The following is a 67,712-nucleotide window of genomic DNA, read 5'->3' on the forward strand; positions in this document are numbered from 1 at the left end:
GGGGGCCTGGCTGCATAAGGACCAGCCTCTTGCCTTGGCTGGTCTGAGTCTTGCACAGCGCCTGGAGCGGCTCAGAGGATAGCCGTCTCCCCCACCATCAGTGTGTCAGCCTAGATGTCCCTGCTGCATCATGGTCCTCACCGTGCCCCACGGCCAAGCGTGCTTGGGTGGAAAGACTCTGGCTTTAGTGTGGGCATCAAGCTGCTTTGCAAGGGCAGGGTCAAGCTCAGCGCTGGTGCTGGGGGCACAGCTGACGCTGAGCCCGTGCAGGAGAGAGCGTGAAGGCAAGTGTATCTCCAGCCATGGTCCCTTTGCCTCGGCCCAAATGTGCTTCTTTCATTAGGGAGCATCCGGCCTATTTTCTAGGCATCGGAGCACGGTTTGGAGCTCATCTCTTCTCATAGTCTGATGTCCTCCTGCTTGCCCATCCTGTTTCTCTGGGGAGTAGGCGGGCAACTCCCAAGTGGGGAGGGCACAAGGCAGAACAGGAGCACTGCAGGGAGCTCAGGGCATTATGGAGAACATGTCTCTGGCAGCTGCAGGGTCACAGTAAAACAAAAACAGACTCAAAACCCAGGCACCCTCAGGGTGGAGGAAAGGGCTGCAGCTCTGCAGGGCCTGATGCTGCTCAGCAGATCCAGGCAGAGGCGGCTCTGGGCTTCCGAGGGAGGTTTAATTTTGCATCAATTAAAAACAAAAAAATCTCAGCGTGACCTCAAGTGCAAAACATTACAAAACCAGGAGTGGGGCTGAGCAGGCGAGAGCTGCCCCAGTGCCAAGTCCAGTTACAAAAATAATGATTCGGGGACAGGACAGGCACGGTAGCAGAGGTGGGTATGAGTACGAAAGGTGGGAGGCCTACGGCCCATAGAAACGGTTGTGGCCATCCCGGCGGGCACAGCCTGCTCCAGGATGATCCCTGGATAAGTCACTAATAAACAGTCTCTGCTCCTGGTCCTAGGACCCCACTGCAAGGGAGGTCTGTGAGGGCATCCTTATCCTAATTAAGGCATTGGTGTTCCTCTGCTTCCTCCTCCACTCCTGTCTGTTTTGCTTTCTCACCCTCTCTGACCCAATGCCACCAGGCTGTGTCCTCACGGGGAACAGACCAGCCCAGCCTCACTGGAACCAGCTGCGTCTGCTGACTTGAACCAGCCCAGAGCTGGTATTGCCAGGTTGGTGCTGTGCCCCTGCCAGGAGGCAGAGACATCTCTGTAGCCCCACAGCGGTTTTGGCTGGTGCAGCTGGGATGGGGCAGGCCACTCGTGTTCAGAGCAGTGTGATCTCGCTAGGCGGCAGGGTGAGCCTTTTCTCACGAGCGAACAGCAAGCTTTCCATGTGCGTGGCGATTACGCGACACAGCTCCAGGCCCTGCAGAGGGACAAAGCACAGCTTAACTTGGCTGACCCCCAAAACCCCATTAGCTCCTCTCCAGGTAATGACCTGCAGCTGCGGCTTGGCACTGCCAGAAGCAACCCCCCTGCCGTGCTCGGGCCAGTCCCGCGCTCCTGCAGCCTGACTTCAGCTGTGCCATGGGTGGCTGCAAGCGCGTGCAGAGGACTGTGGTTATGGTTAGGCTTTGGGAGCCAGAACCTGAGAGCACAGAAGCCCCTGACCCCTGCTGCCCATGGACAGAGCCCTTAATGGTGACCACAGCAAGGCCCAGCTCCTCCTCCGACCTGCTCTTCTCCTCTCTGCTGGGCCAGCCGCAGTGCCAGGGAGGTCTCTACCAGCCCCCTTTGGAATTGGTAGGGGGATGCCCATCACATGAGGCAGCATGGCAGCTGTCCGGGGCCATCCCCTGCATTGCATCCCTAGCCCCGCGCAGCAGGCGCGAGGGGCTTGTCCACACGCTCTTGAGACCACTATGGAAAAACAAGCCCCAGCCACCCACTCTTGACCCAGAACAGAGGGGCGAGGACCCATGGTGGTTCGAGCACGTGGCCTCCTCAGATAGAAGAGCAAGGAGCAGCTACCTACCGTGGGAAGGTTACGCTCGAGAGAGCCAGGCGGAGGAGCCAGGAGGAGGAAAGCCAGGAGACAGAAGAGAAGCAAGAAGGAGAGAATTAAAGGAGCTGTGTCCCTGGAGCATCACATGGAGGTGTCCCAAGGAGGCAGGTGAGCCCAGGCGCCTTCTTCCTGCATCTTGTCCCGGCGGGGATGGGGGCTCCCCAACCCAGCGCGGTAGGCTGCAGTCACAGCAGGAGGCTGCTGGACAGACCCACCCTAGGATCAGGACTGAGAGCCACAGAAGCACGAGGCAGAGGAGCCACCAACATAGCAGCCTTCTCCAGCGGCCTGCCCACCCCGCGGGCACCGACGCCCCAGCTGGGCCCTGCTCTTGCGTCTCCAATCCTGGACAGGCCCCAGGGCCCCAGGGGGAAGATGAGTGGGTGGTTCTCCATGGTCTCCAGAGCCACCGGCCTTCGTACCTGGTCAAGCTGCAGCTGCGTGACGCTCTGTGACATCACGTCTCCCAGCGTGAGTTCCACGTAGGGGTAGCTGGAGCCGGCCGAGGGCTGCTGCGTCCTTGCCGACTGGACCTCCTTCAGCGAGAACATCACCATCAGCTCCTGGGGGGAGGAGCGCCGTTAGACCTGCAGCACTAGGGGACCGTCCCCAGTGCTCCCTAACCAGATTCCTCCGTGCTAGGAGTAATAGGTGCTGTCCAGCTGAGGAACACCCGGGCACCGCTGCGCCAGGAGCTGTGCAAGCCCAGAATGGAGCTGCAGCCCCATGACAGAGACAGCGGGAGCCAGCTCCCTGCCGTCACCTTAGGAATTCGCAGCTGCTGGTTCCTCCAAAACAGGAGGTCCCCATGCGTGACATGAGGGTCTCTGGCATATTGTGAGGGACGTGGGCCAGTGAGAGAGGCTGGGGGGTGACTTAGTGAGTAGAGGATGCAGGCTCCCTGAGCCCCCTAATTACTCAAGATGGACTTGCCCAAACGGGACCCACTGGGCTGCCTTAAGCCGCAGGGTGCTATAGCACACAGCCTCCCTCCAAACCTGCATGGGCTGCCATGGGCCCCATTCTCCAAGGGATGTTGCCACTGGGTCAGGATGTGATGCCCAGCTGAGGTGCTCCCACCCCTGCCTGACGTGCCAGGTTTGGAGGGGGCAGCAGGCATCAGATGTGGTCATCACAAGAGCCCCAGAGACAGAGCAGTGTTTGTGGGGGCAGCTTGGCTATGCCAGGGTGCCACAAGCTCCCCTGGACCCTCTGCTGCTCATGGGCAGCTCTGAGATGGTGCTACCCAGTGCTCAGCTCTGCCTGCCCCCAAAGCAAGCAGGTATGATTGGAGCCGGGCCCACTGGCCCACACCTACGTGGGTCTCCTTGTTGAGGAAGTTGAGGCCGTTCTGGTTGACGGCCAGGATGCAGGGTGAGGCGATGGTGGTGTTGCTGCAGCTCTGAATGTAGAAGAAGGATGAGCCGAACATGGGGAAGGCGCTAACGAGCCCTGTGGAGGGGACACTGTCAGCAGAGAGGCCGGGGAGCCTGATCCTGGTGGTGGGGGCTGGGGCTGAGGAGGTCCTGGAGGGGAACCGTCCCGTCCCACCATGGCTGGTCCCAGTATCAATGCAGCCCATGGCATCCCACCCCAACCGAGGGCCCCTCTGCAGGCTGGCCTAGACCGGCGGGGAAAACAACACTCCCCACTGGCGGAGAGTTATGAGAGGACAGGTTTCCCATGGCGGCAAGTGAATACTCAGGTGCACTCCTGGAGGGGGCTGATGGGTGCTTGTGCCCACCATGGGTCACTAGGGGCCAACCCCTGTGTCCATGGTGGGAGACATCTTACCTAGGAACTGGGCTCTTGCCTGGTGGGCGCTGAGAGCCTGGACCTGCTGCATGTGCTGCATCACCATGTTGAACCAGGACTGGATGTGCTGCATGCGGCAGAACTGCGGCGGGATGTAGTCCTGTGCCTCCCGGCTGCGTGGGAAGCACAGGAGAGGGGGTCACCACCAGCCAGGGCCAGGCAGAGACCTGCATCCCAGGGTTGCAGCTACTCCAAGTATCAACGGGGACTTGAGCGTAGGCTCTGATCCGAGCCCAGGGCCCACCCCGACTGCTAGGTGCTCACTCGGTGCGGGGGCAGATCAATGTTGCGGTGAGGGCTCTGGGAAGGGGTCTGAACACTTGGGGCAGCCCAGACTGGGCAAGCCTGGCTCCCCTATGGGAATGAGCCCTCCTGGGTGCTGCATGCCCCACTGGGGGTGCTGGGCCAGCAGGGAGCACGTCCCATGGTTCCCCGTGCCTATGACTGTCCAGGGACCTGGGGGCGACGTCATCTGTGGTGGGCATACATGGAGACTGTGGGCAGGCACTGGAGGACTCTTGCCACTTGAGTGTCTCACCCCATGTCCTTGCTGCACGCTGGCTGGCTACTGGCCCAAGAGGCCAGACCCAGGCCCTCACCCATGGCCCCAGCCAGCTGGGCAAAGAGCACTGCGCGGTCCAAAGGAGAGGCTTGCGGGGTGGACAGGACCAAAGTTAGGGCCAATGGCTGAAGCATGGCCCCCAGCGGGCCCATCTGGTCACCCTGGGGACTGTGTTGGCCTGTCTGTCTGGGCAGAGGATCTCCAACCACAAACAACCAAGCTCAGTAACCCCTGGGAGGAGGCAGCGAGGACTGCAGGGGCATCTGGACAAGGAGAAGGCAAGCGGCTCCCCCGCAGCTCCACAAGCAACTAGTCGTGGAGTCCGCAGTGATGCCCAGGCCTCCAGGGTCCTCTGCTCTCACCACTACACTGCGCTCCCCGCCAGATGCTGTTCATAACGCCCAGGAGTGCACCCAAGCCCAGCCCCTGCCCCAGCACCTACACGGTGGGCAGATACAGGCTGTCCTTGGCCCGGTGCTGCAGGGCTGCCAGCTTGGCAATCTGCTGCAGCTGCTGGTCACTGGGCTTCACAGGAGGGAACACATTGAAGAGCCCCTTGAGGTAGTCAGGGAGGACCTGAGGGGGAGAGAGTGCTGTGCTGGACAAAGGGGGCTGCAAAAGGGGGGGGGCTTGGCTTGACCACCATCATGATGTTCTCATAATGCAGCTGTTCTGCACAAACGGGCATTCATTCACACGCCACAAGGGCAGCTGGGGGCCCAGGCCTGCCCTGACCGAGAGGTGCTGTGGGTCTCCAAGAGCCCCGAGAGTTTACTCTGGCAATACGGGGCGGGGGACTGGCACCTCGGAGGAAAGGGCATCCCTCAACTCAGTCACCACCACTAGCTCCCCACACCTCCCTGGACGTCTCCCATGCACAAGTGATGTGGCTGGACCCTCCTTAGCTTGAGGGAGGCACTTGACGCCCAGCAGCAGGCTGGCGCGAACACCTCTCCCAGCTCCCTCGCAGGCACAGGGCTGCTACCATGCAAGACAGACGCCTGGCCCCCGCTGGGCCCAGGAGGACGAGGGCGAGGGCGGCGAGTTCCCCTCGCTCCCTGGCCTGGAGCCCTTACCTGGTTGTAGTGCGCGGTGACGTACAGCTCGTTGTCAAACTTGAGCGGCTGCATCCAGATGACGCGGCGGCACCAGAAGGTGTAGTTGGGGTCCATGCGCTCCATCTCCGTGGCCACGTCCAGGATGTACTCCCTGCGGCTCAGGGGGCGCACGTTCTGACCTGCCAGGAGCACGGGCTGGGGTCAGGCATGTGGGGCTGCTCAGAAGGGCTGGGCGGGTCGGGGTCAGGATGCTGCCCCTGTGTCTAATCCTCTGTGATGCTGGGCAGGGGGGATTTCTGTCCCCTGAGAAATTCAGGGCTTACTCGGCCCCACATCTGACCACAACGCTGCATAATTCACAGTGCAGCAGTCAGCTCAGGGTCATTCCCACTCCGGCGCTCTGGTCTGTGCTCCCTTGGGAGCACCCGGGAGAAGAGCGCCCTGCGCTGAGGATGCCACTGCCTACATGTGCTGGTCTGGGAGTCACGCAAGCGGCCACCCCAGAGACACAAGGATGAGGGCCAGGGGAGCTGGACAGAGGCAATGTGGGCTGCTGCTCCCCAGAAAGTGCTGGGTGGGCAAAGACTTTTCACCTCTGGCCCTGGCGTTTCCTGGGAATTTGGCCCTAGGGAAGGTGCTGAGATACCAGTGAGAAGGCTCCTGCATGCTGGGCAGCATCCGCCCGGCAGACAGCCGATGCAGCGGGGCAGAGGAAAGGCAGGATGGCGGGGACGTGTGCTGGGGCAGGGTGTGGGACTCACCCCTGCTGGAGACCACGAAGATGATGTACTCATCAAAAGCCTCAGGCCGGTGCAGCCCCATCTCCTCGCACAGCTCCTCGACTGCATCCAGCGCAACCTGGAGAGGGAAACTGCTGCTGGGAAGGTGCCCCTGGCACTGGGCTGTGCCACCCCACTGCAGGGAGCTCCCAGGGTGATGCCCCTGCCCGGGGGGTCTGCCCTGCTCCTGAACCTGTCCCTGTGTTTGCAAGGGCCCCGGTCCCTGGAGCTCACGTGGAGGGCCTGCCCAGCCCCACTGAGGGACTCAGCTGGCTCGAGGAAGCGCACTGAAACATGGGTGCCTCTCCAAGCATCTTCACTGGGGGCCAGGTCTGGAGGCCCCAGGAGACTTGCCCCTCTCCAGCACCAGACCCCAAGTGAAGCAGAACCATGGGGGCCTTGAACGCGTTTTGTGGGGCTCCAGATTGGCCCATCCACACACGCTGGCTCCCAGAGGCACCGGTCTGGCAAACAGTGTGAACCCTAAGCAGACTCGCTGGGAGAGCAGATGCTCCTGCCTGCTAGCCCAGAGCCTGGAGCACCGGCTCCAGCCCTGGAAGTTGGGGCCGCAGCTCCGGATATGCCCAACAGCCCCCGTGTGCACAAGCCAACCCCCCACCCCCTCAATCCACCACCGCTGCATGTGTGCTGCCAAGTCAAAGGGGGAAGATGCTTCCCGGAGGCAAATCCCTTCTCCCCACCCAGGCAGTGGGTGGTTGGGGGCACCTGGGTGCTTTCGGGGGTGGCTTAGAGTGGTCACTGGGGGACCCTCCCCTGAGCACACTCATACATGGGAAAGTTCCCACCCCCTAAACCAGGCCTGGGGAGGAGAGGGGTGCAGGGCTTGGATTCCCTGCCCACCTTCCCCGACCTACCGAACAGGTTTTGATCTTCAGGTGCTTCTCAATGCCGCCAGGCAGGAGGAACAGCTGTCGTTTCGCGCTCCTTCCAGCCTGTGGAGGGGGAGCACAAAGGCTTCAGAGCCTGGAAACCCTCTGGCAGGTCCAGATGGGCAGAAGCGCTGTGCTCCCACTGCCACCATGGGGGCCAGTGCCCTGGGGAGGCCAGCCCCTCATGCCTCCACCCTGGAGACAGGCAGTTCTGAAAGGGCTTGAAATCTACCCCCGCTGCAGCAAAAAACCTGCAGGACAAGAACAAAGCCCCCAGCTTCTGGAGAGGGACCTCAACCACTGCCCGCTGGGGAAAGGCACGGAGCCGCAGGGACCAGGACGAGGGAGGCAGGAGCCCGGGCTGTACCAGGTATGCCAGGAGGGGCTGGGGCAGAGGCAGTGCCCTGCTGTGCTGACCTGCGTGTGCTGCAGTGTGGCCCCCCGTGGAGCTGTCCACAGGCCAGGCTTGGTCTCAGGCACTCACCACCATGGCTTTGAGCTCCATGCTGCTGGGAAACCTGGTCCGGCCGCCGCACTGGAAAGTCTTCTTGAGGTTCTGCTCACAAGCCTTGGCGATCCCTGAGAGACACGGACATGGGCGGGGGTCAGGGCAGAGACAGGTGCTAGGCAGGCAGGGCCCACTCCAGGGAGGCAGGGTGCCCAGAGCATGGCTCTCGCTCACGATGGAGGAGAGGCTCACTGTGAAAGCCAGGCTCATATTGGGGAAGAAGGCAGGGGAGAAAGGTAGCCAGTGGATGGTCCAGCCGACCGGTCCAGCAGTGCTGCCTGCTAGAGCAGGGGATGGGGCTGGCCAGCTGAGATCAGCTCTGTTGGCATCAGCGGTGGCTCTGGTGCATCTAGCACTGCCGTGTCCAGCACCTGTGGTCCAGCCGGAGGTCAGGCTGAGCACCAGGCTGGGAGTCCCTGGCTTGAGCGCCAGGCTGGGAGAATCCATCACCACCGGCCGCCTCCTCCCTGAGAACCACTTAAGGGCTTGAAATCTAGAGCTTTTAATGAGCAGATAACTGCTGGCAAGAGGCAATCGGGCTGTCTCTTAACCACCCAACAGATGGGCTCCTTTGTGTTTCTGCAGGGTGGGGCCGATATGGGCAGACACCCCTGACCTCCTCCCGAATGGGGAGGCCTTGTGGGGAGTCCCTTCCCCGCCCAGCTGCTCTCTGCCCAGACCCAGAGCAAAAAGCAAAGCCCCCACAGCCAGCCCCAGCCCCAGCCCTGCTCTGTCTGCTTGCACTCTGGCAGGCAAGCAAGGCAGCATGAATCCAAAGCAAGGGGAGCTGGGAGCAGACCTCTCGCTTGTCAAAGCAGCTCTGGGCTCTGTTCCTGGCTGTGCCCATGACTGCCTGCCTGCCCTCGGGCAAGTCCCTTGGCCTCTCCAGGCCCTTGCCTAATGGAAATGACAGCCCTGCCCAGTGCTCATCCATCCCTCCCTGCCTGCACTGGCCTAGAGCAGTGGTCTCCAAACTTTTTTGATCGCGCACCCCTATCAGTAAAAAATTTGAGCACACACCCCTAATATATGTATATTTATATAAATAGAAATAGAAGTTCTAATATTTTCTTCCTGCACCCCAATGGATTGTCTTGTGCACCCCCTGGGGTGTGCACCCCACTTTGGAGACACTGGCCTAGGTGACCGCGTGGAGCCCATCACCCCTTCCCACTCTTCAGTGGATGCATCCCCACAGCTGTTGCTTTGGTGCTGTCCCACTGGACTGACAGGGACCCAGGATCAAGTAACTTGCCCAGGGCCACCTAGGGAATCTGTGGCAGAGCCAAGAACTGACCTCTTGTCTCCCATGTCCCAGCCAGTGCCCCATCCAGCAGGCCAGTCCCTCTAGTACCGGCCTTGAGCTGGGCCCACAGCCTGGGGAAGCGCCCAGGTGGGGCTACGTGTCATACCTTGGAAGTGCAGACCGGGGCTGCTGCAGACCTCCTGCAGGAAGGACAGCAGGTGCGGCTTGAAGACCTCGGAGCACTTGTAGTAGGCAGTGAGGATGTAGAGCAGCCTCCAGCCCTTCTGCGAGCTGTCCCTGTTGGGGAGAGGATTGCTCAGAGCAGGGAGCCCCGAGACCTGTCTGGCTCGGGACATTAAGCCCCTTCACACTGCCCCCAGTCAGTGCTGGCGGGCAAGCGAGGGAGGAGAAAGAATGGAGGCATTTCATAGTTTCTAGGGTCGGAAAGGACCTGAGCAGATCATCGAGTATGACCCCCTGCCATGGCAGGAAAGAGTACTGGGGTCAAACAACCCCAGCAAGGGTTATGAGAAACTGATGGGAGAGAAGAGGAAAGGAGAGAGAAGAGGAGGGAAGAGTACAGACAGAGAGGAAGGAAAGAGCAGGGGAGGAGAACGGGTCTGTGACACGGAGGGGTCCCCATGTCACAGGAGGGAAGACCTCACTGCTGCCACCCTGGCCTGGGCTGCCCCATTCGGGGCCCCTGGAGCTGGGGTGGGAGGTATGGAGGACACAAAGTCCTGGCTGCTAGTGGGAAGCGCGGACAAGCTGCCCAGTAAGTGGGGGGAGCAGGGGGAGCCGTGCGCTCACGTTTTGGAGCTGACGTTGTTGGTGACCTGGCGGATGACCTGGCAGTAGACTTCATCTCTCAGCGCCTCGTGGTCACCACACAGCTGTGGGGGAAAGGCACAGGTTTCTGGCATCATGCTGGTGGCCAGGGGCTCCCCTGCACCCCCAGCTTCCTCCCCTGACCCCAGGAGCACATTGGAGAGGGGCAGCCAGGTCCTAGGACTGCTCAAAGGCCACATGGTTTCACTCTGCTCTTGGCAACATCCCTCCAGCACCCCAGGGCTCCCAGGGAGCAAAGCCTGGTCCCCTGGCACTCAGCACCCACAGGGCTCCGCTCAGGGCAGGGCCTGGTTGCTCACCTTCAAGATGGCACAGACAATGTCCAGCTCCGTCTGTCCCTTGAGAGGGTGGTCACCCATGAACTTCATCACGGCTGCAGAAGGACAAACCGGCCGTGGCGTCAGGGCTCTGCACCCTGCGCTGGCTCGCTGCAGAGCTGGTCCCATGGCGTCCCTGTAGGCCCTTCAGGCTTGTGCCACATGGCAGAGTTGCCATGTCCCCAAATGGGGTTGTGCTGGTGTGCTCGTGACAGCCCTACACAGCGGGCGAGGGCCCCATGGAGCCCAGTGCTGCCAGCCCTCCTTCCCCCCCGGCTCTGAACGTCCCCCCGGCAGATTCCCCCTGGCTTCCAGCTGCAGGATCCTCCTCGGTCCTGCTCCCCACAGGCTTTTTGACTCGCTCACTGCCAGACCCTGACACCACCAGGCCTGGGTCCCAATGCCATGGCCTTCTCCTGAGCATGGGGTGCCAGGAGGCCAAGTGGCCCTGGGTAAGGGTCCTGGAGGGGCAGGGACTTGTGCTGGGCAGGACACAGGTGGGTAAACCCACAGAGCACCCAGCTGGTTTCTCAGCACCGAAGCTGAGGCTGGAGGGTGTCCTGGAGGCAGGCAGGCATCGCCCTGAAAGGCTGCCCCTGCCTGGGCACGTTGGCCAAGGATATCTCAGCACCGGTGGTTCCAGGAGACCAAGGATGGGACCGAACTGCCCCTCCTGGGTCCCTTCTGTGTTCCCAGGGGAGAGCAGCCCAGGACACCTAGGTGGGGCCCCCATCTTGGGGTGGCTTGAGGTGCCCCAATAACTAGTGCAGGCTGGGCTGGACCTCGCGAGGACAGGCAGAGCCCCCTGCGTACCTTGGAAGGCCTCGACTGCCATCTTGCTCATGCTGCTGTCGGTGAACTCGATCAGCGACTCCTGGATGGGGGACTGCCCGGGGAGGGGAGAAGCAGAGAGTGAATCTCCAGCACCTGGTGCCCTCACTTTTTCCTCCTCCCTGCAGCCCCTGGTGCCCATTCGGTGGAGGTAGCATCGAGCTCCTTGGCAGCTGTCCACAAACCACTGCAGTGGCGATTGCCCCCACCAGCACCTTACCGGGGCTCTGCTGGTCCCCAGAGAGTACCATGCTGGCCCCTTAATGATGAGAACTAATGATGGGGGGGAGGGAGGAGGGACACAAGGAATCCCCCTGGCATGGTGTTGGGGGGGAGGACTCCAGTGGGGGAACATGAGCACACACAGAGCCCAGGCATAGGAGCAAGAGCAGGGGACCTGGTGTAGGGACTTGCATGTAAACCTGGCACAGGAAAAAGGGAGGAGCACAGAGGCCCTGTTGCAAGGGCTGCAGGGAGTCCTTGCAATGGAGGGGGACAGGAGGGGGCACTAGGCACCCTCTGGGGTGGCCGGAGGGCAGTACGGGGTGCCCGTGAGCCAGGCCTGTGGAGGCAGCAAGTGCGCAGCCCTTGCTCAGCCCTGTGCCCCCTGGCACCCCAGCCTCAGCTACCCACACTCACAGATGCCAGTCACAAGAGCTCGCCAGCTAGATCCTCGCCCCAGTGCAAAGAAGCAGGGATCCCTTCCCTTGCGGGCAGCCAGACCTGAGGTCCTGGAGCCCTGGGATGGGGTGGGCCCTAGCACGGCTGCTTCAGACCCCCCGGTTCACGTGGCCGGGCTGTGGTGAGGGCAGCGAGCACTGTCCCAGTTACCTTGGAGAACTTGAGCTTCTCTGCCATGCCTGGCACGTCCCGTCCCTTCTTGGATTTCTGTTTGAAGGAGTCCCTGCGGGGAGAGAACGAGGAGCTTGGCTGGGCGAGGAGCAGCTATCCCTGCGGCTGGGCGCTGTGCTCAGCTGTCACGTGCATGGACGTGTGCAACAGCTGGGGGCAGTGCGCAGAGCCGTGCCGACTGTAACCTGGGCTACAAGTCCCAGAAAACCTCAGGGGGCTGGAGGGCAAAGGAAGAGGCAGGAAGAGGAGGACAGTGAGAAGGGAATGCATGGTCGATGGATGCCCAAGGGTACGTGGTGGGACTGGATCGGCCAGGGTTGCGGACGGAAAGAGCTGGACTCGGACTTGGAGGCAACCGCAGGCTGCTGTTTGAGCGCTCTGGGGACCGAAGGCTGGTTTGGGGACACCTCCGGAGGCGCTGGGGGGGGATGAAGGTGCTGAGTGGATGTTACTGCAGTGTTAAGTTCTATTTATCTTTTACCTACTCCTACCCTTGGGCCTGTTGCTTTTGACCCTGACCCCAGGACTGTCTACCTAAAAGTGGGAACCCCCCTTGCTTCTTGTGCCAGTCCCTGGTTGGCGCACAGCCCCCTTGGCTTGCTGCTGCAGCTGCAAAATGTGAGTCTGGGTTTCCAGCACCTGCATGCCCCACTGCTGCCAGGGACATGGCAGCACCAGAGCACAGCCCCCCAAGAGCCCAGCAGAAAGCCCCTGGGGGCAGTTGCTTGCCCAGCCAGCAGGGGCACTTGTGAGCAGGGGAGCAGGGCTGGGGTGGCCCCTGGCTCTGCAGGGGAGGCAGGCAGTTAGGGGGTGCATGGCAGGTGCTGTCACCCAGAGACCTGCGTTACCCCCCACCTCACTCCTGGCACACGGAGCTGATGGGGGGGGGTCACAGGAGGGTGAAAGGTGAAAAGTCGCCCCCACCACAAACACTCACGTCAGCTTCTGGGCACCGCGGAAATACTTCCTGGCAAAGTCCATCATAGTGGATGGCCCAGTCGGCAGGGCACCGTCCCTGGGAAGCTCATCACTGGCCTCTGTTGCTTGATCTGCACTGTCGCTGCCCGTGGGGGTGTCCTGGGGGCAGAGGGACGTGGGGTCCAGGGTCTGGGATGCACGGGGGGCCTCTAGTCTTTAACCCTTGGGGTGCTGTAGAGCGTGTGCCCAGCCGCAGGCAGACCTAGGCTGCTGCCACCACTGACCAGGCCAGCTGCAGGGCCTTGGCCACAAACTCCTTCCCAGCCCACAGACTGGTACCTGCACCTGCCACCCAGGCAGTGCCCTCCACTGCAGCCCAGCCAGTCCCAGTCTCCCAGGGCCCTAGGGACAGCTGCTCACCTCACCCTTCCTGTCCAGCTCCCGGGCCATGGCAGTTGAGGCCACAGCCGCAGCCACGGCCGCGGAGGCTGCCACCTTGCCCCGTTTGTTCTTGGGCTCTTCCTTCTTGTCGGCTGGTAGGTGCACAAAGTCCGGGGCTGCTACAGGCTGGACGTACTCCATGGGGAAGAGCCCTGAGTGGCCATGGATGGCACCGAACTTCCACCCTGGACCAAGCAGATGGGGCATGAGCAGTCTGTAGTGCAGGGCTGGGGCATGGGCCCCCCCACCCCCTCCGCAGGCCTGGCTAACAGCGCTTTCACCCAGCCCCTGTAATTGGGGCTGTCAGTACTTCTACAGTGGCTTTTCTGCCTGCCCTTTCTTCATATAGACCGTGTCCAGCCTGACCCTAGAGCCATGGCCGAGGGCTGAAGCCAGGCAGATGCACCCCTCAAAGTGGCTCCTCTCTGGCTGCCCCCCCTATGTTGGCTCCCCATGAGCTCCTGGTGGGCTGTGCCCAGTGGGTGCTGGGAGCAGGTGCTTGCCCCACCGCAAAGGACAAGGGTTCTCTCTGGACCCCACCTGGGCCTGCTCAGCTGATGGTTGCTTCCCTTGGGGCTCTGGAGTTCTCCGATACACATGGATGACTGGGAGATTGGCTGACTCACCCAACCCTTGGCCACAGCCCTGGCACTGAAACCCCAGCTGAGCCACATGGAAATGTGACAGCACTTGCCCAGGTAGGACTGAGCCCAGGAACTTCCCCCTGCATCAGCCCCCAGTGTCAGAAACACAAGCCCCTAAACTGAAGCCAGAGGAGGAGCTCCTTCCAGGGGCAGCAGTGGTAGGTTCTCATCCTCTCTATGCATAACACACTCAGGTGCGCCTGTGCAATGGTTGGAAAGGGCAGGCCAGCAGGTGCCCTGGGGAAGTGGTATGAGCAGCTGTGCCCTGCCATAGGGCTCTGGCTCCTGCATTTGGGGCTGACCCTCCAGGGTGGGTTGGGGAGGAGAGGAAGGGAGACATCAGAGAAGGCGGCAGGGGGCCCAGGGGACAGAGCTCATGGGGATGGGGATGGGGATGGGGACGGGGACAGGAACAGCACAGCATGGCACTCCAGAGGCACTCACCGAAATCTGGGGTGCCACGCTTCAGCTCCTCCAGGTACATCAGCTTCTTGCGCACCACATAGCCATAATAGTAGTCTGCATGGTGGGAGAGGGGCAAGGAGTCGCACAGGGCTGAGCTCCCTGCCTGCCTGCCTGCCTGCCAGGGCTTGCTCTCCTGCTCCCTCCTATGTGCAGCCCCAGCCTGCAGGGCCTGGTCTGGAGCAGACCCCACGCGACTCACCTTTCTTGGGGCATTCCAGCGGCTGCAGGTGGACGATGTCGCCCTTGTGGAAACTCAGCTGGCTGCTGTCCATTGCAATGTGGTTCTTCACAGCGACCACGTACTGAGAGTCCTGCAAGAAGGAGAGAACCGCACAGCTGGGCTGGGCCCACACCAGGCACTAGGGCCTCGTACACCAGTCACAGCACAGCGGGCACCAGCCAGTGGCAGAGTAAAACAGCACACATGGCACCCCCATGGGACAGCCTGTGAATACCCCTCCATGCTCAGAATACAGCTCCCAGGCACCGAGAGCAGAATACAAGTACACACACGCATGCCTACTGAATGCAGACATACATATGCATACATGCACACCTACTGAATGCAAACATACATACACATACGCACATGCATGCACACCTACTGAATGCAGACACACACGCACACACGCACACCTACTGTATGCAGACACACACGCACGCATGCACACCTACTGTATGCAGACACACACGCATGCACGCACACCTACTGTATGCAGACGCACACACACAAGCACCCATCCATGCACGCACACTTACTAAATGCAGACCCCAGGCTCAGAATACAACCCCACACAATACACCCATGGGAGCCACTGCCGGTGTCCCCATCCTCAGCAGAGCTGGTCCCACAGTCTAGCATGGGCCTACGGGAACAGCTCTGATACTTCCCCCACCCCAGAACAGCAAGGGAAGTAACACCAGCAAGCAAGGGAGTAGCGGAAAAGGAGGAGTGGATTTTCTCTTCCTTTAAGAGCTTAAAAGTAGTCCCTGGAGCTCCCATAGTGCAGTCCAGTCCCAAAAGGGGGTGCAGCCACATCACTGCCCCTCCTCTAGACCCAACCCTAGACTCATGCATGTGGATACTGGACACTGAGCCCAGGCTGGGAGTAGAAGCTGGCATGCAGCAAAAGCAGGATGCCCCCTGCACATGGGGGCAGCTACTGCCCCCACACCTCACACTCAGAATATGACCCCACAGAAATTCACGCTGCTCTCAGAGTAGGGCCACACAATCACTCACACACACGCAGCCCACATAGCACACAACCTCCCACCAGCTACACACATATTACAACTACCGACACACCAAGGACACTCTCACCTGGCAACAACCGTTCTTGCCCACTCGAATACACCCTGGAACCATGGTCAGGGCATTTAGTCACACCACCTCTCTCTTTCCTTTTCTCCACAGCCCCCCATACCCTGCCTGAGCCCTCTGCGACCCAGCCCCAGGTGCTCCTCACCTTCTTGATCTCCATGATGAAGTAGTCAATCATGGCCTTCACCTGGGCAGCCTTGGGGGAGAAGAGGATGAGCTTCTCGCTGATCAGGTTGAACTCCAGCATGTTTCTCGAGGGCATGGTCACGAACAGGACATCGGCATAGCTGGGTGCGAGGGGAGGACGGGGTTACGCAGGCTGGGCCGTGGTGGGGAGGGAGAGCCCAGCAAACCAGGGGATGGGAGAGAGCCGGGCGCAGGACCAGTTGAGGTCCAGGGGCAACACTAGTGCAGTTAAGAAATGAGATGCCCTCCCCTTGGCACTGGGCTTGTCCTGGGGCTCCCCTGGAGTGGCTCTGTAGCACCAGGGGGACTAGGCCTCAGGGCTGGCATGCCCTGGTGCCACGGGGTGAAACGCAAGGGGGACAGAGCATAGCTATGAATATGCAGACCGCTCTCCTCCAGCAGCACCTCCCAGCAGAGGGTCTCCGTACCTGGGCACTGACTGGGGCAGAGGTGTGAACATGCCTGTGCATGTGTGTGCACATGCTTGTGTGTTCAAGAATGTGTGGGCATAGGTGCAGGCATATCTAGATTTGTGTGCGGGCATGTGAGACTGCTTGTGTATGTATGCAGATGCACGCACATGTGTGCTCATGTGTGTACAGGCATGTGGCTGTTCACAGCCCTTTGCAGAGGTGCCCTGCAGCCGGCTCTGCAGAGAGCAAGGATCTTGGCGCTAATGGATTTAATTAGAGCAATTACCTCCCTCCAGCACCTGCTGCTCCATTGGAAGCTGCAGTCACACAAATGCTGATGCCAAGACACGTGCCAGCCTGACTTGCCAGCGTGGGGGGCCGGCTGCTGTGCACGGAGTTAGCTCCTGCCCAGGACTTACCTATACGTCCGCAGCACCCGCAGCTGCTCCCCAGGCATGTTGGTGCCCTTGATCAGCCTCAGCAGCTTAATGCCTGTGTGGGACACAGCCAGGATCTGCACCCCGGTCCCCACGCTGCCCTGGGGGAGGGAAGCAGGCACGGGACAGATCAGCGAGTGCCAGCCCCACCTGCCCCACTGCTGTATCAGTGCTGGAGCAAGGACCACCAGCCCTGAGCCCAGACGAAGGCACGGCAGGAGTGCTGCCCTTGGGACCTCCCCGGGGCATCGTGGTCTGGCTGGCATGACACTGCCAGCTGGTTATTAGGCAGACCCCCTCCTGCCACCCACCCTCCGCCTTCTGCCCCAGCGTCACGCCCGCACCGTGGCAGGGAAGAGGCGGGAGAAGTAGACCTCCCAGCTGTCCCGGGCCATTCTGACGATCTCCTTCTTGACGCTCTCATCGGCGACGGGGCTGAAGGAGTCCAGCTTGTTGGCCGCTGCAGTGAGACCCCCCACCCATCCCACAGAGAGGGTCAGGCACCGGCTGCCCCTCCCCAGGCCCTGTGCCCCTCCATGCTGGAGCAGGGAAGAGGATCAGGGCCCAGGGCTGCCAGGGGTGGGGAACTGCCTGGCCAAGGCCATGGCATTAGTTGATGTGGGGGGACAGTGATGTCACATGGATGCTGCCCTTCCCATGGGGTCCAGTGTGCCCACGTGGGCTGAGACCCAGCACAACTCACTACACCCCAGACCTAAACCCAGGTGGCAGCTGCCCAGGCCCCTGTGCGGGCTGCAAAACTCCTCTCAGCTTGAGTGGGACCTGGCCTCGGCCCTCAGTGCCTAGACAGGACTGGTGCCAAGACAGCTGTGAACAGCTGGTGGATGGGGTGGGAGAGAGCAGGCCAGCCCCACTGCGGGGAGACAGCCCCAGGCTGGCCGTGCCACAAGGGGCGGTGGGCATTACCGAAGAGTGACCTCATGCGCTGGCGCTCCTCTGGGCTGATGCGGACGCAGGCGTCAGACAGTGTGTCGTTGAAGATCTGCGGGCAGGAGCCGTCGCGCTGGGTTAGCAGCTGGATGAGCCCCTCCAGCTCACTCCCCCATCCAGGGCTCAGCAGCCTGCAGCCCCTCAATGCTGCCATGCAATTTGTCTGCTGAGGGCAGACCTAGCCTGAAACCCCCCTCTCCTGTCCCCCGACAGGGCCCAGTGGACTCCCCACAGCTGGTGCCCGAGCTGCTGCAGCTTGCGTGGATGATAGTGGGACCTCACCTGTCTGAAAATGAGGTCCAGCAGCAGGGGGTGGTTGAAGTTGTCCTTGGGGTAGAAGACCTGGAGGGGAAGAGCAGGGGTGCTGCCAGGTGAAGGGGGACGGCAGGAAGGTCTCTGCCCCCTTTCCTCCCTCTCCCCAGGTCGCTCACACTGGACAATGTGTTTGGGGTGAGGTTTCCACGAGGGCTCGAGAGACGAAGGAGCTGAAGTGGCCTTGAAATCCACCCCGGTGTGCCTGTGCCAGGTGCACACGTGGAGAAGCTGCCCGGGGCCAGGGTGTTATAGCGTGTCAGCTGCCCGCTGATAGGTGCTTAGCCCATGGCGCAGGTAAGCCAAGTGGAGGGGCTAGGTGCTCTCAGCAACATGAGCTACCACAGCCTAGGTGCCCTTTACCCCAGGCCAAAAGCAGACACACAGGGAGCAGCTGCCATGCTCTGCTGCCCTGCCTGGCTTCGTGTCTGGGAACAGCCTGAGGCTCCAGCATCACAGAGGTGCGTTGAAGGGTCTCCCCCACAGATTGGCCTGCACCATCCTGCTTCGAGTCGCCTCTCGTCCCCGCTTTGCCAGCACAGGGCGGCTAGGAAGAGCAGAGCCGCAGCCAGCCCTCTCCCCTGAACCACCCCATCAATAACCACTGGGCCAGGCTGAGGACCCTCCTGACACAGAGCAGGAGGTTTAGGCTTAAAGCACCTGACCGTGGCCCGTGAACTCCCCACTGCACGTCTGAAAGGCAGCAAAGGGCCTGCCCAGCAGTGGACATGGGTGGGATCTGGCTCATGGAGCCTCTGATCCCAGGCAGGAGCGTCTGGATGGTAACAAACCCCTGGTCACAACACCACTGCTCAGCTGCCCCCCAGCTGGGGGCCCTCACACTCCACGTGTACCCCCCCTCTCTATTTTGCTGGGCCCTCGTCCGAGGCTTGCATGCAAGAAGAGCCTCTGCAGCGGGGTCAATTTGGATGCACCATCCTAAGGAGAACAGGCACCATCTTGTCCTGTCAGTCGGCTGCTTGTGCTTCGCTGCCTGCAGCAGCTATGGACGGCAGTGTTTTGTCACATAACCACCCCAGAGGTGGGCGCATTCCCAGGCTGGCTCTCCCAGGGCCTGGCCTTAGGCAGTCGACTGGGAGGTGGGGAGGGGGCTGTGCGCACGCCGTACCTCTTTGCGGACGTAGATCTTCCAGGGCACGTTGCAGTAGGTGTAGAACTCCTCGCTGAAGCGCCGGTGCAGCTGGGTCTGGATCTGCTCCTCCTGGGCTGGCAGGTCCCGGGACACTATGACTGCAGAGAGACGCCGAGAACGGGGTGATGGCCTGCAGCAAGGGGTGAGGGGGGCACCACAGCCTGCCCCTACTGCCCCTGGACACGTCAGGACTGAAGAACCTGAGCGTCTGGGATCCATAATGAACTCACCCACCCCCCACCCTCTGCTACGATCTCTCAAGGGGGAAACCAAGACACAGAGAAGCTAAGTGACTCGCCCATGGGCACGCAGTGGCAGGCCAGGCACAGGCTCTGGGTCTGCTGTGCCTTCTCCTGGTGGGAATGTTAGTGCAGGCGAGGCCTCCGCTTCATGCGCCCATGGCTTTGGGAAGCCAGGCAGGCCCTTCTCCCCTCGTCCATGCCTGTGTTCAGCTCTCTTGCATTTATAATGCACCTTCTGCCCTGAAGGATCTCAAAGCCCCTTTCACGGTGAAGCCAGTTCAGCAAGATCATTTCAGCCACCCCCAAGATGCAGTCACCTCTGGGGCAAAAGGCGGCAGCTGTGTGTAACGCAGCAGCACCATGGATGCGTTGACCCCTAATGCAAAGCAGTCCCTTGTGTGGTGGAAGGTGGCAACTGTGGGCAGCAGCCCTCTGCTATTCCCTTTGCTCAAGGCTGAAGTCACCTGCTGCTGAAATGCAGCTGCTTCTGGGGAAGGGGCAGCTGGGTAATAGCAGGTAACAGGCAGCACAGGGGGAGCCTGGTGGTGCAGAACATCCCAGCTCTGGGCAGGATGTGGTCTGGGCATCAGGCTTTGCCCTGGATTGCAGGGTCAGCTCCTGCAGAAGGTACCGGGGCCCTCGATGCAGCCAGGAGCGGGGCTGCGCGATTCCTTCCACATGCTGCAACATTATCCCCGAGGGATCTTTGCTGCCTGATCTCATGGGGCCATCGCCCTGAAACATGAGGATCACGAGCTCCGGTCATGTCATCCTGCAGCTCTCGTTGCTCGTAAAAGCCAAGCCCCTGACAGGGTGTGGAGCCCTTGGCCCTGGCCACAACAGAGCTTGGTGGGACCGGTGGCCCCCTCCCTTCCGCCTCCCGCCGGGCCCTGCATGCTGCCATTTGCGACCACCTGCGGGGTCCAATTTGGGCTGCCTGAGTTGGGTTATGGGGAAGGCTGTGCCTTGAGATGCTCCCTGGCCCCCTGCCAGGCTCCAGGTCAGCCCTGGGGTAACTGATACCTTGGCAGCCAGCAGGAGTCTTCAGGGGGTGCACATTATAGTGTGTAAAGCGTCTCTCGGACTGCCCGTTGTACCCGTTGCCCTCTGCCCTACAGGGCAGAGGCAGGCTGTGACCCGGCTGTGGGTAGGGGCTGCTGGGTGCTCCCTCCTGCCTACAGGCATGTTCACAGCGTCTCTGCAGGATGGTCCCAGTCAAATCACAGAGACCTCACCTTGCCCAGCCCTGCTGCACATGACTGCCCCTTGTCGCCTGGGGACTGACGGCTGGACCAAGCCTCAGCAGCTGGGGGAAGTGTAAGGCTCCAGTCCTGAATGCCAGGGGCAGCCACCCGTCTCCATGCCCCGGCGCCGGTACCTGGCATTGCCACACGGACAGGGCTCCGAGAAGGGGCCAGCGTCACCCGGGGAGGCCTCTTGGTCACAGGTTTCACCATGGCCACCGTTTCCTTGGGCATCTACAACCCAGAGAGAGATAGACCTGAGTCCTGGGAGGACTTAGGTTGCCTGCCCTAGGACACCCCCAGGTGAGGGGCACATGCACTGAGGAGCCCGGATGGCCCCTGAGAGGGGGAGCAGACCCCACAGAAGGGGACATCGGGGCTCACTCTGCAGGAGACTGTGGCGGGGCAGGAAGGACGACTTGCAGGCTCCTGCCTTAGCAGCACAGCCCTGCTGTTAGCCCACAGCCCCCCGACCCAGCCAGGCCCCTCTACCAGAGTGGGAGGCAGTGGTGCGATGGCCATCTGCCTCTTCAGGATCATCATGGCTTCCTCGTGGGGATCCATCTTCTTCACGAAGACCTTCCCGCCCTCCTTCCTGTGGAGACAAACCATGGGGGGCAGCAGCTCAGCAGCAGGGTAGAGAGCGGGCTCCGGGGGCCAGGGATGGGTGCAGGATGAACCGCAATGGGACCCAACCCCGGCCCTGCCTCATGGCTGTTGGGCACTGTCCAGGGTGGGCGCAGCTGGCCGCGTTGGTGACTAGGTGCCAGTCACCGTAGGGGGACAGGCTCTGGGTTGCAGGCACCTTGCAGCCAGCGGTGCTCAGGGCTAGCCCCTGGGCAGCTCTGGATGGGGCCCACGCGGTGGCTGTTGCGGGGTGGGGTGGAAGGCTTGACAGTGACCAGGAGCTCACCTGAGGGTCTCTGGGAGCCGGGTGGGCTGCTGATACTGCCGGATGATGTTCCTGATGTTGCGCGTGGGCTCGGGGAAGTGCTCCGAGTTGAGCCTGCTGTGCCGCACCAGCTCGCCGGACCAGCGCCGGGGGGGTGGAGATGCTGCGGGCCGGGGGGGGAGCGTGGGCAGCTCGGTGAGAGGAAGAATCTGGCTCCCACCAGCTCTGCCCAAGGGCTGGGGCTCCCCCATCAGCTCCTGGGCTGGGGCAGGTGACCAAGGTGACTGTCATGCAGCCCTTTACATTGGCTGGGGGGAGAGCCCGGCTCCCAGGGGGCATGGGCCCTGCTGGGCTTTGACCCCTGCTTCAGCCCCATAGTTGGCATCTCCCAGCCCTCCCCGCAAAGCACACAGAGCACAAAGGGTTATGAGAGCCAGCCCCACATGCGTGTCCTGAGCTAAGATCTGAACCCCCACCCTGTCCCTTCCCTGGCTTCCCACAAGCCGCAGCTCCAAATGCCACGGGACCAAGCCCTGAGCCCAGGGAGATGCATGTGGGGGGGGAAGGAGGAGGCTAGTGCATAGCCCTTACCGGCTCTCCGTAAGGGTCTCTCCTGTATGGGGCCAGGAGCGGCTGCAGTCCTGCCAGGCGGCCCATTCACCCCCCTCCTCTGGAAAGGAGAAAGAGAAACAGCCCATCAGTGAAAGGCTTTACCACCGGGTGTGTGGGGGCCCTGCCTGGGCGCCTTTGTAAGGCATGGAGGGGGCTGAGAGGTCATATCACTTCCCCCAGCTGAAATGCAGCCACCTCTGGGGGGAGAGCAGTCAGGTGGGCTCAGGGGCCTGCAGAACATCTCCCCTGCTCCCGTAGGTTTGCACCAGGACAGGCCGCTCTGAGGAGGTTCATGAAGCAAGGCTGTGGCCCTGCACAGAGCAGTGAGGGAGCTCGTGGTCCCACCAGGGCAGGCCCCTATCCGCAGGGCTTCCAGGTGGTCCCGTGCCCATCTTGTGGCTAGCCACGGAGATCAGGGGATGGGAGGTGTTCCCATCCACTCCTCTCTGCTTGTTCCCCCCACCTTCCACCCCGTGTCCTGAGGGTGAGGGGCAGACCCACCTGGAACGGCGGTGCCAGGCCCGGCCTGGGGCTGGGGCTGGACACCCTGTAGATAGCTTGCTGCTGCAGAGCCATTGCTGGCCTGCCCATCGGACGAGTCTGTGACAGCAACACGAGGGGAAGGGTCACACACCCCTGGCCAGAGCTCTGGCACATGCCCAGGATGCCCCTCCTGTCTCTCAGCCCAGTGTCTCCCCTGAGGGGCCACAGACATGCAAGACAACACCCAGGGCCACTGCAGCCCCAGCCGCACCCCGCCTGGGAGCAGAGCAGGGCCGGGAGCTCGGGGCTGGACGGAGCCCCTGGGGCATTGAGTCCAGTCCCAGGTGTTTGTAGGCAGCCACTGACCCATACATATTCAGGTGTTAAAGATGGAAGTGTCCCCAGACGGCCCCACTCCAGTATCACCCAGCGGTACCAGGACCTCTGCCCTCCCCACTGCTACCAAGGGAGTCCACGTGGGGTCAACCAGGTGCCCCAGCAAACCATCAGGCCCCCATTCCTGCTGGGCAGACCTGCTCTGAGCCCAGGGCTGCCCTTCCCGTGCCCCTGCATCCCCCTGCCCCACTGACCAGGAGCCCGGCTGTCTCCCGGTGAGCCCCTTGCTGCGCCATCCGGGTCTGCTCCACACCTGCGGGGGCAAAGGGGGAAGAGCAAGTGGTGACATGGCAGCTCCAGCTGCTGCCCCTGAGCAGGCACAGAGGAGATGGGTAGTTCCTCAAGCCCCTGGGCTGGAGAGGAGCATGGGCAGCCACGGGGGCTTAGACACCATGGGGACAGGCTCGGGCTGGATCCCTCTCTTGGCCCTGGCGTGGTCCCTGTGTTGCTCCAGGGATGCTGGTCCCAGCCTCCTGCATGCCCTGCTCTCCTCCCTTCTGCTGGGGGCAATGGGAGAACGCGCTGGCTTGTCTCTAGGGACCTGCAGGTCGCTCTCCCTCCTCTGCCCTGCTACCGCCCCTCTGCGAGGAGCGGTGATGAGTGCAGCTGAGCCGCAGCCTGGATTTTCGGAGGGGAGAGTCCTGCACAGGCTCGTGAAGGGAGTTGACATGTCCCAAGTCAGGCCGTGAGTCAGTGGCAGAGCTGAGCTTGGGCCCCCAGAGTCCTGCCCCCTGAGCCGGCACTGCTGGGTGCTGTCTGTGCCAGGAAGGAGAGCTTCACCCGCACTCACCAGGCCGCGGAGGCATCTGCGTGGGGGCTCTGGCACCGCCCTGCTGGAGGTTGCTGTTGCTGCCCCTACCTCCTACCCCACCGCCGCCCTTCATCCTCTGGGACATGACGGCCGGCTTCTCCAGCTCCTGGCATGGCAGAAGGGAGCAAACAGGGGTCAGGGGCAGGCTAAGAAGAGACAGAGCCCCAGCCTGGCTCCTCCTGGGGTCTATCATGGCCGAGGTGGGGCACAGATCCTCTCCAGCCATGCTGTGCTCAGTGCATGGGTGGGAGCCCCCACAAAGCCACCCCGCTGGTTGCTGGGTCTCTGAACCTCCTTGCTTCAGATCCAAGCTGGTGCCGGCCCAGCCCCAGAGGTAACGGAGCTCTTTCCTGCAGCCCGCCAGGATTACCACAGCCCAGCACAGCAGCTCCATGCAACCACAGAGCTGCCTGGGGCGAGTTTGCTGCTGCAGTCGGTCTCCTTTACAGCCATTCTCCAGAGGGAAACAGAAGCTATCAGGACAGGACCACCCCCCCGGATCCACCCCTGGTTCCAGCATGCCCCCATGTCCTCAGCACCTCACCATCTTTGATGAGTGTGGGTGCAGGTGCTATGAGTCCTGTTCTCTATGTGGGGCACGGAGGCCCATGGGCACTAAATGACAGGGCCAAGGTCACACAGGCAGTCAGTGGCAGAGTGGAATGGAGCCAGGCTCTGACCAGCACCAGCCCATGCTCCCCTTCCTCACTGGGCACTGTGGTGCTTACCCCATTCCCATAGGACAGGACGGGGTCAAACAGGCTGTCCAGGTAATGATCCAAGCCCTTCTGCATTCGCGGTTCACTGGAGGCATCAGACTCTGCTGGCAGGGCCAAGACAGACAGAGGACAAGTCAGCCAAGGGCTTGGTACATGTGTCTGACGGTCCCTGACTGCATCCAAAGCCTGCTATGGGGTCCAGCCTGCTCCAAGGCCCCTGGCCACACAGAGGTCATAGCTGGGACGTGTGGGACTCCCTGCTGCGGGGCCCGTGAGGGCCAGACACAGCAGCTGGATTTTTAGAGGGGCAAGGCAATGCCATGGCCAGCTTAACCTCCATGGGACCAAACTTCAGGCTCCAAGGCCTCCACCCACTGCCACTGGGGCCAGGGTTTTCCTTCCCTGCCCACACCCTGTAGCGCCTGAGTGCACTGGGGAAGGGTACCTTTCTGTACGGTGTCAGGCACTGGCGACCTGGAGCTGGAGCCTGGAAGGGAGGAAAGCAATGCAGTTGCTGGACCTGGCGTGTGCCAGGGCACAGTGGGTACCAAGGAAGGGCGGGGAGTCCAAGACTTACCCTGACTGTGATACCCATCTGAGTCCACCACACTGGGAGGCTCAGTGGGTGCCTTGGTGGCCGGGGGCGGAGGGACTTCCTCATCAGACTCCATGCCCTGGCCAAACACCCTGCAGAGGCCAGGATGGGAGAGACCCTGTTAGTCACCCTGAGCTCTTTAGCCTCATCACTGCACAGAGCAGGCGCCTGGCAGCACCTGCCGCCCCACTGCTGGAGAAGGCTGCAGATCCAGAATGGGGCTGGGGTGAAGGTTTGTGCCATTCCCACCTCTCCCCCAACATGGTTGCTGCAGAGATGCTTCAAGCCTGGGCACAGCTGGCATCTGCAGCCGAGGGCACCGGGCTCCAGGCATTAACCCTCCCTCCAGGCTGCATGGCTGTGCCACTTGGCTCATCCAGGGGCACCAGGAACAAGGGGCTGGGAATCTCGGTGTTGCTCCCAGGTGACTGCCAGACGCCCAAGGGGCACTCCCACAGGCTGCCTGGTCCCCCCAGATACCTACGCCCAGGGGGCCCCCCGGCTCTGCTCCAGCCCCTCTGAGGCAATGAGGAAATACGACTTCTGCTTGGGGAAGCCGTGGAGCAGCTCCAGGTCGGAAATCAGGTCCAGGACGTAGTCATGGCCGGCCAGCTCGGCCCACTGGGCCCCGTCCTTCATGGTGACGGACCAGCCCCGCCAGCCTTCTGCTATCCCCCTGCGGGCACAGCACAGCCCCTGAGCCAGGACGGCGGCACAGGGCAAGCCTCAGAGCCCGCCCTGGCGCCGGTACCCTGCTGCTTGCAGCCCCACAGCCCCCGGTACCTGGACTTGAGCAGGTCTGCAGCCACGCTCTCCCCTGTGCTCCAGGAGTGGATGGGGCAGGAGAAGTGGTCGCCTGGGGAGGTCAAGGCAGCCCATCACTTCCCGAACCCCGTTCCCTGTCTGCATGCTCCCCGCCCCAGCCTGGCTGCACGGGGGGCTAAATGGGGGCTGGACCCCCAGGACAAGCAGGCAGCTCCCCCATGTGCTGTGCCCCCTTTGTCCTTCTGTCTGCACCCCTTCATCCTGCCCTGTCCCCGCTCATCCCCTGATCGCCGTCTCCCTCCTGACCCCAACAACCTTGTCCCCCGCAGCCTCCCAGTCCCTTCCTGGCCCCCAGAACCTCCCCCTCAAAAAAGCAGGGCTCAGTTCTGCCCTCTCTACTGCCCCGTGGCACCAAGGAGAGCAGCCATTAGGCCAAGGTCAGCTCCACCCTCACCGTTGAAGCAGTAGATGTCCAAGGCCATGTTGGCTCTCTGCCGGTTGGTCGTCCACTCCAGCAGCGATGGGGGGTAAGCCCGGGCCACCTCGGGCCCAAACCGGGATTTCAGCATGGCCTGCAGGATCTTGTGCTGGCACACGTACTTATAGCCATTGAAGGCGTAGTCGGACACGAACCTGCAGAGGGAGGGTGGCTGCAGGGGGGAGCTGGGCCAGCGGGACTGACAGCAGCATACGGGAAAGGGGGTTTGCCCCCATGCCTCTTTGGCCCATGCCTGTGCGTGGCACAGTCCCGGCCCCCGGCTACTCGGGCAAGGTAGGCGTCGAGGGAAAGCAAGAGCGGCCAGGGGTGTCTCAGGTACAGCTCGGTGCCTGTGGCGAGACCCCCCGCCACAGGCCAGCTCAGTGCCTACTGCAGCCGGCCACCACCTCATTGCTTTAGAACAAGGGGCCCAGGCCAGTTGTGGGGTGCAGGGGCTTGTGGGTCCAATCCTTGCTGGGAACCATGGTGTGTGCATGGACCGATGCCCTCCATGCCCATTGTGGAGTCACTGAAGAGGGCTCAGGATCAGGCCCGATCCTCCTCGGGTCCCCCAGGGAAGGGCACCACCACCCCACGCTGCATGACCGACCTGCGCGGCCCCAGCACTCACTTGAGCAGGTATTTCTCCAGGCGGGCGGAGGGCATGAAGCAGCTGAGGCAGGCGGCCAGGAGGAGCCAGCCACGCTCCTCGTTGTTGATGTTGGTATTGCGCCAGACCTGGTTGGCGATCTGCACCAGGATCTCATCCCGCAGCCCCGGTGTCGAGAGCCCCTTCTGCACGATGTAGCTCCCAAACAGGTTCTCCCGGGGGCCGTTGAGGTACGGGTCACCCATGAAGCGCAGAATCTGCCCCGGGGGCAGGGGTCAGGAGAGATAGGGCACCGGAAGGCCAGTAGATGTACTTCCTCCCCCTTCCCCTCCTCTTGCCCTGTTCCCCGCACCCCAGCGGGCTGCAGCATCCATGCACCATGGCTCCTGGCAAGGGAGCGAGGCCTGGGCTCTGTGGATGCTCCCAGTGCTGGAGCTTTACAGTGGCCTTTCCTCTGTACCCCTGGTGTGGGCCTTTGCGGCTAGTGCAGCTGAGGGATGACGGGCTAGAGCCAGAGCAGGAGGGGATGTCCCGGGCCTCCAGCCCAGAGCAATCTACACGGAGGCGCAGCGCGCCCTTCCCAGTCCCCAGGCTGCAGCCACGGGGAGAACTGACCTACCAGCTTGAACAGGCTGAGCGCCTCTCGCTTCAGCTCCTCGTCCACGCGGGTGAGAGGGGCCGGCAGTGGGACCGTGAGCATCCCAAACAGGGGCATCTGTAAGGCAAGGGTGGATGCGCCGAACACTCAATGGCCAGGACTCCCACCCTGCTTGGCTCCTGGGGTGCCCAACCAGCCCTTCCCCCACAGGCCTGGCCAGGGGCAGAATTCACCTCCCTAATCTCCCCTTGCAATGGGGATGTTTGCGGCCCGTACTAAGGCCATGTCCTAAAATCCCACATTGCCCAGCTTCGATCGTGGCCTGGCCAGGCAGGACGTGGGGAACAAAGCACAGCCCCTAGGCTGGGATCAGCCGCTCCCCCGTGTATCCCCGCGGAGCCCGCAAGCAACTGGACCCTGGTTTTCTGAAGGGAAAGTTGAGATGAGATGCCCTGTCCGAGGTTACGCAGTATGTCCGTGGCAGAAGTCCAGGAGCCGCAGCCCCTGGCTCTAGCTGTATGACCGCATGCCTCTCTAATCACCAGGAAAAGTTCCCTCCTGGAGATGGATGAGAACCCAGGTGTCCTCGCCCCCAGCCCTGAGCCCGAGCTACCAAGACCATCGCTCTCGCTTCACATCCTCCACTTGGAGCAGGTGCGGAGGGGCTCAGCGCATTGGGGCCAGGCCTCCTTACCTGGAAGTGGGCCTGCACATACTTGGCCATGGGGTAGTTGTTGATGTCGAGTGGCAGAGTGGGCTGGGAGTCTGGCTGCATCCTGGGAGCGGAGCACAGAGCGATGCACATGGCATGTACCTGCCTGTAGGCTGGGGGGAAACCAGAATGGCTCATGGACAGTGGGCTCAGGAAGGGAAGGAGCTCACAAAGGCAGGGGATAAGCAGAAGACCAGCTTCTGGATGTGCCCATCCCCATGGCATCACACACCCAGAGCAAGGCACAAATCCACTTGGGGTCATTTGGCTGCCAGAGCGGGGCAGGTTCAAATGTACCGGCACCCCTACAGCTTGGGGGAAACCTGGCATGGGGCTGCCCTTGGCTTAGACCATAGCAGGGTCAGTGCCTCTTGGGCTGCAGAAAGCACTGGTGGATCACATGCAGGCACTTGGGAAGAGCAGCAGCAGAGGTTCGATGGGAGCAAATGGGAGAGCTCTTAACAGTGCACAGCAAACCCATGGGACTCGGTGCCCCAGGTACTGGTCCTGGGATATGACTGGGATTAGCCAAAGTGATGCAGGATGAATCTATCCAGGGCTATGGTACACACCAGCCAGGGATAACCTCAAGCTCAGGGCAGCCCTCACCCCATAATGGCCGGGGACCGGGAGCATCTGGAGCGCTCTGCACACATTCTTCTTCTGAAGGACCTGCTTGTCACCCCCAGAGACAGGACATGGGGCTGCACAGGCCTCAGGTGGACCCCAAACATCACAGTTTTGGTAAATGAGGCTTTGCCAGACCCTGGGAGCCCATGCTGCCCATGCCCCGCTCAGCATCCATGGGGCTTCGGCTCTTACCTGCCCCCTCCAGTAGCCTCACCAGGTCGATGGGGACTTCCAGGCGTGACACATCCATCACCTCCCTCTTGGTCAGCTCCTGAGAGCAGAGCACACAGTTGTTGGCCATGGCCCTGGATGCTGGTCCCCAATCCCCTCCCAAGCCAGCCCTAGCGCTGGGTGGTCTAACAGGCACTGGACCCCCTGCCTGCCACCCTCCAGGGACTAGCCTGGTTCGTGCTCTCAGAGCCCGACCCCAGCAGGGTTCAGAGATGGAGAGATGCCTGCACTGTCTGCTTAGCGGGGTCCACGCTCTCTGGCCATACGCAGCAGGACGTGAGCCTGGACCTCTGCAGCGTGGTATGCCTATGCACCCTCCCCATGTACATAGTACACATGCCACACTCAGCAGAGATGTGTGGCCACACACCCCCATCCCAGTGCACACCTGCACGCAAGCATGAGGACACACACACATCCTGACCGGCCTCCAGCATGTGCGCACACCTTCACACAGACTTCTAACACGTGCCCCCACCTGAGCCAGCAAGCCTGCATATATAGCTGTCCACCACACACACATATTCAGGTATCTTCCATGCACATAGTACATGTACAGCTCCCCATGCACCCACACACGCATGCACGTACACACATGCACACACAGGTAAACTCCTCTACTCTAATACACATACTATACACACAGCCCAGCATATACATACACAGACACACACACACATATATATAAATGTGTACATGCATGCACACACACACACTGGTGTATTGCTTTACCCTCTAATGCATGTACTACACACACCCCAGCATGGAGGATGTGTGTATATATATCTGTGGGGGTGAAGCAGGGGGCTTGGTGTATATATACACACATACACACACACACACATATACACACATACCCCCCCATCATATATGTGTGTGGGTGTACATACACATCCCTGAGGGCACCAGGAATTACCTGCTGAGCCCTTCTCCTCTCGTCCTCTGCCCGCCTGCGTGCCTCCTCCTTCCTCTGAAACCAGAGCAGATGGGCATGTTGAGAGCAGAGCCCACCCAGAGCTGTGGCTACCTGCACGGGTTTGCTTGCCCGATAGGAATCTGGCAGGATCAGGAGAGGGCAGGGGCAGGGGCACAGCATCACAGGAAGGCAGTGCCATCAGCAGGATCAGATTCGGGACCTCCGGGGGCAGCGGGCTGGCCTGGACAGCATTCAGCTGCGCTGGATGGTGATGCCTCTGGACATCTTCCCAGGCCAAACCCCTTCGACAGCCGAGACGTCCCCTTGCATAGGGGCTCGAACAACCACTTGCCCTGTGTGCTACAGCCCTCACAGCTGCGTCCGGCTGGATGGCGAGGGTCTGATCCCCGCTCCTCGCACTGGCTGGGGTGTCTGGGTATTTCGCAGCCCATGCATGGGTTAGGGACAGGCCTGGGCAGTGCAAGCTGCTGCCAGCCCATTTCCATCCCGACTGGCGCCCCCCGCTCTGTCAGTGCCCCCAAAACCCAGTGGTGCAGAGGCCCCCTCGGCTGCCCAGGCCTGCAGCAGCCGCTACCCCCCCTCGCGGCAGGTGCGTGACTCACCCTGAGATACCTCTTCCGGTTCACGTACACGTTCACCAGAGCCCTGAATTTGATGAGCGTCCTCCGCAGCCGCCTGTACCTCTGCCTGCAGCGAGCAGCAAGGCCGGGGGCAGCAGGGAAAGGGGGGCAATACCACGCTGAGCCCCCAGCACAGAGGGGTGGCTCCTAGACCCCCTTCAAGGCTTGGCTTCCAAGCAGCGGGAGCGGGGCTCTGACCCACAAGCACTGGCTAAGGGGGTGTAACACTGGGGTGGGCTAATGGCTCTGCCCTCTTTGCTGCCCCCATGCTCCCAGTGGAGGGGTTAGGGAGGGAGGAAGGTCTGGCAATGACCCCCCCGAAGGCCTGCCACCAGCACAGCTTGTGGCCCGATGCTGAGCCCAAGGGGCGTCTTTCCCGTGGCAGTGGGGACAGGACTGCAAGGGAGCAGGGGCCGAGCCCATCCCAGTGAGACCCGAGGAGAGGAACCCGCTTGTCCTGCCTCAGGACTCAGCACCCAGCCCCTCAGCACAGCCCAGCAGGTGCCCCGGGGCACCTGGGCAAAGCTCGCCCGGGCAAGGGGAGCCCTGCAGCCCTCCCTGCACAGGAAAGCACCCAGGGAACCCCACGCCCATGGCCCGCACCTGGCAAGGTAGCCCCGGGAGCGACTCTGGATGAGGATGATCTTGCGGCGCAGGGAGTAGAAGCGCTTCTTGAGGAAGAAGGTGCGGGCATAGCGCTGCAGCGTGAGGGCTGCCAGGTGGTGGGCCCGGTCCCGCTTGCTCTCCAGCTCCTGGTACAGGTGCTCCTTCATGAACAGCTGGGGAGGGAGGATGCCTGAGCCCCTGACCATGGCAGCTCACCTGGCTGGCCCCAGGATTTTGGATGCCCGTGAGCCCTCCCCCTCTTATTGCTTGTAACCTCCTCCTTCAGCCTGGGGTCACTCCACTCCTTCCTCCCCATCCTCCTGTGTCTGCTTCCCTGACCACCTTTGTCTCCCTGCCCCTGCCCTTTGCCTCTGTGACACCAGGCTGGGAAGGGAGATGCGGGGTGATGTCAAGGTAGGGCTGTGTGGGCCAGTTAATAAGAACTGGAGGCCGTGGGGGTGAAGCAGGGGCTTGGTACCACCCAGCCAGCAACAGCCCTGGCAGCAGGGACCAAATGTATGTGGCTGGGAAACCCCGAGAGGGGGGTCCCGAGCATCACGCCCCACCCCCAGGAGGGACTGGGAGTGTTCAGACACCTAAGGATGAGCCAAACGCATCATTTCCTTTCCCACAACCATGACTGTGGACATCACCCTTGGCCTTTTGGGGTCTGCCTCATGACATGGGGACATTGCGGAGTGACAGCTCCATGTTCCCAGGTCCCACATCAGCATCCTTCTTCCAAGGGGCCCTGGCCAGACGCTTGTTGGTGATGAGATTCAGGCTAACAATCAGGGCCTGATTTTTATGATCATTAACGCTCGTAACCATTATCCTTCTCATAGCTAATGCCTCCACCCCACCAACAGGGAGCAGGAGGATGGGGCCTGCCCCAGAGTGCTCAAGTATAGACAGGAGACAGGCAGACAGGCAGAGACAGACGGAGGGGAAGCACGAGGAAACAATGCTAGGGGGACAGTGTCATTTTTTCAGTCATGCCAATGCATATGCATAACTCAAAAGCTGTTTCATACCTGGGCCAGCCAGGACTGATGCAAGCAGGTCACTGCCCATGCCGACCACCTGCTTGTGAGCACAGCCACCCACTTGGCCCCATGTAAAATAGGGCCCCTCGCCCATGGACAATCTCACCTGGGTGTGCTGGGAGGCAGCACCGAGCCTGGGACCCAGCCACACCCCTCTCACCCCCCTCGCCCCTTCCAGGGTACACGGCTAGGGGGAAGGGGCTGGCGCCAGGCGCACCTTGCTGATGCCGATGCAGTACATGCTGGGGCGCAGGGCACACAGCTGCCTCAGCATTTCCACGCAGTTGGCCCCGTGGGGAGTGATGTTGTGCGGGACTTCCAGGAGGCACCGGTACCTGGTGGGACCCAGGAACGTGGTCAAAGATCACGGCTGACCCCAATACTCTCCAGAGACTCAGCACTGGCAGAGAGGGACCTGGGCAGGACCCCCAGAGAGACGCCGCCAAGGCCTCATTCCCCTTAGGGATGGTCCCTCTGCTGAGGACCAGGACAGGGTCGTCCCCCCACCCCGTAACTCGAGTAAGAAGGTTTCTCTAGTAACTCCTCTTGGCCCTACCCCTGTCTTTTGTGTCAGGACACCCCCACTCCCCTCCCCGCACAGCTGTTCCCCCCGGAGGAGCCCGAGGCCGCACCTCTGGATGAAGACCTGGAAGGGGATGCGGACCGGGAAGCCCTCTTTGCGGATGCGAATGGTCTCCAGGAGCCCGGAGTACCGCAGCTGGCTGCTGACGATGTCTGCCTCGAAGAGCCCCGGCTCCTGAGCCAGAGGGAAGGGAGATGAACACAATCCAGCCAGACCACCACACACCGAGAGGGGGCCATGGGGGCCCTGCCAGCGAGGGGGATGATGACTGGTGAGAGACTTAACCTTAGACCAGTGCTTTCAATGGGATGTCAGGTTCAGCCTGAGCTTATTTGCTTTGCTGCCCTGGAGTCCAGGTACGGGGGTGGGGGTGGCTTTTTCAGACTGCAAGAGGACTGCAGGAAAGAGAGAGGGGAGGGACCTCCCATGCAGGAGACAGCATCTCCAGAGCATGCAGCTTCCTTTAGTTAGGTAAATGCCTCTGGCAAAGGAGATTCGCTTCTCCATGCCAAGCTCTTTCTCCCCACTTGGCCAGGACCCACCACTGCAGGTCTGTAGAGAGCTCACTTCCTACCCTGGTCAGACCAGCCTCCTCCAAGGGTGCATGCATCCATCCAGGGGTGGATGCATGCTCACCTGCCCAGTGTGCCAGGCCTGCAGAGAAGTACTAAGGCTTGTAGCCTCTAACAGCAGCCACCTCCGTGGGGAGATGCGGCCCTGTGCCCTGGAGCAGGGCCTGGGAGTCAAGCCACGGGGCAGAGAGACAGCAAAGTAGATCTCTGTCACCTGCAGATGCCAGAGATTGGCTCTGTTCTCTGGAGTCGGGGGGCAGGACAGGAGAGCAACAAACATATTTGCTTTGGGCATGGAGCAAAGTCAACATGCAGAGACAGCAGGTGGGTTTCGGGGCATTGTCTCCTTCCCGCCAGGAGGCAGCTGCTGCCCCAGCCTCTCGCTGAACAGGCCTCCAAGCTCTCACAGAAGGCAGGTGACACGGCACAGAACTGGGTGGCCCAGGCTCCCAGCAGCTCCCTCCCCACGTACGACCCGCTGGCCCATCTGCAGGCTTGGGCACCGCCATGCTCGGGTGGAAATCCCCAAGCCAGCCCCATAGCCTTAGAAGCAGCAGGACCCAGTGGGCAGCTCTGGTTGGATTTGGTGGACATAGCTGTGGCATGCAGCCTCTTAGGACAGCTAGCCCTGCTCCCTTGGCCACCCCACCAGCCCATTTCCCTAGCCTGCCCTCTGTGCTGGTCCCAAAACCAGTGGCAACTGGGAGGAAGGCGGGTGGGAAATCTCTTGCTAGGACAAAGTCGCTGAGGAATTGTTGGGGAAGCGGTGCTGAGCTTCTCCCAGCCCCGTGCCAGCTGCACAGTGCCTTCTTACCTTCTTGTCATTGGGCTTGATGCAGCGGATGAAGAAAGGGTTGCACCTAATCGGGGAGAGACAGAGAAGAGCTCATCCTCTGGGGAATCAAAGCAGCAGAAAGCAGCAGCTGGGAGGACACGAGGCTCTCTGGAAGCTCTGCAGCTATTATGCCCTGGAGAGCTCCCTTCCCTGTACCGAGCCAGGACCCTGCACCAGGCAGCTCTCTCCGAGGGAGCCTACCCCCAGCCTTAGGAGCAGGAACGACAAGGACCTGGTGCTCTGCTGGATCTCTCTCACCCATCTCCTCCACCATGGAAGAGCAATAGCTCGATACCTGCTCCTCAAAGCCCCGAGCTCGCTCACCTCTCCATCTTCTCCACCAGGTGCAGGAGCGACTGCTGGAACTTAGCCGCCACCGTCGGGGCCTTATACCGCCGCGTGACTGTGCTGTTCTTCCCCACCACCGTCTGCTGCTGTGCCAGCAGCTGGGCATAGCCGAAGAACAGGTTGGCCACCACCTGGCAGGGGAGGAGGAGGAGGCAACAGGAGGAAGCCCAGTCTTTTGAGATGTCTTTGCTTCTGCAGCTCCCTTAGAGCATTTCAGGGCTTACACGCGATGAAAGAGGGACTGCTCATGGGCACCCAGAGTCAGGGGATGGTTAAAATACATGCCTCTCACACCTGCATGGGGGTGCCCTCCCAAGTGCTACAGTGGCCTCTTCTGCTCCCTCACAGCCCACAACCCAGGAGCACTGTCTTGGGGAACAGCCGGTCCATCTACAAACCACACCGGTCACCCCAAAAGTGAGACGGCAGGTGCATCTGTCCCTCTCAGTCTGTTCCCAGCACTTAAGCTTCTTGCGTGGACATTAGCAACAAGGCAAATCCCATCCTGCCCCAGCTTCAGGGAAGAGAAAAATGATGCCCCAGATTTTTTTTGGCAAACATCAAGTCATCAACATGCTCTTCAACATGCAGTACCAACAGATTTCCCAGGGGTGACACCCATAACAGCACACGTGACCACTACCTGGGTCAGTCCTTCCATCATAGCAATCATATGTTCAAAAGAAAGCTCTGCTGGACCCCTGCAACTGGTAGCCCTCCATACCCGCAGCCCTTCCACCCAGCCACGGCACTCCAGATGGCCTCAGGGGCCGGGGGGTGCTCTTACTTTGGTTCTGCTGTTGATGAAAAGGTCCAGGACTTCCTGGCGAACGTGATCATAGTTTTTATCCAGGAACTTGTGCACCTGGAAGAGAGCAGGTTACTGGCACTCACAGGGCAGGATGGGGCTTAGGATTTAGTGCCCTCACCCTCCTCTTGTGGCCCCACACTGTTCTTGGGCAAGGGGAAGAGGCAGAGAATGGGTGGCTACCGAGCACTGCCCCAGATCTGATGCCCAGATCTCCACTCCTCCGCTGCTCACCTGGTACGTTACTTTGCCAGCGTAGTGTCGGATGGTGAATTCAGGGAGAGGCATCTTTGGCTTGATGTACAAGTCATTGGAGCCGTGGTGGTAGTGACACTTCTGGAGAAAGGTGTGGTCGGTGGACTGGAAACGGGTGCGCAGGGTTAAAACCAGTCCACACTATGAGCTCAGAGCATTGCTGCTTCCCCAGCCCCAGGGGGGTTTATGGCAGTGGGACATATGGAGCCGGGGAGTCGCTGAGCATGGGGGACTTAAAGCTGGAGGTGCCCGGCTAGAGGGTCTTGCCCTTCCACTTGGGGTCGACCCACACCATAGTGGGGTCACGAAGGAATTATATCCCGCAGTCAGGCTGGTACAGACTGTGCAGGGGAGGGTTTGTCTTCCTCTGTGGCAGGCAGGCGTGGTCTCTTCCTGGGATCTCCTGAGCATATATAAACACCCTTTGGCTGCCATGGTCCCTTTGCTTTACCTGTGGCAGGTTCAGGTGTTATGTCTTGTGCTGTGCCAGGGTTGACCATGTTGTTTTACTACGGGGTTAGAAAATGGATTTGTCTGGGACGGTTTGGACGGGGCTGATCCTGCCTCAGGCAGGGGTTGTACTAGGTGCTTTGGGTGCCTGCCTGGGATGCGTCCAGGATATCACAGCATATTAAGTAAGACCCAGAACCTCAGCCTTGGCCTGGTCCCTGCAGCTCAGGCCAGTACCTGCCGTGGCTGCTGGCGCACAGATGTAACCCCTTTTCTGGCACTTTGCAGTGACTACAGCAACGGGACCTGGCCCCAAGCCCGCTGCAGTGGGGCTACCTGAGGGAAAGAGCACTGGTCATCCAGGATCCGGAGAATCCCATGGGGTTTCTGGGCGATGAGGTCAATGCAGGGCTGGTTGTCATTGAAGGAGATCTCCCTCCACTCCAGCTGCTCCCGGATATACTCCTCCTGCAGGGACGGCACCCCAGGCCACGCGGTTTCAGAGCTGATCAGCAGGCTGCTGCCCCTTGACGCAGGCCATCCTGGGATAAACCGCCCAGAAGCAGCCCCGCGATTGTAAGGTCTTGGGGAACAAGCATGGGCTAGCAGAGAATGAGAGGCCTGATAACCCCCCGGCCCGCCCTGCCAGCTCTGAGGCTTGGGACCGCCTGTGCCCTTCAAGCATGGCCAGGCACTGCCAAGGTGCCAAGCTGCTCCCCCCACCCACCTGCTCCTCCTTGAAGACGATCTTGTTGAAGAAAAACTGCAAATACTCGTTTGCATAATTGATGCACAGCTGCTCGAAGCTGTTGAAGTTGAGATCCTGGGGAAAGGACACATGGGGTATGGAGCGTGTCGCGGGACAACGGAGGCACCCTGCAGACTTTCCACTTGGGTTTGGCTTAAGCCGAAGCCGCATGCATCTGTGGGTTCCCGGGGGGGCTGTCTGTAGGGTATCACTCTTTGCTACCGGCTGTCTCACGCAAGAAAAGGCCCACGACTGGGGGAGCAAAGGATGCTACTGGTTAAGAAGAGAATGGTGAGCAGGGGAGAGAAGGGAATCATGCCAGGGAGACTCTGGGAAAGCTGGGACTGAGGCTGAGGTATGGCGCTGGGAGAGCAACGCAGCTGCTGGATGAGACCGAACCGCACAGCTTGTGTCAGAGGCAGCATCTGGAGCAGGTGGACCCCAGTCTGCAGGCTGGCTTTTCCAGGGGCTTTACGTTTAGGAAGATCTGATGGGATGGCAGGGGCTGAGCTGAGCTGGGGATGGATCAGGGCGTCTCAGTGAGCTGGGAGGGAAGGGGGAGAGCCTGGAGTGTACACATGCTCTGTTGGGCAGATGCCATTTTGGGACCTGCAAAAACCCCAGCAGAGAAACCTGCTTCCTGCACTTTGATACTTTGGGTCTAGGCTGGGGCAAGCAGCCTGCCTTAGGGAGCCAAATCCACCAGCCCTCCCAAGCAGCCCAGAGCTGCTGGCCAGTCCCCGGTGCAGAGAGACCCCAGGCTGGTCCTGGATTAAAAGGACAGAACCTGGCAGGGGGTGGGGGGCACAAGCCTTATACTGAGACAAGAGATGGGGCAGGTCTCCGTTGGCAAAACCAATCCAGCTGTGTTGCAGGTAATGCAGCAGCTCAGACTGACACCAGCTGGGGATCTGGCCTGAGTTAGGGGTTCATTTGCGCATGTGTGTGTGTGTGCATGTGTATATGTGTGTGTGTGTGTGTGTGCACAGTGCTATCTATTGCAAAGCACAAGCAGGACCTGGACTTGCTTGGTCGGACCTCCAGGATGAGGGAGCAATGGACATGGATCATTTGTAATAACTAGGGCAATTATTTTGGGCAAGGGGCCACTTACTGAGTTTCGGCAAGCCTTCGAGGGCCATATGACAGGCAGCCAGGGGTAGATAAATATTCATTTTCTAAATTTTTTTAGGAGTCCCGCAGGCCGGGTGGAATGGTCTGGCGGGCCGCGTTTTGCCCGTCCCTGAACTAGGGCCACACTAGGCCACACGTTAGGAAACAGGTGAGTGAAACAGACTCTGGGGCCACTGGGGACAGCAAGAGGCTAAAGCCGTGGAAGCCACAGAAGAGGTTTCTATAGCTGGAGATGTGTGGGCAGGGAAGGGAATTATAACCCGTCTCTTGTGTTCACAAGGTCCTTGATTTCCATTCCTCTTCCCTCCAAGCCATGTTGCGGCTGCCGGCAGGCCCCAGCGTCAGAGTGCCCTGCGGCACACATCCACACCTACGGGGCTTCCCTTTGTCCAGCTCCCATCTGCAGCAGTGGGAAATGCTCCAGAGCCCCAGGGCTACGCCCAGCATCCCTCATGATGCTCTGAGCACCACCCGGACCTGTCAGGACTGGCTGGAGCCGGGCTCACCTCAAACCCGTAGATATCCAGGATGGCAATGGAGAGAGCCTCCTGCTTGGGGTAGACCAGCTTGTTGGTCCTGTCTGTGAGCCAGCTGAAGAGCAGGGAGTACAATATCTTGGCAATGGCGTCTCTGGAAGAGAGACAAGATAAGCACAGCTGCTGGGAGACAGGAGAGCACGCGAGCTGCCAGGCTCAGTGCCAGCCACTCCAGGCACCTGGCAGCACTCACTCCCACCCCTGACATCGCCTCCCAATCTGTCCTGGCATTGCATGGGACCCAGCTAAACCGTGGCAAAGCATCTCAGCGGCATTCAAGCTGGTTTGGAGTCCTTATTTCTATCAGTAAGGGGATGGGAATTGCTGGTGCCCAGCAAAGGGCAGCCGGGTGCCCCAAGCCGTGTACCCAAGGCACCTATATTCACCTGGCAGGAGGACAGCCCTAACCCCAGCCACATGCACTGCAGAGCGCCCTGAGCCAGAGCATCCACTGGCTTCATTTGCCTCCTCTTCCCTGATTTCCACCAGCAAGCCTGCATTTTTTCCCCCCAGGCTGGCACCGCAGAGACTAACTGGCTTTTGTAGGAAGCAGCTTTCTGTCAGATGCTTTGTCATGCCTCACTTAATTTTTCCTCTCTAGAGGAAAAGGAGGCAAGTGATTATGTGCCTGAGCTGCTCAAATTTTCCAGTGTGGCTGGAGGCAGACCAGCAAAGCGGGCCTGTGGGCTCTGGCCATTTCTAGCTCCATCTTGAGCCCCAGATGGCGCAGAGAGAGAGGCTCAGGGGTCCTCATGGCTTGGCACCCAAACTGGAAAGGTGCTCTCAGTGCATCTCTGGCATGGGGCAGGGGCACAAGGAGAGGATGCCCTGCTTGTGCACCAGCTTGAGTCCAGGGTCTTCCAAGGAGAGCTGGTGGCAGTGCCAAAAGTGTGGGACATGAGATGTGGCCTTCACCAGGGTGGGGGGAGGAGGAACCGCCCAGTGGTTAGGACACGACCCTAGACGTGAGACACCGGTGTCAAAGCCTGCTCTGCTAAGGGATCTGCCACGCTGTAAGGATCCCAACCTCCCCCCACCCGCCATCACCACCACCACCACGGCGTCCTGTTACCTGGCATCAACAGCACTTTCGACAGTGAGGGGGGTGTAAATCTTCTCCCTCAGCGTCTCCTGGGGAGAGGTGAGGAGACAAACCAGTGCTGAGACCAGCGCGGCCCTGGGCACGACCAGCCCAGGCCACCCCCTCCGCAAGCGCTGCCCCGCAGCCTGGCAGAGCCTGAGCTGAAGGGGCCGAGAGGTGGAGAGGGATGAGGTGGACTGCCTCCAGTGGTGGCAAGTGAAAGGGAAGTCCCATCCCATGCACCAGGGAAGAGGAGAAGTAGCGGGAGGTGGGCAGGCCCTGACCCTGTTGTCCATCTCCTCCTCATGGCAGCACCCAGCACTGCCCAGCCAGGCAGCTCTGCAGCCTCTTACTGTCACTTTGAAGGTGATGGCTCTCTCCAACCCCTCCGGTGAGACTTGCAGCAGCTCGGCCACTGTGAGGATCTCCTTCGCGCTCACGACCGACGCGACCTCCTGGCAGTCCGTCTGCAACACAGCAGGTGCCGGGTGGGACGCTGCGGGCCGGAGCACCGCGCACAGGGATGTGGTCCCACCTCTGCCGGAGCACGGCCCCACACCCCCAGGTGCAGCTCCACTGGTGTCAGCTGGGCTCTGCTGATTTGTGCCAGCCCATGGCCAAAGCCACAGCACGGAGCCCCCTTCCTCTGGCTTGCCCTGATACCTCCATGAACCCGGCCACAGCGCCAGCAGTGTTTGGGGACCACAAACTCCAGGAAAGGGAAATATTGAGGCCTGGGTTCAACCCTGAGCCACATCTGCCCTTGCTGTGGTAGGGGGGTCACAGCATGGGGGGGTCTCGCACTGCAGGGCAGGTCTCGGAGACTGCCAACATCATCTCTGGCTCCCGGGCCCCTGTGCTGCTCCGCGCCCAGAGCCGGTTACCTCGTATTTCTCAAAGTAGACGTTCCCCAGGTGGAGGATGGAAGACAGGATGCGGAAGATGCTGTTCTGGTCCTCGATGCTGAAGTTCAGGTTCTCCATGGACGTCACCAACCGCCGGAAATCCTCGGCATCGCTCTTGCCAGAGATCTCGCAGTTACCTCCCTGCACAGGTTTACAGCAGAGGACACGGGGCTGGCAGGACCCTCAGGAGGCCATCGCTAGCCTAACCCCTGCTAACGGCAGGGTCGGCCTGGTAAAACCGTCCCGGACAAAGGTCTGTCTAAGATGCTCATACAAGAAGACTCCACAGCCTCTCTAGGGAACCTCCCTTACCGTGAGAAAGTCCTTCCTGTTATTCCACCTCCATCTCCCCCTGGTTGCAATGCTTCTCCCGTCCCCTGGAGATGGGGAGAATAGACTACCACCACCCTCTTTATAATAACCCCTTTTGTATTTGAAGACTGTTATCAAATCCCTCCTTTGTCCTTTCTTCTCTGGACTGAATAATCCCAGTCCTGCCAACCTTTCCTTGTGCATCATGTTGCCCAGCTTTCAGTCATCCCTGTTGCTCTCCACTGGCCTCCTTCCAGTTTATCTACAACACCCGTGAAGAGCATTGCTCAAAACTAGACACAGGGCTCCATGTGAGGCCTCGCTGTGCAAACCAGGCACAGAAACTATCTGTACTGACCCAGTGCCAGGGTCCCGGGAGCGACCCGGATGTCACAAGGGCAGGGACCTTGCGCCAGCCGCAGAAAGGCATCGCCATGCAGGATCGCCTGCTAGCTTGCCGGGTCAGTATGGGGGGCACCAGCTTTGCCGACGTGCTTGCACAAGGCCTTGCACCATCGTTCCCAGGTCCAGCGGGGAAGCCTGATGGCTGGGGGCTGCCCACCTGGTTCAGATAGTAGTACGTTTCTGCTTCCTGCAGGAAGAATCGCTGCTTCTGCTGGGAAGGAAGGCCGGCCAGCATCTCGTAGAATATGTGATAGTTCCTTTCGTCTTTGGCCTACGACACAATGGATGGAGGAAGCATTGGGGTAGTGTCATAGGGGCCGTGGGGTGGGGACATGGGGACTCACCTGAAACACAATCCTTGATTTCTCAAGAAGGTACTGCGAGGTTATGGCACCACAGATAAAGCCGCTGGGAGAGACAAAGATTAGCGTCTGGGCTTGGCCGTCTCAATAGGCGGACGACAGCGAGGGAAGGACTAGGGTCCGCTTGCACCCCGCCTACCGCCAGTACGGGGCCCTGGGTGGGAGAGACACTCCCACGCCACCCTACCCCCATACCCACTCCACGGGCCAGAAGAAGCCCACGGTCTGCCCAGATGGGAATTCCTCCCTGAACCCAAAGCAGCGACCAGCTCAGTCCCCTGCCAGAGCGATCGCAGGGGCTGCCAGCCAGGCATCTCACTCCTGTGCCCGGCACTGTCTGGGCATTTGACCTCATCCACTGAGCTCTGGACTCCCAGAGAGGAGCAGCCTGCTGTCCAGCTGCATTGCGGTCACCTGCCCATGCCCCAGCGCAGCCAAGGGAGAGCCAGGAGTAGCCTCTCCGCTTGGTTCCTGCCATTGCACAGCCAGCAGAGAGCACAGGCTGGCAACCTCAGCCCGGCACACCGGGACTGGTGGTTAAACCCCCTGTGCTAAAGCCTGGTGCCAAGGAGGGCCAGGCCTGAGTGTGGGCAGGGATGGAGACTCCTCTGCTCCTCCAGACGGGCTGACACAGGATCAGTGCACCCTGCATCCACACAAGGGCTTCGACTAGTGACCCAAGAGGTCCCCTCCAGCCCGAGAAGGCTCCAATGGTGTTTGAGCCCCCTGCACCCATGCATTCAGTGAGGTGGCCAGTGTCCAAATGGATGGAGAGACCGAGAGAAGGACGCAACCGTGGCTGCATTCCCAGGACTGGTGAGAAAGGAGGCCAAGAAGCCCCTGCCTTATGTGGTGGTCGGGGGGTGGGGCAGCTATTTACGTGCTATCCCCATCTAAAGCCCTTCATGCCCACCATGATCTCTGTAGGCTGGCGAGGTGGCACCAGCCCTGGGATGGGTCTGTCACCTGGGATGGCAGAGCCAAGGAGGAGGAATATTGCTCAGCAGCTCATGCCATCATCACAGCTGCCTCTGCAGAGCCAGCGACTGCATGGGCCTGTGTCTGCCACCCAGCTACAGGCAGAAGTCACCACCGTGGCTGAGCAGCTGGCCCGGCATTGTGGGCTTGAAAGCAGACCCTTGCCCCAGGAGCAAGGACACACAGGGGCAGCCGTTGCTTCGGAGGGGAACGGGAAACAAGAAGCCATGTCACCCGAGGGGACCTACCGGGGTCGCGACGGGGCAGCACAGAGGTGGGACCAGGGTGGGGGGCTTGTGGGGGGCAGGGTGGGCCACGCGCAGCATGAGGAAGGGAAGGGGCAAGGCGTTGCGTGCCAGCTTGGTGTTACTTACTCCTCCAGAAAGATTTCCACAAATTTCCCAAACCTGCTGGAGTTGTCGTTCCTCACAGTTTTGGCATTTCCGAAGGATTCCAGCAAGGGCGTCGCTTCCAGGATCTGCCCCGCCAGACGGAGAGAACGGGAGGGGCCGGTCAGCCTGGGGACGAAGCCAGGACCCTGGGCAACGGGTCCCTCCTCAACACAACTGAGCCAGCCGGCAGCAAGGGGATAACGCCCTCAGCTCCCCAGGGCCGGGGTGGAAGTGATGTCTCCATCCCCAAGCCCAGCCCTTGCCCTGGCACTGACTTCCACAATGGTGCACAGCTTTCATTAGGTGCAAGAGTACACGGCCACCGCCCCCACGCGACCAGGGAGAAACCAGCCGCCTCGCGGGACACCCAGGGAGACCGGGTGAAACACGGAGCCAAGCCACGTCAAACCCAAGCCAGAAACATGCAACAGAGAAGTCAGCGGTGGTGGGGAGCTGTCGGCTCTTCAGGGCAGGCTCCTGGCCGAGGGACCTGGCCACACACCTGCCATGCCGAGGCCTGGCCCTGTCTGGGACTCGGAGGGGCTGCCAACAAGTTGGTGCCTGCAGCCTTGGCCTGTCCATCAGGGCTCCAGGCGGGCTCCCACCCTCAGCTTGGGGGTGGAAATCAGCCCCCCATGGTGCTCAGGGATAGGAGACCTCAGCCCATGGCAACCTCTCTTTGTGAGCTCCTGATTAAACGGTGCCTCCGTGCTGCACATGGAGCTGAGCAGGAGTGAGAAGGGACCTGGATTTCAGTCCTTTGAGTTCTTCTAGGCAAGCAATCCCCACTGAGCTTTGCAGAGGGAGGAGGTGAATGCAGCAAGCTCCTAATCAGACACAGCTCGCACAGTGCCAGGAGCCCCTGGCTGGGTAATGAAGGGGGTCATAGGGGTCTCAGCTGGTTGAAAGGGTGCTGGGGTCTGTAGCTCCCCCCGATTATGGCTGGAGGCAGGAAAGATGAGCAAAGGGCCACATACGGAGCCAGCAAGAAGTTATTCACTGCAAAACCATGCACAAGGCTCCAGGCTGCCAGCCCGAGTCAGGCAAAGCTCCTCTGAGTGCAGAGCAGCAGGACTGAGGCCCGGGGAGAGGACACGGCAGGCCATGCAGCACCGCACGCACAACCGTGTACCTTTATCTAGAGGAGCCGGCAGGAAGCAAGGGAGCAATGGGAGCAGGGTCAGTAGCACGCAGGCAGCGAGGGGCAGGTGAGGCACTGCACGTGCTGAGAGAGCTCTGATTTGCTCCTAGGGACCAGAAGCCAGCCTGCTGCCCCCATGGAGCTGAGCCGGTTTGCAATGCTGCTCATTGCCAAGGGCAGCTCCCAGCTCCATCGGGGGAACCAGTGGCAGGATGGTGCCTAGAGACCCCAAGCGCATCACAAGGATGTGCGGTTGGGCAGCAAACTGGAAGCCCTGGGGAGAAGTGGCTGCGAGGAGCCTGCATTGCGTGGAGAGAACAGAGCAGCTCCACTGGCATTAGACACATGCCTGGGGGACGGCCACGTCTGCCGGGCATCCAGCAGGCAGAGGTGCTAAGGGGGTGCGCCGGGTATACCTGGGGCAAGGCCCCTGCAGTGCATTCTGGGTATACTGGGGGAAGATGTCAGCACCTCCACGTCAGACACCCCCCACCAACAACACGGGGTCTCCGGCAGGAATGCCGTACCTGCTGTGTTGCGCTGCGCTTCTTGTTGACCGCGGCCAGGTAACGCAGGATCAGCTTGGTGGCTTCTGTTTTGCCCGAGCCACTTTCACCACTGGAAAGCAAAGACCAGGCCCCTTCACGTGAGAAGGATCAGAGCCCTGGTCCCATAGGAGCAACAGCAAAGTCCCCTTGACTGCAACGGGCAAAGACCCCGGACCAGGGGTGACTTCATTGCGAACTGAAGGAGTTCAGGGCTGGGTAAAGATGCCAGGGGGGCAGGCCAGGGAGGAGCATCTCCCATCCTGCTGCAGAACAGGTCTGGCATGGCAGAGGCTCTGCCAACCAGCCCCGACCCAGCCCCACAGGGACCCCCTCTCCAAGAGGAAGGGGCACATGGCCCTCACAGCAGGCTCTCACCTGATGATAATACACTGGTTGCGTTTGGCATCCATCACTTTGCTGTAGGCGACATTTGCAATAGCGAAGAGATGCCTGTGAAGGGGAAGCCAGATGTGGGATTGCTCAGGCTAAAACACTCTTGCTCTGCAGGGTCCCATCAGCCCCCCTGCCCGGTCCACAGACCCTCCACTGCTTGGAGCCAAGCCAGCGCCGTCTCCCTAGTCGCCCTCCTTCTCCGGTTCTGGCCGGCCACATGGTCCGCGCTTTAGTTATCCACATAGGGACCAACACCAAGTCAACCACCCACTGCAGTGTCCCCAGCCCATTGCCAGGACTCGTGGAGCATGCCAGCAGCTGGACGCCAGCTCTCTGGGCAGAGGAAGGAGTACTCTCAGGAGCCACAGCTTCTAGGCCCGGGTCCCCAGTCACAACAGCCTGGGCTCAGGTTGTAGCAGGGTGCTCAGCTCTACAGCGCACCACAGCCATCTCGGCTCAGATGCAGCTGTGACAAGCCAGGTAGTGTCCAGCCCCCGGGGCCATGCCAGCTAGAAGTACTTACGGCGGGTTCTCGCCCAGCGCCTTCCCTTCATACTGCAGCACCTGGTCCGTCCCGTAGATGTTGTACATCTTGTAGGGGTTCACGGACACCAAGATGCTTCCGATATAGGTCTGTTGGTGGAAGAGGGGGTGCAGAGGGAGAGCTGGTTAGCGGAGTGGTCTGGGTGCTGCACCACGGAAGAGGAGGTGTAGGGGCAAGCTGAGCCCCCGAGCCAGGAAGGATGATCAAGGGTTGCATGCGAGGCCAGAAGGACTCCCCTGAGCCCCGGCACCTCTCTGGGGAGCATCCCCCGCAAAGGAGAGACGTGGCACTGAACAGCAAGCAGAGACAGAACGGGGCCAAAACCCAAGTGTCCAGGTGTGCTGACCCCAACCCCACCCAACACGTGGATCTGGGGGAAGCAACTGCTGCCAGGGCCAGGGCCAGGCCCCTCCGGGAGACACCGCAGGGCCCCGTACAGAGCTCTGAGTCCCTCCTGCCGCTGGGAACGTACGTAGATCAGCTCGTGCTCAAACCTCTTCCTGATGTTATACAGCACCACGAACTCCTGCAGGTCCCTGCAACAGAGCACAGACCCGCTGTCGCCCCCGGCAAAGGCAGCTGATGGCCAGAAAACCCTATGGGCAGGAACCCGGGCACCCGGGCTCAGCTCATGGCTACCCAGGTGGGGGCGAGGGAATCCACCCCAGGCAGGCGGTGGCAAGCAGAGATGGCCAGAGAGGCTGGCAGCATCTTCTAGGGGGTCAGAGGAGCTGCCGTGTATCTGCAGGAGCTAGTCACAGCAGCGGGAGGACTGTGTCTGAGTCGGTGCCTGGGGATGGCACCGTGCATGGTGCTGTACCTAGATGCAGGGAGAGGCAGCCTCTGCCCACGGCGCTTGCAATGTCAATAAACAAGGGACACGGGGGCTGCGGGGAGAGGGCTGTGACGTGTCCAGGATCACACAGGAGATGGGGGGCAGAGCGGTCACACTGCCGTAGCCCCGACAGCTCCCAGGCTTGCACCCCGGGCCCCGTGTCCCCACTGGGAGCCAGCCGCCTGCACCCGCTCGTCACTCACTCCAGCTGCGTCATGTCCTCCACACCATCCTCTTCCCGGCACTCCCGGAACAGGTAGGGCAGGTGGCGGATAGCGTGCATCTGTGCATGGACGGTGGGACACGTGGTTACAAGAGGGGCCGGGGGGTGCGCCGGCCATGACTTGGTGCTGCGCTCCAACAGCCGCTGCTCCCCGGCAGGGCAAACTAAGCATGCAGGGCTGGGGGCAGGGTGGGTGCTCTGCAGCAACCCCTGCGGGAAGATGCAACCAGAGGGGGAGAATGAACCCCACCTGCTCCCCTGCTGTCAGGGCCCTTCCTTGCAGGAGCCCAGCCCACGCTTGCTAGGGGACAGGCCAGCTAGGCTGCAATGGGGAGGGGGCACAGGCCCCGAAGTGAGGACGAGGCATGGCACAAGCAGGGGGAGATGCGAGGAGCCCTGGCTAGTGCTGGAGCAGCTGCAGGCACGTGCATCCCTGCTCCATCCTGCAGGACTCAGCCAGGGCCGGAGGGGGACGTGAGCAGGAAGAGGGCAGGGCACTGCTCCAAGCGGCTGAAGCCCAGGGTGCTGCATCCCGCCCAGCTCCCGCTGGCTCTAGCCCACCCAGGGCTCTTCCCTGCACCGTGTTGGTCCTCGGCACTGCACACATGACCGCAGAGCCGGGCACGGCCCAGACAGGCCACGCTGCAGGTGCGGGAGCCCCTGGGAGTCAGGGAGCCGTGGCTCTCCTCCCCCAGCCAAGGCTGGGTCACACCCTTTGGCCCATTCTCTTGCACTCTGTCTAAAGGGCCCTAAATGCCTCCAGCAGCATCGGTTGAAGCCATGGAGCGCCGGCTCCTCTGTGAAAGGCCAAAGTAACTAAGAGTCAGTGGCTTTGCAAGGCCAGGCAGTAACCACGGGAGTGTTTCAGTGACCACAGGAGCCGCCTGGAGGGAGTCCAGCCCGCGCCGGCTGGGGCCGGGCAGGCAGCGCCCAGGTAAGCATATCCCAGCACAAGGGGAGGCGGGCTGGGGCAGGGGGCGCATGCGATCCCTGCCAGCCCGCGCCTGCCAAGAGCCTCTCTAATTAAATCTCTCCTCCTGTTCCAGCACAGCGCCTGCCCGCAGATCAGGTCCCCGCATTTGCATTCGGTGCTGTCGTCCCACACCTAGGACAGAGGTCGCGCGTCTCCCGGTAACCGCGCGTCCTGGATGCCCCCGCAGCGGTGGGGGGGCTCGGGGCTTTTAGGAGCAGCCAGCGCCTGCTGGGTTTGCTCAGCCTGGCTCCCACGCTGGGCCTGGGCAGCTGGGGGCAATGGGCTGCGAGTGGCCATGCCAGCCCCAGGAGGACACAGGTCCCCTCAGTCCTCTGCCCTACTGAGCACCACCGTGCACCCCCCCACTACAGTCCAGCCATCACAGGCTGGATTAGTGCCCACGGCCCAGGCAGCAAGGGAGACCCAGCCTAGCACTGGATGGTCTGTGGGATAAAACGCTTCTGAACTCTCATGTCCGAGGGCGGCTCGCGGGCAAGAGCGGGGAGCAGCACCACTGGGCTCCTGGCTTCCTGGAGCTGCCCTGTTGCTAGCTCCCCATCAGCACCCCCTGAACGGGGACGGGGTGAGGGCAGGGGGGTGGCTCAGGGCACTGCCAAGAGCGGTACGGTAACCCCAGGAGCAGGCAGGATCCGATTGCAACCCCTCGTATCCCTGCCGGCTTCACAGAGCGACCGGTCGCCTCTCTGAGCAACGCATAGCGTACAGTGCACCATTGCCTCCAACGCCGCCGAGCGCAGTGCGGAGGCTCTGCCACTGCGCCCCCGCGACTCACACGTCCGCACCAGGGCCGGTCCCAGCCCCTGGGAGTTTGCACTCCCCCACCAGGGACGTTAGCCGGCACCGAATTGGTGCACACCCCCGGGGACCCTTCCAGGGCAAAGCCCTGAGGCTGAAGCCTGCCCTCACTGGCCGCACAAGTGGCACCGATATTACCTTCTTGGCCCAGGCCAGCCTCCTGCCCCCAATGACCACGGGCCAGCGGCTTCCATCTCTGCGAGCGGGCAGCGAGGCATGGCGAGTCAGGTGCCCAGATGCAGTGCCCCCTCGGCCACCCCTTCCTCCTCCTCCTCGCTGGCTGGCCCACCGGCGGGTCTCGCCGGGCAGGTGGCGGACGCCGCTCTCCGAGCACCAGACGCTGGGCATTTCGCGGATGTGCACCGTGTGCTGGTTGGACCAGTGCTGCTTGTAGCGGTGAGACGCCCGCTGGAAGGAGCTCAGCCGCTGGATCTGCGGCGTCACCACCGCGTACCGCCCCGCGCCCTCGTCCGTCAGCAGGTCCTCGTTCACGTACACGCCCGGCGGCTCGTAGTCCTCCGGCACGGAGGGGGCCCAGCTGAAGGCCTGACCGTGCCTGGGCGACGGCGTGGGGGACGCTGGCTTCTGAGCGGGTCCCCGCGCGGGGGGACACCTCAAGTGCTGCGGGGAGCTGGCACCCGGCTGGCCAAACCGCTTCAGGAAGGGGTTCCCCCCGGGCGCTGCACCCCGGCTCGCCCCGGGCTGCCCGTCCTGCTGCAGAAAGGGGTTGTGTGTGGCGGGGTCCGTGTCGGCTGCCCGCAGCACGTCCCAGGCCCTCGGGGCCACCTCTCCGTCCCGCACGGAGGCCTTGCTGCCAGTGGGCCCGTAGTCCTCCAGGACGGCGGGCACCCACTCGTGGGCCGACTTGGGAGCCTCCTGGATGGTAACGCGCCGCCCGCCTTGACCCGCCAGCATCTGCGGGGAGGGGGTCCGGCCAAGCTCCCGGGGGGCCAGGGGGCGGCCCAGCTGCTTCATGAACTGGCTCCTTATGACAGGCTTCACCGCCTTGGTGGGGGGCTCCGTGTGCCTGTTCCACGCCTGGGGCAGCAGCGACGCGTGGCTCACGCTCCCTCCCGCGGCAGGGAAGGAGCCGGGCTGCCGCGGGCACAGGCGAGACGGCGCGGAGGCGACCGGGAAGCCCGAGCTGAGCGCGTCCGCGGCGAGACGCAGCAGGCCGGTGTTGAGGGGCGCCTGCCCGTCGCCGCGCAGGCTGCTGGCGCGCCTGGGCGCGGGCCGCGGGGAGGAGACGCGCTGGCTCATGAAACGGTCATGAGCTGGCGCGCACGGGAAGGTGGAGCCTCTCCGTGCCGGGGCCCCGGCGCCGGTGGGGTTGGGCCCCCACGAGGCGGAGGACGCCCCGTCTCGGGCCCCGCTGGGCCTGCTCGGCGAGGGAGAAGGGGCAGCGGAGGAGCCCACGGTCCGCACGAGGGAGCGCAGGGATGGAGGGGGGCCGCGGGGTCCCGGCTGCGGCCTGGAGCCCGAGTCCGGCGAGGGGGAGCAGGCCTCGCTCCGCCGGGACGGCTGCGGGGAGAGCCGCTGGGCGTTGTTATTATTGCTGTGCCCGAATTTTCTCAGCGGCGGGTCCAGGGCCCCCATGCCGGCCAGTTTGTGGCCAAAGCGCTTGTAGGCCGGCTCGGTCGCCGGGGGCCGGCGCGGTGGCGGCGGGTCGTCGTGGGGGATGTCGAACCGCCTCACGGCGAGCTGAGCCGACGGCGACCGGCCCGGCTTGGGGGAAGACGTGGCGCTCGGCCTGGCCGCGGGCTGCGGGGACAGCGCCTGCCTCTGAGCGAACAGCGAGGAGACCACCCGCCGGAAGGGCGCCGGCGTGGGGGGCCTCTCCTTCGCCTCCGGCCCCCGGTGCTTCAGGATGGGCTTGGGCTGGGAGAGGGACTTCAGTAAGAACTGGCCCAGGGGGCTGCTCCCGTATTGCCTGGCCGGCGCGTCGGGAGCCCGCGTGCCCGGGTGGCCCCCGAACGGGCTGAAGGGCGCGGCGCGCGGCTCGTAGGGGTTGTAGTCGTCCTCCTCTTGCCGCAGGTGCGGGGACGGCGGGAGGGTGACGTCCAGCTTGTCTTGGCCGAACAGCTTCACCTGCGGCCTGGGGAAGAGCCGGAGCTGCCTGTTCAGCGGCAGCCGGGAGGGCGGCGCGTCCTCGGGGCCCTGCTCCTCGAAGAAGGGATAATCCCCGTCCCCGTTCTCTGCCTCCTCCAGCTCCTCCAGCTCCAGGATGTCGTCCAAGGGGCAGGCGTAAGGGTTGTAGGCAGCCTGAGCGTGAGGCGCCCACGCGTAGTCGTCGTAAGCCATTTCGCGCGGAGGGTAGTCATCGTCCGGGTACCCCGCTTCCTCGGCCCCCGGGCCGTAACTCCCGCCGGGGGCACCGTACTGGTCCTCGTAGTAGCCGTCCAGCCCCGTCTGGTCCTCGTAGTAGTCCGCGTCCCCCCCGTAGTGGTCGCAGGGCTCATACAGGGAGTAGCGGGCCGGGGCCGCGGTGCTCTGGTCTTCGTACTCCGCGTAGCCATACTGGCTCTGCAGGGGGTCGTCGTAGTAGTCCCCGCCGTGCGCGTACACCCCGCACTCATCTTCCACCTCCTCGCCTGGGTAGGTCTCAAAATTCGACGCCCCTCCATACTCGTTCCCGTAACTGCCCGGTGCCTGGAAGTAGCTTTCCTCATCCGCGTAGCCATACGGCACCGGGGGGCTATAGGAGCTGCCCGCTCCTTGGTGGTAGCCGTGGTACGGCGAGGGCTCGGGGAAGTCCTCGTACCCGCTCGCCCCGCAGTGCATGTAGTGCTTGGAGGGCCCGCCTTGTCCCAAACCTGCCTGGCGACCGCAGTCCTCTCCCCCGGGCCCGTAGGGACTCTGCCCTCCCGAAAGACGGTGCAGGCTGGCGCGGTGCCGCGCGAGCTCCTCTTCGGAGGTGATGGGGAGCTTCTTGGCCCCGATGCGGGACAGGCGGCGCTGCGTGGCGGACCTCTCCTGGGGGGAAAGCCGGTCGTCCTGTTTGAAGAGGAACTTTCTGGCCAGCCAGGTAGTGGCGGCCGACACTTTGCTCAGGATCTGAGCTCGGGGCTTGAATTTCTCCTTTGTTGCGGGAGGGAGCGAGCTGCCAGAGGACCCGGCGCTCTCCTCAGCTTTCCCTCCCAGCTTAATCAGCAGGTAGGAAGGTTTCTTTGGGCTCCTGCCAGGTTCTTCTTTCCGCTTCTTCCCCAGGCCCTTAAAGCGCACCATCAGGTTGGAGGTGGATTTCAGCACCGCCTTGTTCTTGGCCTTCCTCCTCTTCTTCGTGCTGCTTTTGTTCAGCCCCCAGAAGAACCGGGAGGCGTTTTTGAACTGGCCCTTCTTGGAGGGCTTCGGCCCCTTCTTCTTGAAACCCAGGAAGAGCTTGGACGTGCTCTTCAGGCTCCTCTTCGGCTTCAGCGCAGCCTCCTCCTGGGCTGGCTCGGCCTCCTCCTTCGCCGGCGCGGCCTCCTCCTTCGCCTCCTTGCCAGCCCCTTTCAGCTGGCCTTTGCCAAAACCTTTCTTGGCCCCTTTCTTCCCCTTGGCATCGGCCGGCGGGGGGGCACCTTTCTTCTTCGTTTTCTTATCGGAGTCACCTTCTGCCTTGGCCCCCTCCTTGCTCTCCTCTTCCACCTGCCCCTTCTTCCCCTTGCCCGCCCTCTTGCCGGCAGCTTTGGCAGCTGGTCCCCTTTTGTCCTTCCCTTTCTTCTTTTTCGGGTCCTCCTCCACTTCCTCTACTGCTTCCTCAGCCGCTTCCACCGGTGCCGCCTCTGCCTCTTCTTCATCCCCCTCCGCGGCATCGTCCTTCGTCAGCTCGGTGTCCGATGCCTCCTCCGGCTCATCGACCTCATCCTTCTTCCCCTTCTTCCCTTTGCCCTTGGCCGACTCCTTCCCTTTGCCCCCTTTGGCATCGGCTTTCGCTCCTTTGCTCTCCTCCTTGCCTTTTTTGCCGGCCATGTTGGGGCTGCCGCGGGTTCATGCTCCCGTCCCCGGGCACGGCCTCCCCATGCGTCACCCGAGCAGGGGGGCGGTTTACAGCTGCGTCGATGCGGGAGGTCGCCTCTGCCCGTACCCCTTCTTTGAGCAGAGGCGATGGGGACGAGGGTTCAAAGCCCCACGCTCGTGCTGTGCAGATGCCTTTGCGAGCCGCTCGGACGGTCTCTTTAGCAGCAAGAGGATGGCGCCTTTTCTGGAGCAGCAACAGGAAACGGGGGCTTGGCTTGATTTACCTTTGTGGGGTTCCAGCAAGGCGGGCACCATCCATGCTCCCCAGGCACTGACCTTCTTCATTCACTTGCAAACGCTAACGCGCCGCCTGGCCGGCGGTGACACCTTCCCGAGAGCCGCGGCCTCTTCGGAGCATCCTCAGGCAAACCCGGTCCTCAGCCCTCTGGGACAGCCATCGCCTTGGAGCCCCGCAGCGTCCCCCCGGCCAGGACTCCTCAGCCCAGCCCACAAGGCGCTTGCTGCCTTTCTGCAAGGACCCCGGCGTTCAGACGTCAAGTTGTTGTGGCTGTGCTGAGGCACTGTAACCGTATCTCCTGGGCTCATGGCCGTATGAATAATGCAGGTGGGCTGCACCGTCTCTACTCCGAGACTTTTCCAAAGGAGCAACCAGAAAGCAAAGAAGTAGAGGGGACCTTGGCCGCTGGCTCGGGCCAGCCCCCCCCACCAAGGCCACAAGGAACCGAGAGCAACCTAGAGGACAACGTGGTCGAGCTGGGTGGTGACCACGCTTCCTGGAGGGTAAGGTCCCCACTCTCCACAAATGGCCTGTGCGCTGCGTACCCGAATGCAGGGTGTCAGGCCCTCCTCCTAGGGTGCCTTTCGCCTCTACTGGCCTTTCTGCTGTGCCTTTCACAGTCAGGAGAGCTGCTCTGACCCCGCCGGGGACCCACCCTTTGTAGGTCACTCCGGCCACGAGACGGAAGACCCCACAGATGCAGCTGGCCTGGTGCAAAGTTGCATTTACCCGAGCAGGGGACCCTCATGTCACGTGCTGGCCAAGTCCCACGAGGCCAGGAGAGGCTGTCCAGGCCCTGGGGGCGAGTATGACAGCTGCAGTTAAATCCAGCCCTGCTGATTGCTGCTGGGAAGTCAGGCAGAGCAGAGGTCAGCGACCGGGACCTACTGGTTTAGCCAGACGGGCACCATCCATCCTAGAGAGTCAGGCCACAGCCAAGATTAGCCACCTCCGCCTGCCTCGGGGACAGCAGAGCAGGAGGGCACCAGCGGGGAACTACTGGAGGAGCATGAGGAAGACAAACCACAGGGCAAAGCCAGGCCCCTTGTGCTGATCCCAACAGGGGAGACACCGTGGCCGATCACCGGCCACCGCAACAAGCATCTTCCCAGCACCTGAGCCTGGGGACACGGACCCAGAGACTTTGCTAAACCCATGAGACTGGAGTTGGGAAGACAAGATCCCTGCAGAGCCAGCCTGGGGTGGGTAGCGAACGCACGACCACCCGCATGCTGCCCAGGTGTTTATAGCAAGGCGACGTGGGGCTGCATGGGGCCGTGTGTGCATGCACGGTGCTTGCATACAGCCCTAAGACAGGCATGTTTGCCTGGCTGGTACACGCAGGTGCCATTACCCCTGGAAAACTCTGTGCATGCTTGTTAGCCCCTGTGGGCAGCACGGGGGCTCCCAAGGCATGAGCTGAATGCAGAGACTTCACCTCTCTCGGGCAAGCTCCGCATACATCGCTGATTCCCTCTCAGTTGCACTCCTGGGTGAACCGTGCTCCTGCTTTTTCCTTACGAGTCCCGAGCCCAGGAAAACCCTGGGACCCCCGGGCTGCCCTCCGTGGCTGCTGCTGGCACTGACGAAGGAGCTGGGTGTGATACAAGGCTGGTTTTAAGGGTGCTCCAAAAACACCTGCAGTCTGAGAGCGCCCAGCAGGGCGCTGGACCGGGTCCCTGGCTGGCCTGGTGGTCGAGAGGGGATGGAGCCCCCCGTGAGTGGGTCTGACGCCTTCTAGCAGAGGACTATAACCAACAAGGTTACAACGCAGCAGGAGTCCGTCCCTGCTCCCGTGAGAAGTAGGATGTGTTTGCCAACATCGCTGTACAGGCCCAGCCGGGTGGTTGGCAGAGATGTCAGAACGGCTCTGGGACACCAACCACCTTCCCCAGGGCCGGGAGAGGAGGGGGACGCCCTGCGCGAGATGCCAGGTACCACCAAGGTTTAACTCCACAGCACGAGCCAACATCAGTGCCCGCAGGAGGGAAGCAGGCAGGAAGCCAGCAGCTCTCAGGAGCTACAAATCCAGCGGAGGGGAAGCATCCAGGAGCCGAGCCAAAGGATGCAAAAGAATAAGCCCCTGAAGTCTGCGTTTGCACGGAGAGATGGTGACATCTATTGGCCACGGAGTCAATTGGCCGGGTGACAGTCTGGGTGCCCAGCGCCATACAAGTGACCATCAATAATGACGCCCAGGCCTCAGCTGGCACTCGGGTGCTGGGCGCTGTCCGACCGACAACCCAAGCAGTTGCTGCTGCAGTCCAACAGCTCCCGGCCCCAGCATCTGCTTGGCTAACCCGAGGGGCAGGTTTGGTCTGCCCACAACGCCAGCACGTTGCCTGGTGCTGGTATCCCAGTTACAAGGGGAGGCTAATCTGTCCGCGTCTCTGCAGCTGGGGACAAGCTGCGGGAACGGCGCGGCTGCCTCGCCGGAGAGCAGCCCTCCTGCCCAGCCCCGGGCACCCCGTCCACCCCCTGTCGTGCTGGGCTGAAATCAAAGCAGGAGCCTTTTCAATCGTTGGCTAGTCCCCCCGGGGTGTTGTTGTGCACGGTCCTGGGGAGACCCCCCCCCATCACCAGCATGACCCTCTTGCACCCAGCATGCTGCAGGCTCTGCCGCCCACCTCCCCTGGCTCCGTGGGGCTGTGCCACGGCCAGATGCAGACCTGAGCAATATCTCCATCAAATAAAGGCCTCTTGCCTAGTGACCGATGGCTGTAGCTGTACCGCCGTCCTTGGGCAGCCCCCCGCTACCGGAGAACAGACACCTGCTCACTCCCCATCCAGTCCAGACCCCTCGTGTGTCCGGCCACCCAGCTGCTGCCTATCCACTGCCACGAGGGAGCTGCCCCCTTGCCCACACCCCGCGGCAGAGCATCTCTATCCCCGTGGGAGCAACGAGGCTTACCTTCTGCAGTCAGGTCCTACGGGCCCCCGGCACCGAGCCCGGGAGACGGGCACCACACTCCCATGGCGACTGCAGGCAAACCGGAGCCCGCGAGTGGAGCCAAGCCTGCCCGGAAGCCAAGACGACAAGCAGCAGCTGCAAGCCCCGGGGAGCTGCGAATGGCTCCGGATGAGCAGCGAGGAGAGGGAAGCCCCTCACCTGGGGTGCCCTCCAGTGCCGGCTTCTGCCCCCCCCGGCGGTGCCCACCCCTCAGCTCTGTTGCTTCCCATCCAACAGGTCCAATCCCCTGGGCCTGGTGCAGCCAGCGCCAGCTCCAGGGCTGAAAGGCGGCGCTGGCGTCAGCGCTGCAGGGCGTAAATCACAGAGACAAAGCTCCTGCCAAGCTGTGTGCGTGGCATGACACCCCCAGCCCTGCCCAGAGCCTGCCCGGGATCCACCGCCCTCACGTGGATTAGAGGGCAGCGCCGTGCCTAGGGGCTCAGCACCGCAGGGGCTGCCGGGCTGGATCGGACCCACCGCCAGCGTCCTGCGTCTGACGGCAGCCACCGGCAGATGCTTGAGGCAGGCCCCCGCACAGCTCTCCGAGCAGAGCAGCTGAGGATTAAAGCACCTGCGAGCAGCGGCCCCCTCCACTCACCTGCACAAACGCTCTCGGTCCCTGCTTCGCAGCGGGTTCCCCCGCCGGCAAGCGGAGCCCACGGGCATGGGGATGAGGCCCCGTGCAGCCCTGGAGGGTCACGGAGCCAGGAGCCGAGTTCAACCACAAGGAAAGGGCTTGCACCCAAGACGGAGGTCGGTCCGCACCCACCCCGTCCTCGTCCGACCTGTTCCTAGACCTGCCGCGTGGCTACGAGGCCTGGTGCCCAGGCCTCAGCGGCACCCAAACCCACCCCAGGTCAAGCAGGGGGACGAGGGCCGACGGACAAAATCTGCGCGTGCAAGAGTCCCAAGAGCTTCCTGTGAAGACCACGTCCAAGCACAGGTGCACGAAAGGGCACAGACGAGGGCACACGGGAAATCTTCCTGCCACTGTCACCTACCCCGCAGCTGCAGGACTGTGCCCCTTGGACGTCTCCAGCTGCCCTGTCCAGTATTTCACATTCAGCTACCAAGCAGCTCCCCTTCACCCATTCGCACTGCTGCAGTCAGGATTTGGGGGAAACACCCTTTGCTGGGAGCAGCTCTGTGCTCCTTTAGCTTGTTCTGTGGGGCCACAAGATTATCCCCTAGATTTTCACCAAGGGGTGGCAGGAAATCCTGGTGCACCCCAGGCTGGGGCAGTCAGGGGTCCCCAGAAAGCTGCAGGCCCTCCTAGAAATCCCAAGCAAATGCCTTCAGGGTTGTTCTTCTCCAGCCTGCGGCTTTCTGGACCTCCTCCCTGGCACGGGACACTGGATGTGGGCCGTACTGGTGAGCAGCTCCTTTCCTATCCACTGCCTGTGCAGACAGATCCCCTAAATAGCTCTCCCATAGAGGGGTGCATACTGAGGGCTCAGCCGTGGCCAGGCGGCCCAGGGACCGGAAGGGAGGGAAGCCAGAGGTACTGGGCGCAGCAGTGCAGGACACGTTCCCATGGCTTTGCCCAGAAGAGCTGTTGTTGTCCTTGGTAAGGAGGAAACATCGCTGCCGGGGGCATGGGGAGTGAGTGGCTGGTACAGAGAGGCCCCAGTGCCAGGCGCAGCAGGGGCAGAGACCTATGCACACCGGTTGCACACACATGCTGTGCACACGCAACAGCACCCATCCAGGCATCTTTTGCCACCATGGTTTCCATGCACGTGGGAGTTACGAAGGGTACCACAGCTCCCACCCCATCCCGGCAGCAACAGTGGCGGTGCCAGGGCACCCCGGACATCGGGCACCAGGGCAGAAGAGGTGCCCAGGGCCGGCTCTGGGACCTCCACCCACAGTAGCACTGAGAAGCTGCCCAGCACAGACGCGGCTGCCAGTGCCTGCTCACACCCCCGGGGCAAAGGCAGTGGGGTCCGGGGCTGGGCACAGGCAGGGCCTTGGGGGAGCAGGGGGAGTGTGGAGAGCCAGGGCCATGCAGGGGCCATGGTCTGAGGGGCACTTTTAGTGCTGATTCACCTGACAGGGGAGATTCAGCTGGGCGGAGCAGGGCAGGCAGATGCCGGAGCAGCTCTCCCAGCCCTGGGCAGCCCAGAGAAATAGCCGGTGGGGCCAGACAGCCTCTGCCCCATCCTCTCTGCACGGGCCTGTGCCCTTCCCTGGGAGGACCCCCTAGTCGAGTCTGGCCTCCCGGTGCCACTTCAGTTCACCAGCGTGTGCAACCTGAGCCCCGGCTGAACCTGCCGCTGTCAGGGCTCGAGCCTCCCTGCCGAGCAGTTAGTCACACCCGCCAGCATGAGGGTTGCACAAATGCCCAGAAACCCCAATCCCACCACCCCCCGATGGGGAGGGGCACCCCCCCCCAGGAAGAACTGCCCCGAGACAGCAATAGCCCCAGGGGGCAACCCCCAGCTCCAGTGGGCTCCTCCCGCCCGCTGGTGGAGCTCCTGGGCAGCCAGGACAGGCCCAGCACAGCAGAGCCCCGACACTACGTGCCCCAGCAGCCGCAAGTGAAAACCACGGGGCACAGGGTGAGGGGCTAAACAAGGCTTTGCCATGCCCCCCACCTGGGCAGGACTGCACCAGCACCCCATGGATGGTACCTTCCCCTGTGAGCAGGACCCACGGCTCTGGCTTGCACCATGCCCGGCGGGGCGTCCTCCATGTGCTGCCTGCTTGCAGGTGTTGCTGGGCGTTGGCACTCCCTGCGCCTGCAGCATGTGCAGCCAGCGTGTCGGGTTACAGGCAGGAGGCCCCTCTGCCCCTGTGCGATGGAGGGGCAGGGATGGCACAGGGAGTGGCTGCCTTGGCCGTAGAGGGCAGCCGACCCCCACAACCCCAGTACCTGCCCGGGCCCTGCAGCGGCCTGGGACTCGGCCGCGACAGCTGGCGCCAACATCTGGGATAATGTTGCTGGGTCCCTATAGAGGGGCTTCTCAGCGCCCCCCCATGTTGGTCTCGGGGCGATGTGGGGAGGTTGTGCTGCCTGTTGCAGGCTTCCAGGCTCCTTCCCCAGCAAAGCCAGGCCTCTCGGGGAAGCTCACAGTGGGGAGCTGCTGGGCAGAGGGCCACGTGGCAGGACGCTGGGCACCTGTGCAGGGCCCTCATACCCCAGTCCTGCCTGGTGCAAAGCACCGAGCTCGTCCGCCAACACAGAGCTCAGCAAAGCCTCCAATCCATCCACACTGTCCTGCTGCACAGCCTAATGCCAGGCCTCCCCTCCCCAAACAGCTCCAGCACTCACCTGGGTCTGCCTAGCTTCTCACCCGCCAGCCACCGGGGTCTCTGGCTTCGTACATCCCTGGGTTGCTCAGGCCTTGGCCCCGGGAGCTGCCCTCAGCAAGGGACGTGAGCCACCGGTGCCGGGGGACCACGTCGTTGGCCTGGTGGCTGTGCCGGCTGCTGCTGCTACCCCATGCATATTTGATGAGCGCTATTATTCTCATCTCCACTCATGAGCGGAGCGCTGGGGAGCCAGTCCTGCCTGCAGACCTGCTGGGGGCCAGGAGCAACACGGCAGCTGAGGAGGTGCAGGGCAGGAGCCCAGCTGCTCCCAGGGGGGAAACAGGGGCCTGCGGTAGCTAGGAGGTGCTACTTGCCCTATAAGAGCAACACAGGAGGCTGCCAGGTTGCATCCCTGCCTGCGTGAGCCTGGAGGACTGAGGGAGGGCACCGCAGGGCCAGAGGTACAAGGAACGTACAGTGCCTCTCCAGTGACTCGGGGCAGCAAGGCGACAGCTGCTGCCTGCAGGGGAAGGCTTGGGAACAGGGAACAGGGTTGTCTCCCCTGCATGGCTGTTCACAGAGCGACTAGGTCAGCGTGCAGACGGTGCACGGGAGGCCTCTGCCTGCTGCTGCACAGGAATAGCACAGCAGCCTGGGAGGTACTGCCCTGCTCTGAGTGCGCCTAAGGGGCTTGGTGGCCTCTACACTGGGCCTGGACAGCAGCCGGCCAAAGGACAAATTCCCCCAGTCATGCACTGCTGCGGGGGGACAAGCCAGCAGCAAGAACTGGCTGCACAACCACAGCCACTGTCTTTGCAGGCCTGAAGAGCAATGCCTTGTGAAGCACCAAGGGCCCCAAGTTCAAATTCCCCAGGGGCTAAGGACCTGGGCACGTGGGCCCCTCAAATGCCAAGCCGTGCCCAGACAGAAGGTCCTGGCCCCGGCCGCTCCCTACTCCCCCCAAGCTTCCTGGTGCACCCCCAGCACAGCACAGCCAAGATTTATGATGTTGATCCTTCGAAAAGCAAGAGTTTAATTGCAGATTACAATAGACAGCCCCACACCTACGGGCACCTCCATCATCAGGAAGACCTGCAGCTGTTCCTAGCAGTAAATCTTCTAGGCTGCTGCACCTGCATCCACACAGACTGTTTGCTCACAGCGACCCTGCCAGCAGCCAATGCCGTTAAGCTGTCAGGTAGGGATGGTTATATACGTCCCCGCGCTGTAGGCCAGATGGGTTCACCGGAGCTGTGAGACGAGTCACCGGAGGCTGCACCTACCTCTCATTGAATTAAATGAATGGAGGTGAAAGCCAAAGCCCTTATTGCCTGCAAACGATTTCTAATTCAGTTCAATTATAAAAGCAGTCTCCAGTCCATCACGCAGCCCTGACTGCCTGGACCTGCACAGCCACTGGTGGAAGGGACCAGGCCTCAGGCCCTCGCTGCATCCTGGACGCACCCCTTCTGCCTTCCCCTTGTTCCTGAGTCCAACACCAACAACCTAAAGTGCACGTGGATCCCAAGGGGCTGTGCCCTGGAGACACCGCAGGTGCAGCTGGTGTGATGGCAGTGTCCCACACAACTCAGGAAGCAGCTGCACGAAGCCAGCTCAGGCACAATGCAGCTCACTTGGAAATTACTCCCCTCCAGTCTCGCTCTGCCCTGCAAGGGTGAGCAAAGCCGCTAAGGGGACAGGTGGCAGGCAGAACTCAGTCACCCTTGTGGCTCGGTCCCTGGACAATCTTTAAATTCCTTTCCCTTTGCACTCACTGCCTAACTTAGCCCATCCACTGCATAGCCCCCTGCCTCCCAGCAGAGCAAAGGGTGGGAGGGCAACCGTTTCTACACCCATTGACTCCAGGCAAATGCAGACAGCTCACATGAAATAGCAACTTTTATTCTCTCAAATAAAATACTCCTTCCGTCCTTGATTGGCTGGGGGGGAGGAATACAAAGGAGGGAACGGGTCAGCTACCAAATTAGTCATGGTTAAGAATCCTGCGTTGGACTAAAGTCGCTTTATTGTGAAAGTAACTCAAAGCTATTGGAAGCTCTTGCTCATGGAGAGAAAGAGCCAGTCTCTATCAGGCACTATAAACTGTTCAGCAATGAGACGTAAATGAGACGGCATGATCAGAGAGCCCCAGATGGCTGAGGGAAGATTTCCATCCAAGAAGCAGCATTATTTGTTTTAACCAAAAATATATCCCACTGCACAGACGCTCCTCAGGCTTGAACAGTTCCGGCTGGAATTCAGATGAGTCGATGCATGACTGGGAGACAAAAGGTTTTCCAGTATCTGGGAAGAAGGCAGCAAAGAGAACATGTGGGAGGGAGTGGTCTTGTGGAGGGGATCCCCAACAGCAGCTCTCTGACCCATGATGTGGACAGAAGTGAAGCCTCTGCAGGCCTTGGAGCTCTTCTTAGATGTCCCTGCTGCATCTTGGTGAAAAGCAGATGTGTTTGTTCCATGGGTTTCGTTATTCAGCTCTTAGCACAGTGGACTGAAGCGGGGCATCCTAGAAGCCGCATCAGGGGGCCAGCAAGTGTCCTTGATAAGGAGGGACCTTCAAAAGTTCTCTCAGACATGAGAGTCGGGAGCCCCAACCTGCTGAGATGGTGAAGGAGGAAGCTGGAACAGCTGTGAATTGCAGTGGGGCTGGTATCAGAGGAGCCGGGAAGGGGCAGTTTTGTTCTCACTTTAAATGTGTGCCTAGATTAAAAGACACAAGCAGGCGCAAATGGGAGGCAATGGACTTTCTGTCTAGCATCAACACCTTGGAGCGAAGTCACAGCTGCATGCAGGTTTCTGCCTGAACAGAGAAGTTGTTGACAGGTGCAACACATTGACGCATGTGAAGTCCATGGAGGTGTAGAAAGCTGTGGGGGTGACTTTTGCTGCAAAAGAACAGGCTCCATGGTTCAGCATCCAGAGACGCAATGAGCTGCCTGGCCTGAAATGTCCCCAGGTGGGAAAACCCTCCCCGCCAGTTACTAGCATCTTCCTTGTCTCTCCCCGTCTCCATGGAACAAGTTTTGCTGAAGCCCTGGTGGCTCTGGAGCATGTCAGCCTGCTGCCGGCTTGGATGTGGTCACAAGAATCAGCTCTGATTTTCCAGACGTGGACAAGGTCAGGCACCAGTGATCAGAAGCTCAGAGGGCTACTTCTTGACAATCTGGATGACGTCTTCATGCTCCATCATATGGGTCAATCCTACTCTCTGAGGGCTGTATTTTGTGCTGGTTCCCTTTGAACCAGAAAAAAGCCAAGGGTTGGAACGCATCAGGAGGGGACACAAGGAAACCCAAGTCAGTGACTGGCAAACACTTACCCACACCAAGGCATATTTGAACTGGCTGGCTAACGACCTGTGGATCCGATGGCACTGCAATAAGACAGATGGACGGACAGAGTTAAATGATGCTGCTGCTTCGCTATATACTGGCTTCTGTTTTATCCAGGTTCTCACAGCCTGCCCATCATTGTGTTACAGGACCAGCTGAGAATCTGATTTGGAAGTCCTGTCAACATCTTACAAGCCTCCTAGTCCCTGTGGCACTCCACATGTGACATCTAGGTGCTAGAAACAATGGGTCCCCACTACATTACAACAGGTGCCCGGGAGGGGATTTTCTGATTGTGGCCAAAATAAAACAAAGCCTACAAAACATTCTCACAGGAAGCGCTGCAGCAGTAGCTCCAATGAGCGAGGCCCTGGAAGTAGGTAAGCATACTACTGCAGCTTTGTTGCCTTTCCTCTGGTCAGACTCTTAAGGATCTCCTTCCTGATTATGGATCTTACTAGGTAGGCCACACTAAAGACAGCCTGCAGGAGCACAGAACATCACCACATGCACCAGGGCTTGTCACAGACCACCTGAAATATGCAGAGTCCAACTGCCAGGCTTGGGTAGGACATCTGATTGGAGTCAGTATGTTCTTAACATCTTTTTACTCACCACGTGCTCTACAGAAGCCCCTTTCCGGAGAATGATGGCATCTGTGAAGTCTGGTCTCTCTACACAGCACAGAACAAGAGGGAGAGAATAGCACCACTCACCCAAGAGCTAGATTTTTAAAAAGCCAGCACAATCAGGCAGTGCACTCGTTATGGACAGCTCAAGCCCTCCCCCACAATTCCTCCTGCCACCTGACTGATCTTGTCAAGGCTGCTGCCTAATTAATGCTAGGAGGGACCCTGAAAATGGGGAGAGGTTGGTTCAAGATGAAACCCCCCCCAGGGCAAAACCTGGCTGCGGTTCACCTCGTGTACTGCCGAGGCACAAAGACAAGAGGTGTGAAGGGACAGGGGCAAGTTTGGGTCTGAATGGAGCAGTGTTCCCTGTACTGGGGACAGTGTAACCCACTGCCGATGCCCCAAGAGAGCAGAAACTTCTGGGTAGTGCAGTGCCCAATGCCCAATGCCCCTGAGAGCCAACAAGAGCTGGGCACCAGCTGCCACTGGGGCTTTGAAGGGCCCTGCCAAATTTCCGACTGCCATGCTGGCTTACGTCCTCTCTTCTTCGTGTAGATGCAGGTAAGCGCCAGGTATTCCCACAGCTTCTCCAGCAAGTAGTCTAGGTTCAGCTTCATCCCGCAGCTGCAAGACACCACCAACATTTTGACTCTTTCTCTTGGCACTCACATGCCTAACCTAGTCTGCATACTGCATAGCCCCCTGCCTCCCAGCAGAGCAAAGGGTGGGAGGGCCACCATTTCTACACCCATTGACTCCAGGCAAATGCAGACAAGCTTGCATGAAATAGCAACTTTTATTCTTTCAAACAAAATACTCCTTCTGTCCTTGATCAGCTGAGGGAGGAGGAATACAAAGGAGGGAATGGGTCAGCTACCAAATTAGTCAGGCCCCTCTCCTCTCGAGTCCACAGAAACCCTGCTGAGAAGCTTATGAAGTGCTAGATGACAAGGGGAAGTTTTCCAGAAGGCCTAGCAGAGGCAGAACTTACAGGAGGAACTAAACCCTGCTTTCAAAAAGGATGCTAGGCTAGAAGTGGCAGGGCCCCCAGACAGAGATAGCGCCAGGTCTTATTGAATAAGCCCGGAGACCTGGCTAGTTCAAGCTTGCGTCTGCCTTTTCACAGAAGGAAGCCATTGCCTACCTGTTAATAACCATGGAGCAGAGCTCCTCTAATGAACAGCTCAGCACACTGGCAAGCTCATACCTGATCACGACACTGTGGGGCCTCCTAGCCAGGCGGTCAACTTCCTCCATGGAGATCTGATCAATCTTGTTGTAAACCTGATTCAGAAAGGAAATGCCACATATTTCAGAAAGGCCATCACTAGCACACACAGAAGGAGCTCAGCATAAGAATACGACTTCCACCCCATCATCGAGGGGGGGATGGTCAGAAACTCAGATGCTGAATGAACTGATACCTTTTCCTACATTAATGTTTTTATCTTTGGGGTCAACCTGGAGCATTTTGTTCTTTAGCCTCCTGGTTTTAATTAGAAGGAGCAGAACTTTATTCAATGAAGCCCTCCAGATGTGCAGTGCACCTGTCACCTACCAGAGCCGGATATGCCCAGACACTATGGTCGTCAGCAACAAACCAAAAAGAACTTTCAGCCCCCAAAACACAAGCCCCTGTCCCACGTGAGAGCGGACATCAGGCATACAACCAGCTACATCAATCACATGACCCGCCACAAGAGGGCACTGGATGGCACCAAGTGCATGACACTGCATCCTGTGAAACAGAAGCTCTGCGATGAACCCCAAACCCAACTGTCTCAAAATAAGGCATATTAAGGGTAAAGGACATTAGATACTGAGGGGCCTCAATCTCTAGGGCCCCCCTAGCAATACAGAAAACAGGAGGTCTCTAGGATACTCACGTATAAGCATGGCATGTAGACTCTGTTACCAACAATCACGTCAATGAACTCATCAGGGCTACAGTCCTCTCGAAACAGAACCTCAGCATTGAAGATTTCTGAGGTGGGCATCATTAAGGCAGAAAATACTCGCTCGCCTCAACACCGAGGGCAGCCTCTGCTTAGGCTTGACTCACTGGTGCCACGTAGGGGTATGGGGTGGGGAAAGAGGGGCAGGCTTCCTCTCCCCTGACTTACTACTCTTAACTATATCATCATGAGCTTTAATACTATATCTGGTCACCACACCATCATGATCAATGTGCTCTGCAGTCAGCGCTGGAGATGCAATCAGACCTCCATCCTAGCTTACGTCTGCCCAGCCAGCCGCTAATCGGAGGGATGGGATCTCAGTCAACTGAGGTGGCCCCAGCCTGGACTCTGTGCAAAAGGATACTGTATTCATGGAGAATGAGCTGCACCAGCTTCTCAGAGCACTGCGTCAGCGTGACTGTCGAGTTGAAGGAGATGCCTCCACCCTTCTTTGGCTGCATGAAGGGAACAAAGAAACTTGAACATTCAGCCAGAGTTTAGAGCCCCTCTGCTCAGTGGAGACAAAGGAGAGGAAGAGCACAGCACAGACTGCACCTGAAAAACCTCACCTTGAAGTAGATGTTTGGTTTGCTCTTATTCAGGCGGATTCCGACAGATTCCAGCTCCCTTTCCAGGAGACACCTGCAGGGACACTGAGGATTAGCTCCTGCTACATGGGGCTCGGCCCAGCAAGAGGGACAAGAGCTCTGGTGTGGAGTACCTTCACCTAGATCTTTATTGCAACTCTGACAGGGGCCCTGAAGCATAATATCTGGTCAGGACCCAAGGACTACAGCCTAGGTAGGAAGATGTAAAGACACCTGTACAAGAACCGTTAGCCTTGTGCTAATGAACATCCAACCACAAAGTCTGAGCTCTATAAGTGCTACCCCCAAGTTACCTAGGAGGTGTTTCCACCCAAGGTCTCAAGCACCACGTTTCCATCCCATGCGCAGCCCACATGTACGAGAGCTGGCGTTCTCCACTGATCTACGTGGCCTGGTCCCGCAGAAAGCAGCCCATTAGCCAGCACTCCAGGCCCTCACCTCTGGACTTCACCCTTTGTAGCATCCAGCATCATGATGACAACATCTGCAGTCCTGGCCACAGCTATCACCTGACGGCCTCTCCCCTTCCCTGCAAAGGAAGAAAAAGGTTACACCGCTGGGAGGAGAACAGGGCAGAACAGCTACAGCTTTATGAAACCCAAAGACTTCCTCAGATGAAACTTCTTAGAAACCACAAAGGAACTGTGCTCTGCTGTTACATCCCTGTGCTGGCTGTAATCCCCTGGTGGGCGGGTGTCGTGTGGGCAAGGCTAAGGCCCTTGGAAATGACCATGGACTGAAACATGCTGCAGTCAGACAAGAACACGAGCCACAGCTTGATGCCTAGACCCGCAAAGAGAACAGTGCAGATAGACCTTAAAGGGGCTGGACATTGGGTGGGAGCAGGAAGAAAAGGATGTACAGGCTGGATGCTCTACAACTCCCTCTGCCGGCAGGCTGGGGAAGCATGCCAAGTCCAGCAGACAGGGGGATGCCCGTGTGGCAGTTGAAATGGGTGGCTGCAGTGTTCAGATACAGCAGAGGCGGCTTTTAAGTAGGTGGCGGTGTAGCTGTAGCAGGGAGCTCAGCATGGGCTTGCTGCCAGGGCATTACCCAGTCGCCGCTGAGCTCAGTGCTGTCACGGCTCTGCTATCAGCACCAGAACAGCTGGTTGAAACTTATCTCCCATGTCCACATGATCCACAGTGATGCCCTTGACTACAGTGTACACATGCCTAGCATACATGCATTGGTCTGCTCCCACGTGAGAGACAAGCTCCCCAACCCCATGCTAATGACCATAATGCCAGTGCCAGCCCACCTTGTGCAGCTCCTTCGATGATCCCAGGCAGATCCAAGAGCTGAATATTTGCGCCTTTGTACTGCAGAAGAAGCAGAAATAGGGGAGATTTAACATGACCCTCCAAGACCCCTGCCTTTTTAGCCTTGAGCAAGGAGCTAAACAAAATGCCCATGTATGAAATCAAGGAAGCTGCAGCAGGAAGAGGGCAACTTGCAGTCTGGCTCAGTCAGTTCACAGCTCCCTGGAGCAGGAAAAAATTTTTGCAGAGATTTGACCATTAAACCGTTTTGAATAGCTTCACAGAAATTCCACTTCCCCTCCCTCTGAAGCTGCAGCAGTTAATGCTGTCACCGCTCCCCCACCGTTGAACTTCTGGACTCGTGGGGGAGCCCATGGGCCAGATAACGCTGGTCTAACAAGTCAGAGAAGCTAAATGAACACTGCTGCCCCTGGCTGGATTCAGAGCTATTAAATCATGCCACAAGTTCTAATGCAATACAGTAACAGAAGTGCTCTTTTTGCTCAAGGGCTAAAGGTCACTTGCTTTTTGGAGCAGGCAAATCCGCAGCAGCAGTAAAATCCTAAGTGATCTAACTATGCAGCATAGCAAAGGCAGGCAGGGGGCTCAGATTTGTGAGTGTGTTCCTGCTTCTATGGCCATCAAGTTTGATCTTTAACTCCCCTTCAGTTTTGATCTCTGCATATGTATTATCCCCAGATGCTTTTCAGTTTAAGGCTCTTTACAATTTTCTTACCCGATGGGTGGTTGGGGCACCAGTAATAAAACCCCTCAAGGATAGGAGCCAGCCTGTTTTCTCTTCCAAATTGATTACAGCACAGATTGCCTGCCTTAAAGCATCATTAAAAACAAATCTGTCAAGGCTTCCAGCCATCTGGTCAATGGCACCAAGAGCTGGTATAAAAAAATTCAGCTGAGGATCTGAATTTGCTCTATGGTCAGTCTAACTGCAGAAGCCATGTCTGCAAAGCAGGCTGTCAGTCCTGGAGGAGGAACACTGCCTCAGCTCTGACTCAGCATGGCCAGCTCCAGGAGACTCAACACGGCTGATGATTGCAGGCTTTCCAACAGCTTCCAGAAGCAGTCAGCTGTGGA

At 60.7% G+C, this 67,712-nt stretch overlaps 2 protein-coding genes across 2 annotated transcripts in view; both read right to left on the reverse strand.

Moving 5' to 3' along the window:
* Positions 1-654: 654 nt before the first annotated feature.
* Positions 655-52,344, reverse strand: MYO15A (myosin XVA). Its single transcript, XM_019542141.1, has 67 exons — positions 52,188-52,344; positions 48,504-51,773; positions 46,557-46,636; positions 45,991-46,054; positions 45,498-45,607; positions 44,957-45,031; positions 44,561-44,651; positions 42,875-42,978; positions 41,505-41,568; positions 41,318-41,431; positions 40,423-40,584; positions 39,892-40,005; positions 39,530-39,588; positions 38,428-38,551; positions 36,767-36,862; positions 36,376-36,507; positions 35,569-35,694; positions 35,314-35,391; positions 34,503-34,657; positions 34,158-34,203; positions 32,821-32,945; positions 32,406-32,523; positions 31,140-31,315; positions 30,519-30,603; positions 29,896-29,949; positions 28,941-29,019; positions 28,101-28,231; positions 27,428-27,523; positions 26,830-27,065; positions 26,175-26,353; positions 25,739-25,811; positions 25,440-25,631; positions 24,938-25,047; positions 24,806-24,847; positions 24,370-24,464; positions 23,621-23,747; positions 23,025-23,083; positions 22,453-22,551; positions 21,931-22,015; positions 21,361-21,502; positions 20,940-21,042; positions 20,582-20,681; positions 18,938-19,059; positions 17,779-17,838; positions 17,473-17,548; positions 16,890-17,005; positions 16,528-16,646; positions 15,655-15,796; positions 14,385-14,496; positions 14,165-14,239; positions 13,056-13,261; positions 12,655-12,794; positions 12,063-12,135; positions 11,697-11,795; positions 10,848-10,920; positions 10,017-10,090; positions 9,679-9,761; positions 9,035-9,165; positions 7,599-7,693; positions 7,100-7,177; positions 6,207-6,303; positions 5,464-5,624; positions 4,830-4,963; positions 3,805-3,938; positions 3,329-3,462; positions 2,433-2,573; positions 655-1,371 (listed from the first exon to the last, which is right to left on the reverse strand). The coding sequence occupies exons 1-67, from the start codon at positions 52,314-52,316 to the stop codon at positions 1,270-1,272; spliced, it is 10,476 nt and encodes a 3,491-aa protein (XP_019397686.1). The 5' UTR covers positions 52,317-52,344; the 3' UTR covers positions 655-1,269.
* Positions 52,345-60,691: 8,347 nt separating this feature from the next.
* DRG2 (developmentally regulated GTP binding protein 2) overlaps positions 60,692-67,712 on the reverse strand; it is a 9,567-nt gene continuing 2,546 nt past the window's right edge. Inside the window, exons 4-13 of the mRNA XM_019541934.1 lie at positions 66,617-66,677; positions 65,794-65,884; positions 65,317-65,389; positions 65,112-65,202; positions 64,676-64,773; positions 63,997-64,073; positions 63,325-63,413; positions 62,773-62,831; positions 62,145-62,198; positions 60,692-62,060 (exon numbers count right to left, since the gene is read on the reverse strand). Coding sequence (XP_019397479.1) covers positions 61,974-62,060; positions 62,145-62,198; positions 62,773-62,831; positions 63,325-63,413; positions 63,997-64,073; positions 64,676-64,773; positions 65,112-65,202; positions 65,317-65,389; positions 65,794-65,884; positions 66,617-66,677 — 780 coding nt within the window. The 3' untranslated portion in view covers positions 60,692-61,973. The remainder of the gene's footprint in view (positions 62,061-62,144; positions 62,199-62,772; positions 62,832-63,324; positions 63,414-63,996; positions 64,074-64,675; positions 64,774-65,111; positions 65,203-65,316; positions 65,390-65,793; positions 65,885-66,616; positions 66,678-67,712) is intronic.

Source organism: Crocodylus porosus, unplaced genomic scaffold, assembly GCF_001723895.1.
Source record: "Crocodylus porosus isolate Cpor-Errol unplaced genomic scaffold, CroPor_comp1, whole genome shotgun sequence".
NCBI lineage: Eukaryota > Metazoa > Chordata > Crocodylia > Crocodylidae > Crocodylus > Crocodylus porosus.

Bases quoted from the DNA above. Each gene is read 5' to 3' on its own strand.
- MYO15A (XM_019542141.1), bottom strand. From the start codon at position 52,316: ATGGCCGGCAAAAAAGGCAAGGAGGAGAGCAAAGGAGCGAAAGCCGAT. The intron at 41,432-41,504 runs GTGAGTCCCCAT...ATTGTGTCGTAG, and splicing joins AATCAAGGATTGTGTTTCAG to GCCAAAGACGAAAGGAACTA. The intron at 36,508-36,766 runs GTGGGTGGGGGG...CCGTCCCTGCAG, and splicing joins TCGTCTTCAAGGAGGAGCAG to GAGGAGTATATCCGGGAGCA.